Genomic DNA, 72,089 nt, shown 5'->3' with positions numbered 1-72,089 from the left:
TTGCAGAACATTATTTACTGCCTTTTAGATAGATATTATAAGCTCAATTTTAATAATGCTGAGAAATTAAACGTTTCTTACTCTGAGTTGAAATGTAGACATTTAGAACAGCTATAAAACGTACCTAACGGTCGTCAAGGCTTATTCATTTTTTCGAGTTCTTCGAACTAAAAGTAAAAAGTTTTACAAAAATACTGCGAAATAAATAAAAATCGAACACAAAACACCTAGATTAGACTGCCGCGGATTATTTTTAAAATATTTGCAGTGAGAATATACGGAATATTTTTATATTTCTGATAATTCCAATCAATAAAATCACTAAATTCAGGTTTATTAAAGTTGCACGAGTTCGATGCAGACATTTGAGGCAACTGTATATTACTACTAAACGTACTTCCGATAGGCTTATTCAGGGTTTTGAGTTTTATGATTTAAAGGTAAAAGAAGAAAGAGTTTTACAAAAATTTGGCGAAATAAAAAATAATTTACAATTTTATAGATTTTTATAATAATTTAGAAACCGAGTCTAGTTTTGTTACCGATAATTTGAGCAGGGAACACATAAGTGTTAAGTGTTCCCTGATTTGAGCTACAGCTACAGACAATACTATTATTCTAACATTAATATATTACGAAATAAATTATTCAAATTCCAAGAATAGTAAATCCTTGCCTTAAGCAGTGTACTAATGAAATTTATAGTGATTATTAAAGGGAGTTCAATATATTATTATTATGTCTATACCAAACCGTCTGTACCGAAAACTCCACTAACTTATTAAAAATTGAAAATATTTGACATTTTTGTATGTTTGCGCTTCGACTTACTCAATGATATAACACAATTTACTCGTTAATCTCAAAAAAGGCTTGAATTTTTCTCTCAGTTAGAGTAAGATTACCTTTGCTTTGCCTAAAGTGAAATATATTTATAATAACGAAGTATACCCGTTGATAACAAGCGAGCGTAGCACTGTGCTTCGCGCTGGAACGAAAATGACTCTTATAAAGTGCGTTTCTAATTTGAGGTAGTTTTAAAATTTGTCAACAGATTGTCAACATAAAAATGTTTTCTGAAAGTACCGATACTTATGCTTTGTTTATTATTTTGGAAATCGGATGTATTATTCAAAATATTCGAGTGGCATAAGCGTTTTTTCGATGAAATTTAACTATACTCCAATTTCAGAGTAGAGTTTTTCGATAAGTCTCAGTTAATGCTTTCCACAATATCGTTGTTTTTCTAAATTAGATAACAATGTTTTGAAAATTATTTCCAAATTGAGAAAAAACCGTATAGGGCTGTTACTATCAGCTTCGGTTTTTGTTATTCAGGAAATTCGTTGTATCATTTGCTCAACATACATTTATAAGTATTGCCCCGAAAACTGCATTTTGTAGTTCAGTAATCTGGTGGAGCTACACAACTTTAAAACGAATTTTCAGGCGCCGGTTAAATTCCCTGACGACGAGGCCTTGAGTCGGGCAAGCTGATCAAAGTCAGTTAAATGGTCAATGAAAATGAATTAAAAATATTGTGACAGTTGGTTCGGTGTCATTTCATTATAACAGAAGCCATGGTTCCTAAAGCAATGGTTTCCGAAACTTACCAGTCCAAGTGTTTGACGCTATTAAAACAATTTTGCACTTTTAAAACACTTGCTAAACTAATAATTTCTAAATATTGCTAGGTCGAGCAACACGCATTACACTACTTGGCAGTGGGCCAAATTAACTTTCAAAAACTGTTTGTTTTATCATTCCAAATAAAAGAAAATGCTCAATAATAAATAATAATAAATAATTAGTTCAATAATTAAACGATTAATTTATTAAATAAATGATTAAATGATACATTATATAATTAATTAAATAATTAATTTAGTAATTAATTAATTAATTAATTAAATGATTAAATGAAACATTAAATAATTAATAAAATAATTAACTTAATAATTAATTGTTTAAACAATTAATTATTAAACTGATTAAACAATTAGTTAAATAATTGATTAAATAATTGATTAAATAATTAATTAAATACAAAATAATTAATTAAATAACTAACTAATTATGTGATTTAATAAATAAATAAATAATTTAATAATTATTTAATTCAATAATTAATTAAATACAAAATAATTAATTAAATAACTAACTAATTATGTGATTTAATAAATAAATAAATAATTTAATAATTATTTAATAATTCAATAATTAATTAATTTTATTAAATACGTAATTGAATAATTTAAATAATTAAGTAAATAATAAATTAAATAATTAAATAATAATCGGCTAGGCTAATACCCAAGGCACCACCCTAGGCCTAAGTCATCGAGTGACTTTTAAAGCCTTTAATTCAAGTGGCCGGGTTACAATGCGTAGGAGGGTGGTGGCAAGCTCTGCAAGCCACCAGCTCCCTTCACTAACTATTACCGTTAAGTTAACAAGTTTTTATGGAAGGGGAAGCCGAAGATCTCGGGGGAAAACCCCTTAAACCAGTGGGGAGAGAACTTGCAAACTCAACGCTGAAGGAGTTGTGCCGAGTTTTCACCCAGTGCCACAAGTTGGGATCGAACCCGGCTCCTCTTGCTGCGAGGCGAAAGTGCTAACCACTCCGCCACCCAATTAAATAATAAGATGAAATGAAACATTAATTAAGTATAATATTGAATTCAATGAAATAATGAAATAATTTAAATTATATAAATGAAATAATGAATCAAGTTAAATTATTATTTAAATGAAATAATGAAATAATTTAAATTATTTAAATGAAATAATGAATTAAATTAAAAAATAATTTTAATGAAATAACTATTTTAATGAAATAATTAAATTAAATAATAATTTATATGAAATAACTATTTTAAGGAAATAATAAATTAAATTAAATAATGAATAACAACAATTAATTAGTGAATAAAATAAAATAATGAATAACATTAATTAAATAGTGAATTAAATTAAATAATGAATTAATTTAACTAAATAATAAATTACATAAATTAAATAATTAAATAGTGAATTAAATTAAATAATGAAATAATTTAAATTTTATAAATGAAATAATGAATCAAGTTAAATTTTATAAATGAAATAATGAATCAAGTTAAATTATTATTTAAATGAAATAATGAAATAATTTAAATTATTTAAATGAAATAATGAATTAAGTTAAATTATTATTTAAATGAAATAATGAATTAAGTTAAATTATTATTTAAATGAAATAATGAATTAAACTATTTTAATGAAATAATTAAATAAATTAAATAATAATTTTAATGAAATAACTATTTTAAGGAAATAATAAATTAAATAAAATAATGAATAACATTAATTAATTAGTGAATTAAATTATATAATTAAATAGTGAATTAAATAAAATAATGAATAACATTAATTAAATAGTGAATTAAATTAACTAAATAATAAATTACATTAATTAAATAATTAAATAGTGAATTAAATTAAATAATGAATTAAAATAACTAAACAATGAATTAAATTAATTAATTAATTATAGATAAAATTAATTAAACATTGAATTCAATCAATAAAATATTCAATAATATTAATTAAACACTGAATAAAATTAATTAAACAAAATTAATTAAACACTGAATAAAATTAATTAAACAAAATTTAATAAATATTGTATAAAATTATACAAATAATGATTAAAATTTATTAAATATTTTCTTAAATAAAGAAATATTTTCTTAAATAAAGAAATATTTTCTTAAATAAAGAAATATTTTCTTAAATAAAGAAATATTTTCTTAAATAAAGAAATATTTTCTTAAATAAAGAAATATTGAAATAAATAAATAAATATTGAATTAAATAAAGAAATATAGAATTAAATAAACAAATATTGAATTAAATAAAGAAATATTGAATTAAATAAAGAAATATTGATTGAAATTTATTAAATATTGAATTAAATTTAATAATCAATTATATTAAATAATGAATAAATTTAAATAATGAATTAAATTAAATAACAAATTTATCTAAATAATAAATTTAACTAAATAATGAATTAAACTACCAAAATAATGAATTAAGTTAATTAAATATTGAAATAAATAAATTGAAAATTTATTAAACATTTAATTTAATCAATAAAATTAATTAAACAAAATTAAATAAATATTGTATAAAATTAATAAAATAGTGAATAAATTTTAATAAATAACGAAGTAAATTAAATGAATATTGAATTAATTTAATTAAATAATGAATTAAAAAATTAACTAGAATAATTAAATTAAGCTTAATTAATTAAGGAATGAATTAATTTCATTAATGAATGAATGAATTTATTTTATTAAAGAATTAAATTATTGAAATAATGAATAATACTAATTTTTTATTTAACTTTATGTTGTATGATTCATAAAACATTTTTGGTTATGAGTACCAGAAGAATATGACTATAGGCTAGTTCCCACTTGGCGAATTTTCGAGACGAATAAAATTTTCGCGCAACGAAAAAAGAAGCGTTTTTTCGGTTGCTGGTGATGCGGTTCTTTCTCACTTAAGCGCGAAAATTTAAAAACGCTGAAAATAACTCATGCGAGTTCTTAGTATTGATTTAGGCCTAACATAGAACATCAGTTCAAAATTAACCCAATGGATGTTCCTGTTGATAATTTCAATAAAATTAATTTATTTGTACTTAATGTCTTATTGGTTTATGCAATATACAATTATATGTCCCCAAAAGATAGACGTTTTTTGGTTAGGGAAATATTTCAAATTACCTTTACTTCAGTATCTTGGTTAAAATGGCTGAGCTGCTTTTCTAAAGACCTAGGCTTAATAAGTGACGGACGGGAGCGGAAGAGATCATTGATTAACAATAACTCATCCATGAAGAGATCGAGGGAACGCGTTTTCTGATTGGCTGAAGCTTTTTATCGCCCAGATAAGGACGTCAAAAAATAGAACATTCGCTAGATACCGTGGATTAAATTTTTAGTCCTTTCCATGCTTTGATAATGCGCCCTACGTACTGCTGGTCTCAATGCAGCTGACGTAGGTGATAGCACAGAGTGTGGCTTTTGATATATTTTTCGTTAGACCCAGCAAACAATTTTTGGTTATAAATTGAACGTAGCTTCTGTAATTTCCTCGTCTTCCCCGAGTGGCGCTAGCTCATTGAAAACGTCCTCGTCTGCGTCAAGAAACGCTTTCCAAAATGACGTCTTGGCTTTTTCCGCAAACCAGTCAGTCACATCTGAACCGGATACGGCATGAAAGCCTAGCAAAGCGGACAACTTCAGTGGTTCTAATGCATTGTAATAATCTTTCAGATTTATTTCAACGGGTATCGACGTATAATCAAAATTAGAACATTGGTAACTGGGGATAATATTGGCAGTTTAAAGGGATCCCTCACTCACAACAGGGGAAGGCATAGGGGTCACAAAAAACTGGTTTTGAAACACACTGTAAGTCTGGATTTTATGTTACCCCTATGCCTCCCCCTGTTGTGAGTGATGGATCCCTTTAATTACATCTCTCCTAGAAGAAATGTTTAGCGTTGAGTATTAAATATAGCGTCTCCCTCTTCGTGAGAGCTTTTCAATTTAAGTAGACTTGGCTTCTTCTTTAAACGATACTGTAATAATATTACAATTGAAATTAGCGCCATTAAGTGTATTAATGTGCTTAAAGATGGCGTTAGCGTGCCTACCGGTAAAAGACGACAAATAAATTATAAATAATTAAATTGCTTTGTATAAAAGCCAATATAACAAGATTGGAAGAACATTCTTCTCAACCATGTTATAAACTTTTATACTATTTAATTTGGTCTGATCCTTACTTAACATGTTGTCCGAAGTTACGAATCTACGTTCATCACTACGAGTTTCCATCTTTACTGGGTAAAACTTGCCAAATTAGTTGATTCATCATCATTCTTTACTTTGCCTGCTACGCCAAGTAGTGGTAGAACAGCGATGCGTGTAATTTCTTTGGTATTATACACGAGTGAATTGTGAGCTGGTCAGCCCATAGTCTATTAAAGAATCTGGATTTCCCTTTTCTATACTTATTGTTCGTGATTGAAAGCATTTTCCATTTGACAAGAAACGCCAAACCTTGTGTGTAAGTGGGAAATTTGGCGCTTCGAGGTCGTACAGATTTCGGAACTGAGCATGGAAGTACTTTCTATATTTCGTGCCTCCCCTTTAAAGTGAAATTGTTTATTTGAATACGACGGCTTGACTTTTTGGTAAATGACCATAACTGTTCCTTGCATAGTACGTTGATCATCAGGAGTGTCCTCTTGGAAGTCTAAGTTGTCAAAAGCGAATGATATTGTTCGTCCTAATACAAAATTCGGTGGAACATAGATACCACCGTTTTCGTTGATTCTAGGTAGTACATTTTTAGCTATTAACGTCTCAACATCTTTCACCATTCAATAATTGACGCTCAATTCCTAAACGACTCAGTTGCTCAACTCTTTTCTAACAAGAAGTTCTCAAAGTGAACAAACACTATCCTTGCCATTGACGTGACCCTTAATTGGTCAAACATTTATACTCAAAGTTAACACCTCGGTGTTGTAACGTGAACCCCTTATTATATTCGGCCACTTATTTATCTCCCGCTTTGTGTGTGTCCACTTAATGAGTCACTTTAAAACCTTGAATTGTTTTTATTACTTTAAGTGTACCCTTCGACATTATTTTCTTTAAGGTAAGGATATCATTGATGAAATATGTTTTAAATTGATACCCTACATCGAATGATTAAGTTCCAAAAGCGAAATAAGAGTAAGTGGGTGTTCAATTTGGTGCGCCACCTTTCGATAATACTTCACGTACATACACGAACGGTTAATTTGCTGTACACAGTGTAAGTCTTCATGCAATGAGCTTTCATTTGATACCTTACACCATAAGGTTCAATACCAAAAGCTAGTTTGCTTGAAAATGGAGAGGGGGCGGGGTTTAATGCGCCCCTTATAGATAAAAATTTGGGCCTGCTCTTCATAATGCATTGCGAAACCTAAATAATCTTGTTTTAATGATAAACCATTAACAAAATATTAAACATTATTAAATTTATATATTAAAGAACGTTATTAAAAATGATGAATTTTTGTTGCGTATTTCTCTTATTAGTAGCGTAATATCAAGCCATTGAACGTTACAACCGTCTAACTAGGGTGTGAATAATTAATTTTTGAAGTTACCCCCTGACGCAAAAAAATAGTATAATATTTTTCGAGGAAATCTTGACAACTTGAATTTATTAAGATATGCTAATTTTTTTTACAAAAGCGTTTCTACGGTGCCCTAACCAAAGTCTCAGAAGGCCAGCAACTCTGAGTGGAGCGTCTAGGTTTCCCCCGTTTCTGCCCCCCTTTTCCGAATATGACTCTTATTCCTTTTTCCCTATATCGTTGGATACAGGGCCAAGTTAGGGCTTATTTATTTTATTAACATAATTAACAAATACATATTATTAATAATAACTAATTTATTAATATTTAATTATTTAATTAAAGCGTTGTGAAAGGCCCAACCAATAATTTCAAGCCATATAATCCTAAAAGTCTAGCCTTAACTAATTTTCTTAACACAATTTTAACTTGAAATACATTAACTGAAATTTTAAGCGTTTAGCTATAAGTATTTATTTCGAATACTTTTTTCACCTAGTGAGGAAAAAATCGTTAACCACGTGACTTATTCAACCGCTCTTGTTATGACCTTGGCGGGGGGGGGGGGGGGCACAAAGTGACGAAAAAGCGCGGGAACAAACGAAAAAGGCTAGTTCCCAGTAGAGCTCTAATCAATTAACATTAATAATGAGTGATGCTTGCGACATTTGCGTAATGCATTACGATGACATTCAAGGAACACAAATTTGAAAATTTTCGGAAGTAAGCTTTAAGCAAATTAAGACCTTCGCAGAGGATTGGTTATTACGCAACAACGAAACTGAAGGTAAGATAGCAAAGGTCTTCTGTGCTCTTCATTTAGATGAAATACGTTCAGACAAAGGCTTTCATCGACGTTGTTACGTGAGGTTCGCCGACAAAAGAAAATTGAAAATAACTTCTATTCGTAAGACAAAACGAAAAACTCCCAATCGTGCTCAAAATCATGACGGAGAAGGAGAAATTCCAAAAAAACGTCTTCGTTCAGCTTCAACGTCATCTACATTCAATTCCACCAGCGGGAACTCTAGCGTTATACTACCAAAAGACTGCCTCTTTTGTTAATCAGCTAAGACCATTAGAGATCCAAATGGAAAGCGGCATAATGATTATTTAACAAGTTGCGAAACTCTACAAGTCTGTAAAAATATTGTGATAATGGCGCATTATCGAATTGACGAAAAATTGCTTTCAAATATTGGAGACGTTGATCTATATACCGAGAGAAGCGCACTATCACCGATCTTGCTATTTAAAATACGTGCACCAATCGCCGATTTTAGCTCCGAAAATACCGAAGAATAATACCTTGTACGAGAAAGGTTTCTCGCATTTCAAAAAAAGTAGTATTAGAATCCTGTCTAATAGATAGAAAAGAAGTGTTTTCCATGAATTACTTACTGAAGAAGTTTATTCAGTGTGTAATCGAAACAGAGAGCATTAAGTCACCATCACTTTACAAATACCAGTTAAAAGAATCTGCTTCTCCAAACCTCACCTTCACCAAGCGTTTCCGAAAATCAGAGCTAGTTTATTTTGCCTAGGGGGATGCTGCGTCATACGTCAGAAAGCTCGACCGATTCCAAAGGGTCCGATGAAGATTCAATGGACAATTATGAAGCTGTAGAAATACAATTTCTAATTAAAAGAAGAGAGGGCTTTTACGGAGCAATGGAATTAAGAAAATCCCTTAAAAGTGTCTCCATACAACAGCTGGTACTGATAAACAAACTTGTTGATTAAAAAGTTTGCGTTATTCAGTTCATTTGTCGAAATTCTAGACTTCAGTAAAACATAAATACTCTCCTGTAGAAGGCTAAAATTTTTCAAGTATTTTTTGGGTAAGATATCTAAAACACAGGGATATGAATAGAAAAGTAACCAATTTCTCCATTTATTAGCCTTCCATAGATTGCGATCTTTTATAGAGCGAGGTCGCCTTGTAACTTCAGATGGTACTTTAATACTTTTTAAACGCATATCAATTTGTGATATATTTTGGGGGGAACCAATATAATAATTATCATTAGTGCGACTCAACCATTTCTCAACCAAACTTTTCACCACTCCGTTGGATAGTGATCATGAACCTGGTTTGTACTTATTTACTTTGGAATACTTTGAATGAAAGATTAACTTTGGCTTAAATATACTTAGATGAAGACTTACAAAGAACGGGAAAAGGGCGGTTTTCGAAAGGAGCTGACGGAACTAATAGGGCCTTTAATGAGGATCTCTACACTTTTCCTTTGGAGAGTGATCATGAACCTGGTATGTACTTTTTTACTTTGGAATACTTTGAATGAAAGATTAACTTTGGCTTAAATATACTTAGATGAAGACTTACCAAGAACGGGAAATGGGCGGTTTTCGAAAGGAGCTGACGGAACTAATAGGGCCTTTAATGAGGATCTCTACACTTTTCCTTTGGAGAGTGATCATGAACCTGGTATGTACTTTTTTACTTTGGAATACTTTGAATGAAAGATTAACTTTGGCTTAAATATACTTAGATGAAGACTTACCAAGAACGGGAAATGGCCGGTTTTCGAAAGGCGCCGATGGATCTAAAGTCACCAATAATGAGCGTCTCAACAATTTGCTGTCAGAGAGTGATCATGAACCTGGTTTGTACTCTTTCAATTTTGAATAACTATAATAGGTGAATAATATTTGATTAAAATATTTAGATGAGGTACAAAGAAAGGAAAGACATCAGTTTTCAAAATGCACTGCTGAAACTAAAAAGGCCAATGCAAGGGGTGAACATAGGAGAGGTTCGTGTTTCTTCACTTTTGATTACCTCTAATAGGTGAATAATTTTTGAGTAAACGTATTTCGATGTAGTCATTTCAAAAAGGAAAGAAATTCCCATTTTGAAAGGTTCTGACGGGACTAAAACGTCCAAAGCTGGGAGTCAAATCATGTTTTCATCATCATCAGAGAGTGACCATGAACCTGGTTCGTTCTTCAATTTTGAATACCTGTAATAGGTAAATAATTTTCATTTAAAAATATATAGGTGAAATCATACAAATAAAGAAAAAAGCTCACATTTCGGAGGGTAGCTTTGGCAAGGAAGAAGGTAAAATAGTATAATATAGTAATATCAAGAATTTATAGAGGTTTCTTGAGATGTTTAGCAAAAGGCAATCTTGGCCTTCAAATTTACAGCTGTACTCAAACTGCGCTGTGGTCATTCTGAAAAGGAATTAGATCATAGTACTGGCGCTTAATGTTATCGTTCATTGTTCTTAGAAACCTCTTAGTTCTTTGTGTAATAATAGAAAAATGACATTCATTTATATATCATGTAGAAGTTGATTTAGTAGAGAAATATACAAGGTTGTACAACCTAGCCATTTTGATGAGAAAGGAAATAAAGACCCTACAAAAAGAGCGAGATGCAAGAAAAGGCTGCACTTGCTTTTCAAAAAACCAATTATGTAAGTATGCAATAGCAAAAACCTATTTTTCAATCCCAGTGTTAAATACTAGTGGTGTGCGAGTACTCGAAAATTGCGAGTACTCGGACTCGGACTCGGAATACGTAATTTTATTACTCGCACGGGTACCTGATTCCCACGAAAAGGGTACATAATTACTCGAAGCGGACTCGAGTAAATAGATAATTTGAAAATTACCCGGCGAGTCTAATATTACTCGGCGAGTCCATTATTACTCGGTGAGTCCATTATTATTGGAATGTGGTATAAAATTAAATTGGTAATAGTCTAGATAACTTGTTATAAGTTAAAAGAAATACCTGTGATAAGTTTTTCTAGTCGAGCCCTAACCTAAACAGTATCATTTCATTTGTTCTATAGTTATATATAGTTTTAATTTTAAATTTTGTTCTTGAATACCAATTGCCACAAGTTGTGTCATTGAGAATTAAGATCAAATTAAAAAATATTTTTTAACATTCTGATTGCTGAATTACTGATTTTTCTATTATTTAATAAAATATAAAAGTCCTAAAAATTAAAATATATCATACTAATTAATTAGAAACCACTATTAATAAATTTACAAATTTAATGATTATTTAAACAGCGGCAAATAAATTCCAGACGAATTGGCCACGATAACTTAGGACTCGAATTGAACTCGATAAAAATTAGGACTCGAATTGGACTCGTTAAAAACATTCCGGACTCGTATTGGACTCGAAAGCTTTAAACCTAATTCTTTAGGACTCGAGGACTCGATCAAGCCCTTAATATTTGGACTCGAGACTCGACTCGAATTTCAAAAAACAGGACTCACACACCCTTATTAAATACGCAACAAATAGTCTTACTAGAATTGTTATAACATTCCATTTAGCCGAATACTTTTCCCTTATTTTAAAATGTGTTTAGAAATTTGCTTAGATTTTCTTTAATTTTAGCTGAAGAATTGGTCGGGAAGACGTTCTTGGAGGAAATTGGTGAAAATGTTAGCATTAAAATTTATTTTAAACCTGTCATTTCCTCATACTTGCAATGAACTGGATTTTTTTGTCGCTAAATAGCGCGTGTATAATGATGTATAATTTTAATTTATGTGTATTTTTCTCTTGGAATCATTGAAGATTTATTTAGGTAATGGAGTTCTTGTCCCTAAAGAGAAATGGGAAAATTGTTTAATGGCCAGTGGAGTGTCAAAGTTTGCCAAAGATTTAGCAACTGCAATTTGGGGTACGACTGAGCTCGCGAGTAGAAGCCTATCAGGAAAAACTTCCAATAGACTTAAAAACTTAACCCAACAAGTTCCAAGAAAGCCCTTAACACCTCATAAGGTCAATTCGATCAAAAGTAAGATAGTGATATCTTATTATGCAAATGTTTTGAAATTATAGAAGATTTAAATTAATTTTTATTTGAACCAGATTGCGTTCGATATTACACAGAAAAGCAAGGACGTGATGAGTCATATCAAAACTTAGCTGTTTCAAAGGTTAACAGAGCTTTAACAGAGAAAATTTCGGACATAAGAAAGCAAATTGACAAATAAAAATTAAAAACCCTTTAATTGGCATCCAAACATTGACAAATAAAAACATTTAAAATTTTTTTCGTTATTTTGAAACATAAAATTCCAAGAAAAATACCAATATGATACCTATAGGAAACAACACCAATAAGGTTCCTACTGGGGAAAATTCCAATAAGATTCCTATAGGAAACAATACCAATAAGATTCCTATAGGGAAAAATCCAAGAAGGTTCCTATAGGGAAAAATCCAAGAAGGTTCCTATAGGGAAAAATCCAATAATGTTCCTATTGGGTTAGATCCAATAATGTCCCATTGGGTTAGAACTAGGAATTGTTTCGAAAATGGTTAAAACACCAATTGGATTCCAATTGGTCGAAAAATGCCTATAGGAATCCAATAGGATATTTCAATTGGAATTAGTCCAAACTCCCCATTAGTGTCCAATAGATTTCCAATTATTGATTTTCCAATTGGATTCCTATTGATTTTTTCATGAGGGGAGGTACTGCGTATTGATGAGCAAGCCCAAATTGTTATCTATAATTAGGTGTTACAATCATCAAAATCGGTCAAGTAGATTACGTCTAAGCCAAATACAAATATGCTGCCCACCTTCGCCCCCTGAGCACCGATAGAAATGCGGAAAACGGTTGTTTCGACTTAGAATCACGCATACTACATCGCTAAACTGAAATAAAATTGTTCGACAAACCTATAAGAGAAACTTAAAACTAAGCGTCTTTAAGAACGAAACCGCCAGGCCGTTTTATCTCTAGTACCCGTAGGCCTACATACTCTTTGAATAGAGTAAATTTTGAACGCAAGGTCAAGGAGTAAAGTTTACGAAATAAACATTCACTGTTCCACCCCCGCCTAAAATATTAAAAATCAAAACGAAAAAAAATTTCGGCCCCAATACACAGTCTTATTTGGCGTCATTAATTGGGCCGACATTGCAGTTTTTCATAAATCTCAGCCCAAATAACGGCCTTTGAAAGGAAAATTATATGGGCTGAAATTTTAAAATGTTAACATTGTTGGCCAAATTAGCACGCGGTATTGTAGTAGCTAATTGGGCCGAAAATTCCGCATGTTAGTTGATTGGAAATTGTGCTTGATAATCCTTTTTTATTGAATATTACATATTAATAGCCTATTGCATGTTTATTGTGTTATAGTTGGTTTCAACGTTAACAGTGTAGCGTATTTTATGTTAAATTGTAAAAAATACATTTTACTTGGACACCCAACACTTGCCATTAATTTAATAATAGCGTTTTCCATTTGACTGCTCGAGATTCGCTCCGAATCTGTCTCTGACGTCATAGATCTCGCCCCAATCGACTAGAGTAAAACCGCAAATGGAACATAACATTAACATATTCCCGCGCTTTGTTGTTTTTCACCTGCTAGTAATATTAATTTTCGCATCTTGGTCTGCCATTTTGCCAACAAAACTAAAAGGAACACGCAAAAATTTGCTCCGATCTCGATCCGTTGATCTGTCGAAAACAGCAGATCGGTTTTGGGCGATCTCCGAGCACCCGAGAGCGGGAAATGGAAAACGCGAAACTTAATTGATCGGAGCAGATCCGAGAACGCAAATGGAACATAAAATGTTGATCAGATCGATCTATAGCGCTCGAGAGCAGTCAAATGGAAAACGCTATTAGTAATCACACCCTAGATCACCCTAGACTTGTTAATACCCCTAGACGTACCAGTATACCTTCCATATTTGTTGGCGCTAGGGAAACCTACAACAAATTTTAAGCTTACTATTTAGATCGTAAGAAATAGCAATTCATAAACACTGCCTATTTATAAATCTAGTTATTATTTACTTTATTGACTGTTTCAATAGCTACAATCATTTCAAAAACAGTTGCTAATCTTATCCATGGAAGAACAATTAAAAAATTAAAAAATAGGAGTTACAATAATGTAATCAAAATCAATGTACAAAAATTTGTCATTCTATCAGAAGGTTAAAAACATACATTATGATTATGACCATGGTCATAATTACTGATTTAGTATATACTTAATATAAGCATATTAGTAATTTAATTCTTAATTTAAGCCACTGTAGAGATAATGAGTTATTATATGAGTGTTAACTTTAGTCTTCATAAAGTGGCATTCACATTACCAGCTTGGTACATATATTAGCAAAATTTATAATATAAACTACTTATTCGTTTAAAAGATGTACTAGTTTGTTCTTCAATTAACTTCTTTTGGATAATATAAAAACTGGTAACATCAATAGTTCCAATCCGAAAACTAGCTACCAACTTATTTATTCCAAAAAAATTAATCACATGGTTATCAGGTATAAATATAATGCAAAGTAAAGATTTAAATACTTTTCTCAAAATTGACCAAGATAACTTGAAGATGACAATTGACCAGACAGAGTTGAAATGACAATAGCATGTGGCGCAGATAAATAATATTGAGGAAGTGAATGACCCTGTGCCTGACTACTTATGTTACCTCTAATAATAAATTTTAAATGGGAAATATCTTCAAAACTGATTTAAGTGGCTTATCTTTACCACACAAAATTAAATAGCTAATGCAGTTAAATAAAAATTACGTGTTCTTGAAATTTGATTACCAATATTCTAAACATGGAAAGAAATTTTAAAATAATATAATTATGTAGAAGTATTCTACTACATACTTTGGTCTGCTAGGTAACTAAACGTTAAATTTGGTTTTCGAAATACAGATTTTACTGTGAGATTTTACACCTCTCTTACTCTGAAAATGTACCAAACAAAATTTGCATTCATAATGATAATTTCTGTGTATCTTTTTTCTAGATTGTACCTGTGAAATATGACCTTTTGAGCTAAATGCATCACAATTATCCAAAGAACATTCACCAGATGTCATTTTTGGTATTTTTGTACGACAACAATGCCCACATAAGCAACCCATCAGGGATTGATTGCAAGAACGTACCAATGTAAGATTTGATTGGCATTTGTTGATGCTTTCACGCACATGAGAATGATAATGTTCTTTTAAATGGAGACTTTTCTCAAAATACTTGAAGCACAGATTACACAGATACATCTTTTGATGTATTTGAAGAAGCAGGTGTTGATTTAGTTGTATTGACTGCGTAAACCTTTCAGGGCTATTGTGAATCAAAACATGTAGAATAGAAGAATTATAGATATTTGTGGAGAAATCACAGACTTCACATTTGAATGGGTTAGCATCCAAATGAATTGTGAGAGAGTGCTTAACAAAATGTGCTGTACATAGAAATGTTACTGCACACTCTTTACATTTTAGTGTCATTTTCCTCTTTCTTTTTCTTGTACATATACTTTCTGGTTGTTGATCCCATGGAAAGAGCCGCTTCAATTTGATTCTTGCTCTGCATGCCTTTTTTAAATCTTTCTCTAAATGTACATCAAAAATATATTATTGACTGAAAGTATAAATGATTCATAATTTGTCCTATTAATAGATGCATTATGGTAATTAAACAGAAACAGTAATATGGTGGCCCATGTCAATTAACTAGCTTTTAATTAATTTGTGACAGTTACTACAAAATTTGATGGTTCACTTATTTCATAGTCAGAAAGAGTACTACATGTAGTAGTGATAAAATACCCGAATAGGAAGAATAGTCCATAATGAAAAAGGAAAAAAAAAGCGAAACCCTAAACAAATTTGAAGAAATTTAAAAACTTACAAATAGTTCATACTAATAGGTCTTCGAGCAAACAAAGAGGCGAATCTCTGACCAAATAGATCTTAAGAGTGAAAAACTAATTAAATAGCCAGAAATTCCAACGGTAAACCGGTTTTGTCCTATTTGGGACTCATCAGTACCATGCCAAATAAGAAGATGTCGGGGGGAATTAAACTCCTTTAACCAGTGGGGAGAGAACTTGCAAACTCTACGGAGGAGTGGTTCCGAGTTTTCACTTACAAGTTAGTGCCAAAAGTTGGAATTGAACCCAGCTCCTCTTGCTGCGAGGCGAAAGTGCTAACCACTCCGCCCACCACACTTATACAAGAAAGCATCACCAGTACTATTGTAAAAAAATGATGGTGTTTTACCCCCAATAACTGAGGGTTATATTCTATTCGGGTTAGAGTACATTACTAAGAAATTCTATGTCACTTTTTTTCCATTGTAAGAAACTATAGAAATATAATTATACTATGGTGGATTTTGTCACTTTATTCTGACCATGTTTGAGTCCGACTTTATATCTTGTACAAACTGTAGTTAGTATATATCTTTAATATTTTATTGTTTTAATAGTGGGTTCACATATGAATTCATGATGTGGAAGGGGTACATTTTCTTAGTATTGACAATAATCATAAAAATGAGTTTTTTGGAAAATGTTAATTTCGAGGAATAATGGTGATGTATGTTTGATAACAATTGATTTTCATCCAACTAAATTTAGAGGTGTGGTTCTTATACAGAGGCGATTGTCTGTACTCCAAGATTTAATATTTCAAAATTCATATTATGAATATAAAATATGAGAGTTAAACAAGTTATTCTGTTTCCTAACTATGTTTAGTCTTTCCTACCACCTCCTTTGGTTAAGTTTAAATGATGAACTTAAGGAATATTTTGAAACCCCATTGAGAGTTGATTACAACCAAAGAGCTCTCTTAAAAGAAATTCAAAAAGTATATTTAAATTTAAATGCATTGGAAAATGTCTTCATGTGTTAAGTATTTTAAAATAAGAGTTATACAGTGTATCCAACAACCATTAAATTTATAGTGTTGATGTACTTTTGTTGGAAGAATAAACGAATCAATTTGTGACTTCACACAAAGCAGTAATCTCAACACTAATTTATTGAAACTTCCAAGATAACTAATTTTTTTTAATAATTTGCAATAAGTGAATAAAATGAAATTTTCAAACTGAAATATATGAATATTATTTTGTTCATTAGTTTTTGTACTATTGTAAGCCAAGAATATATATATTTAAACTTAGACAGAATCTCTATATCCGCGGGCACCATAGCCCCGTTATTTACTCTTCGTGAGGGGGGGGGGGAAAGAGTTATTTTCTCTCCTCAAAACGTTTTCAAGTCAATAGCGTTTGACACGACGTAGTTTTAGGGAACCCATCAGCTGGTATTTGGCCAATTTGATTGATATAATAAGGGAAAGAGTCAATTTTGGTGCTAAGTAGTGGTCCACCAGCAGAGCTTAAAATCGTCTCAACATAGAGATGCTCCTAAGTTTAAATAAATACATTTGGTAATCTAAACCTACAAAAATCTGTTAATGCTCATAAAAATCAAGAGACCATCACTGAAGCCCCTAATTGTGTGTTTTTCGACCTATCCCATTAACACCGCTTTAATTTTTCCACCACAGGCCAGGTAGTGCTCCTCCGCAAAAAAATGATAAGGAGTTTATCCAGCAAAAGTTATTTTCCAGGCTCTATGTATATTTATAGGTTCTATGCACCACCTTAAAGGTAGTATGAACTTCCATATATGAAAGTTCCTACTCTCTTTAAATAAATATTTATGGTGGATCATCAGATTTCAAATTTCTGCCCACCAGGTTTAACGGAAGCTTTAGATGATTGGTGCTAGTTACATTTAAGACAAGCATTAGAACGTTTTAGCAGACGATTTTTCGATTTAGTTCATACACCCTTTTATTTACTCCCCCTCTAGCTTGATAAGTAAGTAACAAGAGTTTGTTCCTTTAATTAAAGCCCCTATGTCCCAAAAAAATATGGAAAATAAAAAATTACTATCCGCAATTCAAACACATTTTATAGAATGTTTTAGTGGTTCTTGAAGAAAAGATGAAACTGAATTTTACCTGCTTTTAAAGTACACTTAGGTTCAGCTATAACTTCATTTAGTTGGTTGTCTATTAGGTTTTTGGCTTCAGACAATATCTCCCACGGTGGTCTGGAAATTTGTTCTTTGCAGAAGTAAAAGTCTTCCATCTTAACATTATCTATCATATTCTTTGACAGAAATTTTGCTAAATCTATGGTAGAAAAAATGGGGAGGCCTTTGGGTCCCGGGGTATGATAATAAACATTTATTATGGTTTTTCCAGTGATAGAGCTTTTTTGATATTCAAGTATTCTAATCCAACCAAAAGCTAGTGGTAGAGAATAGTTTTTAGGAACAAATTTCTTAAGGAATACTTCTGGTTCTTTTTCGGTAGCTTGTAGTTGGTTAGGTGTCACTATACCACTTCTTATGGGCATGGTTATTAAAGCGGACACAAGTGATGTAGATAGTTTAACATGTGAGCTATTCTTCAGCTGTTTCTTATTTGCTTGGAAATCTACGTTTTCATTTTCTTTTTCCAAATGAGATCCAGTTTCTTGCAAACTTTTACCAGATATACCCTTTTCTAGTCCAATTTCAACTTTTTTTGGATTTTCAGAGCTTGACAACACACACTCCTCTCCTTTAATTTCAATTTTGCTTAATTCTCCCCGAAGGCTTAATTTCTTCACTACAGAATCACCTCTTGTTGAGGGTATCACAGATATTTTTTCACTGTCAAAATCATGAATCACGATTTCGTTTTCTTTTGATAAAATTATGTCCTCTGGTGCATCTCGATCGATTATCTGATTCTGATTAATGCTAGATTTAATTTGTGACGACGTAGAAGGATTGTAGTTTAACACCATTGATACTAATTTGCCTGAATAAGATCTTTCTTCACTGCAAAATGGTTTATTTTGAACAATTGCTTTTTCAATATGATCAGGATCTAAAAAAGGAAAAAATACATTTATTTCAATTAATAATTGGTGCATTTCTTACTGTATATGATGTAGACTAGAATGTCTCACAAATAACAAAGTTGGTAAATTTAAACTGATTTCAATGGTGGAATTATTATATTCTTGGATTAAAATTAAAAAAAAACACTGCACCTCATTTCTCAATAAAGTTGGGCGTTAAATTAGTTTTAATTTATCCAAAATAAATTAAGCGAGTTAAAAATTAACCCAAAAGGTTATTGCTAGGTAAGCCCTTGAGCCCAGAGTCGTTTTTCATGGGGGGGGGGGGCTCCAGACTCCAGAGTTCCTAGTTACGCCACTGTGTATCAGATTTATAGCCCGGTGTACCACAAACAGAGTGCACACCACCTGAGGTCCTCATTATAATGCTCTACAAAGCGTTCACAGCCTGGACAGGTGATAGAACCGTCAAAGCAGCAAGAGAACCCTACCGCCGATGGTCACACATTCGACGCACGACGCTCAACCCAGCACATGGTGCAACAATGGGAGGGCCATTTATTTATTGGTAATATATCTGACTAATAAAGTGCTTTACACAAAGCACCTTCCACATCCTGACATAATTAATTACCCAAATATGAAAATCAAGTCGACTTTGTTAAATATTTTCTTCATACAAAACCAATTAATTAACTAATTATTCATATATACAGATTGAGGCAACTTGATCACCCAGCTAAAGCCTGCAAATAATAAAATAGTTAAATGAAGTATGACATTGTAGTTTTTTAATTTTGAATCCAAGAATTAACTTATTTCTTTCGAAATGCTCTTCTGCAATTTCGCTTTCGGTTTAAAGAAAATTATTTTTTGAGCCCATTCCTCAAATTTAACTAAATTAAGTTAGTACAATAAACCTCTAGTCGTAGTGTTAACCACCCGACGCTCACTAGTAATAATAACTAAACTAAGTGCTCATCATTGTTCCCAGACATTTTACAGAACATCGTTGACACCCTATTGAAAGTGATATTACTTGCTAAATGCACTTGAATTTATCAAGTTTTCGACATGCACTTCGAGAATAAGCCCAGGAATATTGTAGAATAGAATTCGCCTGATCTGCTATCACAGGGAATTGGACCCAATATTTATTCCATTCCACTTATTAAAGTCACGTTGACAGGAGGATAATTAATTAGTTCTGCACTTGGAGTAGATCCAGGAAATTAAATGTGGTTCTCAGGACAAACACATGTACTTTACAAGATTTCCAACCACTCCAATTCTTTGACTTCTTACCTTGCTGTTCTTTGCAGGTATCGAATGAGATGAAGTTTGTTAAATTACCACTATCCACAACAATGTTGGGATCTTTCTGGGAAGCGGCTGGGTTGAATTCTGATAACTGTTTTTCTGTAGATATATTATTATTATTATTAGTTGCAATGGAAGAACTGGTTTCGTATGAGTGGTGGATGACATTTTTTGAAGAATTGGCAATGTTTTTTGCCTGCAGTAAATCTTCCCTGGTTGATTGTGACTTGACAAATCCCTGACTTTCACTTGGACTCAATAAGGAAACGGAAGTTTCTCCATTAAAACCCTTAAAATTATCTGGTTGCCTATCAAAGCTACATGCTGGTTTGACATCAATGAAGGTGATTTCCTCGTCATTATAACCTATAAATAAAATTCTTCACATGTATTTTGCATGTGATTTCCAACAAACATAAATAACACTTAATTTACACTAATCTACACACGTAACATAAAACACAATACTTATGCTCTACCATAGTGGCAGGAAAAAATTTCAATGGAAGATAAGCAATTTTTCATGGGGTCACAGTCAAGGTGATAAAAGGAGTAAAAAGTGTTCGAAACACTGTCATCCTAAGAACAGTTTGACATGGAGTTTCAAAATTTTGCTTTTTGTGCTCCGAGTGACAGCAACACCATGTATTAAACATTGGGGACTAATCCTCAATTTGAATCTGCCACGATGGTCATGACTTCGCATCTTGGATTAACAATTTGGAATTGGTTCGATGCGTTCTTTCAATATTCATTTAGGAGCCTTCCTTTAAGAAATAGGAAAATCACATTATCATGATGTATATATCTATTTTTTTACTGCTGCGCATTTTACTTCAAAATGGCAATGAACCTAAATTGTACTAAATTCCATAATTATTAATAGCAATTATTTGATTAGGAGCATTAAGTAGTAGGTCAAGGTGCTAAAGCCCAAGAGCATGAGTCATATGTCATAAGGTACAAATAAGAAAATACAGAATAAATTTCATTCCACAAGCACAATTTGAAGGTGTTGGAATACGACAAGAAATTTTTAACTTCAATCTATCAGAGTATATTTTGCAAAACCAATACACTTTTGTAGGTAGACTACAAGTAAGACTACGTATGTTTCTATACCTCACTGAGCAATGCTTAAGCCAATATTTAAGATTTTCTTAAAAAAAGACAAAACAAGGTGATAAGAAACACTTTAATTTCCAATAAAACTTTTGGACAGATAATGTAAATTTTTTTAATTATGAAATCAGGATACATCAACTGATACTTCTATTAATTACCACCACCCTCCTAGGCAATTTATCCCAGCCACCTAAATTAATGGCTTTAAAAGTCGCTTGATGACTTAGGCCTAAGGTGGTGCCTTGAGTATTAGCTTAGCCGATTATTATTATTATTATTATTATTATTAGCACTATCCTATCGCAGCAAGAGGAGCCGGGTTAGATCCCAACTTGTGACACTGAGTGAAAACTCTGAACAGCTCCTGCGTGGAGTTTGCAAGTTCTCTCCCCTCTGGTTAAAGCGGTTTTCCCCCGAGTTCTTCGGTTTCCCCTTTCCATAAAAACTTGTAGAGGTTAACAGTAATAGTAAGTGTCGGGAACTGTTGGCTCGCGTAGCTTGCAGGGCTTGCCACCACCTTCCTACACATTGTAACCCGGCCATCTGTTTAAAGGCATTAATTAAAAGTCACTCAATGACTTGGACCTGAGGTGGTGCCTTGGGTATTAGCCTAGCTGATTATTATTTCTATTTATTTAAGTTAATACTTACTTTCTTCTTCAGTTTTTGGCACTTCTAATTTACAAAGAATTGTCGTCTCTGACTTTGGGAGCCATGTTGGAATAATTGGCTTAAAATGCTTAACTCTCATCAGGAAACATTTAATTTTAGATTTATATTTGATCAACCTCTCACGCCAGCTTTCACTCTCACTAACTTCTTCATTATACCTCTTTTTATCTTCTAACTTTTGTTCAATGTTGGAGTCCAGCTCAGCCAGAGTTGCCTGTTTGCTCTCGAGCTGATCTAGGAGTTGTTCCAATCTGTCAGTGCAGTCATATTCAGTCTCTCTATGCATTTCACTATCAATTTCCTCAAGCATTTCATTTGTCATACGACGCATTCTCCTTCTCTTAACTTGAAGGCGCTCCAGTTCATTCATGATATCTTTTGGGTATTTTCTAATTTAAAAAGAAAATTTTGATATTCTTTTATTTAAACAAAAATTGTACTATTTTCTTCATGGAGGTTCAGTAACTGGTTTCTTAGTTTTTGACAAATGCAGGGTTAGTAATTTTTATTAAAGGTTTTTAGTATAAGAGCATGATCAATTACCTTCAAAATAAGGTAGAATAAATCTCTACCTCATTTAGAACCAACAACATTAGCTTTTCCAGAGTAACTAAACCAGATTAAGTGGAAATTTCCCCACTAGAATGAAAATAATTTTAGTTACTTACCCTGCCTTTTTATTTTTAATTGATATTTATTTCATTAATTGTTACTAAATTAATTTTACTGGATTATTTGAATAATTTAATATTTAAATGTTTTTTAACACTACTACCATAAAAATGTTTCAGAAACTTCAGATTAATAAAGCCAAGAATTAGTGAAAAAGCATGTGGTCATTTACGAAATGTTGATTTGAAAATGTTCACCAGGAATTCATAAATTGAGCTAGCAATGATTACCATGGCTCCTTTGTCTTATTTTTGCGAACCATTTATTCGGCATACTGACATGATCATATGTTAATTTTCTTATATGGTTCATTGACTCAAAATAATTTAAACTACAGAAATATAATTATAAATCTCATGTTCAGGGTTAACTGGTTTAAACCAAGTGGTTCCATTTATTAGGGAGGTTTATGTGTTTTAAATAAAAGCCATAATTTAAAAAATAAACTTAAACAAAATTACAGAATCTTCAATTAACTAATCAGTATATAAATCAGTATTTGAACTTAAAGGGTCTCCAAAGTTCGGTGGCAAAAAAAAATGAGCATGCTTTTCATTCCCCCCAACCCCTCACTCGGCCTTGGCAGAGGTGGGCAGAGTCAACCGTAAATTTTGCACTTTACTGACTTTACACACATTTTGCCATCGAACTTTGGAGCCCCTTTAAACCACCTTTAAACAACAATAAACCTGTGATTTTGCTCATTTTTCCTTTAAAAACCAGGGTTTTTTCAACCCTGCCGGCATGCTTTTATTCATGTAGCAAATGAAGCACCCTCTACAGGTTGGGTTGCTATAAAGGGAATATAACCACTGGTATTTCTGCCGCCCTCTGAGGGTTCCAATATTGTCCGCTGCCTCCCATGGCTTTTCACACCTGCCGCGCTGATAATCGCTGATTGTGAAGGGAATAAAGGAAATTGATGGGGTCTTCCATAAAGAACGCGTTGGATGTTCTATTCCCTTTAACATGCAGCCACTACAGACTATTTAAAATTTCTTACTAATAAAGCATGATCTTTAATAAAGTCAGTTTTAAATTATAAATATCAGTTCTTAGGAAATTACAAAATTAAGCAAAGAAATTAACAGGTAATACTCTTTCCCTTGTAACCATGAAGAATAAAATTTTATTGTTAAAAATTACCCCTTTAATTTGAGTAAATTATGAACTGTAAATCATTGCAGGGACCTTATTTTGCGTTAATGGAGTCTATACTAATGTATGATATTCTTGTCTAGAGAAGTGCAAATATTTGCCAAAGTGGGGTGGCGGAGTGGTTAGCACTTTCGCCTCGCAGCAAGAGAGCCGGGTTCGATCCCAGCTTGTGGCACTGGGTGAAAACTCGGAACAACTCCTTCTGCGTTGAGTTTGCAAGTTCTCTCCCCACTGATTTAAGGGGTTTTCCCGCGAGTTCTTCGGTTTCCCCTTCCATAAAAACTAATTAGGCCTAAGGTGGTGCCTTGGGTATTAGCCTAGCTGATTATTATTATTATCTGTCAATTATAACTCAATACAAAATTGTAGTAAAACTAGTATAAATAGGACTGAGTTACTCCAGGACTAATGATGATACACATTACCAAGTTCTAAAGGTCATCCAATTATTTACTAAATTGGTCCTTACCGTGTTTTAAATAATAAGAGATTAAAATATAGGACCCAAAACTAGATCACAAAATGGTAACTTTTTGTTTAAATTTATCATAAGCAGATTAAGGGCTTCCCTCATAACCAAACTAAACTTTAGTTAATTCCCCAGGATCTCAGTTGCACGATCTATAGATAGGTGTGGCAACCAGTGTGGGCCCGAGTCAAGTTTTAGGATGGAGAGAGATCAGATTATTTCACCACCCCTTGCTTGCCCCTAACTATAAAAATATTTTTTTCCTTTATTTTTCTTTACCACTGAGGCGCCTGCTGAGACTTGGCGCCTGAAGCGGCCGCTCCTTTCAGACCTATGCAAACCTTTCCCAGAAAGGTATATATTGCACTAAAAAAGGCGCGGTAAGCGATATAAATTATTGTTCCTGAAGATTTATTTATGAGTATAGTCAAGAGTATGAAAGTGTTTAATTATTTTAAAAGACTTATTTTAAATAATAACCAAAACCATAAGATACATTAAGTAGGGTGCCCTAGCTGTTTATTGTCAGTTGTTTTGACGGTTCATCACTTCACTATTTTCTTGATATAATCCCTTGTACGGCAAGCTAATAATTTAGACTTCACAAACATGACTCCATAAACGAAAAAGCTCTGGCAATAAATATTCTTTTATTGAAGAAATAGTAGAACCTAGTGATGAAAGTAAAGATTCTAGTTTAAATGATTCCTTATCTGATGAAAGTACAAGTTCTGATGAACTACCAGTGGCTCACAAGACGATGTCTGGAACAACTAAGAAATTGTAAAATTTTGAAGTATTTTTCTTCTGTAGATCAAGATAAAGCAAAAAGGATGAAATGTCAAAAATATATTAACCAAAAAAGTATGAGACATCATCTACATTCTAAACATCCCAACGAGTATGAAATGTTAATCTCCGAGGAGAACGTACAGAAGAAATCCAGACAACCCCAAAAGCAATTTCTATCACTAGAGCAATTGGGGAGATGATCGTGTTGGATTTTCAGCCGTATTCTGTTGTGGAGGATGAAGGCTTTTGACGTGTAATAAACAAATGTGAAACTAGATACCACGTTCTAAGCAGAAAAACTTTATCTAGGAAAGTAATTCCAAATTTATATCAAGGCATGTTGACAAATATCAAAGAAAACCTTGAGTCGGCTCTTTCGGATAAATCTTTTCTGGAATCTCTCTTTGTCACCACCAATTTTTGGAAGTCAAAATCCATGGACCACTTTATGAGTTGGACCTGTATTTCACGAAGAAGGATATTAACTCAGCTGTTCTAAGTTTGCCCTGCTTTCACTTTAAAAAGACTCATACTGCGGAACTAGTACAAATAAAACTGAGAAATTTGGTGTCAAAATTTATTCCTCAACAATTTCTTGATGGAAGTATTGAAGTCTACATGGTCACTGACCACAGGCGGAATGTTACAAAGGCTATTAAAGATTCTGAGTGGAACCACATTCCATGCTTTTGACACACCTTACAATTGGGAGTAGAAGGTGCACTATCTGAACTCAAAATAAAATAAAAGACAGTGAATCAGATTTGTCCCAATGTAGATCAATAGGTGGCCATTTCAAGAATAGTGCCATGTCATCAAATTTGTTGTCAAAGAAGCAACAATAGTTGAAAATTCCAGAGAAACACTTAATCTAAGACATAGACCCCCAGTGGAATAGCACCTATTACATGCTTCAAAGGTTATTCGAACAAAAACAAGCGTAATCGGCAGTTCTTTTGGACATTGACAAAGTTGACAATTTGACCAGCTACACATGGATAATTGTGAAAATATTACTGAAAGTTTTGGAGCTACTCAGGATTTATCTGGAGACACATATCCGACATGCTAGTTCCAGCCCTTCACTGCTTAGAAAACAAATTACCGAAACAAAGTTCTCAGCCTCAACTCAACAATGAAGATGTACTGAAAGTATTCCTAAAGCACTTGGAACTCAGATTCCCGAACTATCACCATGACAGTCTTCTACTAATAGCAATGATTTTAGATCCAAGGTTTAAGACTATACTATTAACAATGAACGAGAAAAAGCTCGCAATCAGTATGATCAAGATTGAAATTTCAACCTTCATGCAGGGCCGTCTTTAACCTATTGGAGGCCCTGGGCACATTAGGATAATGGGACCCCTATGACCTTGACAGAGCACTATTTTGTGAGAATAGGGACTTGGCAGTGCTACGTCACAGTTTTTTTTCAATAGTTTTTATCATGGGGAGAAAAATATGACCACAATGGGGGCCATGGCCAAAGCTACGGAGTGCCAAGTCTCTATAGACAAAGAAAGTAGATAAACAAAGTTCTAGATTTATTTTTATTTCTTTACAGTCACATTAAATGAATAGATAATATAATATAATCCACAAAAGTAACTCTTTTAGCATTCACAGCCTCACAGGTTAGTGCTTATAAATCTATGTTGATTGAAAAAAACTAATAAGCAAGTAGGTATTGTAGTCAGTCATTCTCGTTTGATTTTTTTGAAATAAATATGTTCTTCGGTAATAAATATCGGTTATCGTTTGATGATCTGGCAGGAACTTGGGGGCCCCTATCGATCGCGGGGCCCTGGGCACGTGCCCAGAGTGCCCAGTGGGAAAGAGGGGCCTGCCTTCATGCGAGAATATCTGGAGAATCCAGTTGATAAAAGCACAGCCAGCGCCAAAGCTGTCAAAATAAAAAGCTTGTGGAGACATATAGGAAAAAAGACTGATCCAAGTTAAAAAGGCAAAAATGGTACTAAGTGAACAATTAAATTAGTATGATGAGAAAGAAGTAATTTATAGTGAGGACAATGTACCTGACTATTGGTGTATTAGTCATTCAAAATGGCCACAGTTGTCCAAAAAATACTTGTCAATTCCTGCTTCATGTGAGCGTTTGATTTCTGCAAGTGGTGATACTATGACAGATAAAAGGGAACGACTTCCAGAACACCCGGAGCAGCTCACCCTTTTACATATCTACCTCAAGAACAAGACAGCTGGGAAGGCTCATGTAACCTCGGATTATAATTAATTTCATTTCAGTACTTTCTATTCTAACCATTTCTAACTGACATTTTTAAGCAAAAAATGATACTTGAAAAACTGAAAATTGTAATATGTAGACTAAGTTTTTAGTTTTATGAGATTTCATTTACACTATTGCTAGCTGTGATATAATCAGACATTGAAAAAGAATAGTTACTAGATATTTCTTGTCAAAAAATCTAGTTTTTCTTTAAATGTTTTACTTAATAAACCCAATTATTCAGAGCCTTTTTAAACTAAATCTATCATTGAGTACTAAGCCTAGTTATTCAAGAACTCAAAACAACTTTTTAAGCTAAGCCTAAAAGTGAAATATTTCATACTGGAAGCTCGGCTTGAAACCCAAAAATCCAAGCTCGCACATGTCTAAATATATTTGTTTTAAATAAATTTACACAACTATAAATATTGATTGAATTTAAATCACTATTATATTTCGTTATTCAAGCTTCGGAATAAAGTTTGCTAGCAATAAAACAATTACATAACTAATTGCCAGCATCTTTAATTTCCACATGTGAACAAGTTACTTAATGGTCTAAATATCGATAAATTAAATTTGATTTATTGATCTAACTTATTTTTTTCGAGTCTAAATAGGAGCAATTTAAAATATATAATATTTGATAAATATTTAAATTAATTATTACTGAAAATTAATTAAATTAAAATAAAAAAAATATAAAAAGTTCCCTTTTTTCATATATTCTATATGTGGCTTGATCACCAGCCTCATTTCATTGTCCTTAGAAACAAGTATTCTTCTAAACAAATGGACCAGAGCTAACACTACTCCCATATATAAAGGTCGTGGCAAGAAATCTGATGCCGCAAATTATAGGCCAATTAGTCTTATGTTCACCGTCTGCAAAGTTTTAGAAAAATGGATCCGCCCGGCCCCGATAGACCTCCGGTGGTGTGGTTTCAATCTTACCGGTACACCGGGCTATAAATTCTGATACATGTTATCTCATGTTAGCCCTTATCTCAGCGAATTTCAACATGGCTTTCTCCATGGTAAATCAGTCGAGTCCAATTTACTCTCATCCCTAGATATTAGGATGGAGGCGTTTGACAACAATCAACGCGTGGACGTGGTCTATTTGGACATAGCTAAAGCATTTGATTCAGTTTCCCATAACCGTTTGCTAGCCAAATTGCAACCATCCTTTGGTATGAATAATAATATATATTGTTGGGGACACACTGAGTGATTCCTTGCCAGTAACCAGTGGTGTACCGCAGGGTAGTGTTCTGGGACCACTACATTTTGTTCTTTATATCAATGATATCCCCCATAGCATTTGCTCTCACCTTCGTTTGTTTGTGGATGATCTTAAAATCTTTATAACTATCAAATCACACAAAGATATTTTATTACTACAATCTGACCTAAGGTCATTAGAACATTGGACAGGTTAAGTGTTTGATTGGACAGGTTTGATGATTCGACAGGTATTAATGACCTTGTATTTAATTATTCAAAAACTGTTGTCCTATACAGGGTGTTAACTAAAAAATGATACAGAGCCAATTACTCAAAATGTGTTTTATGTAAGAATTTGAAATTTGCAGGTTACACAGAGGGTGCAGGGGGACAAATCTCATTGAAAATTTGAATGACCTTGAACCAGGTCTTCAAGGTCATTCAAATTTTATCTCGAAAACCGCTAGGATTAGAAGAATAGATTCAATTAAAAATGTGTTCTAGGTTTAATTTGAAGTCTAAACAGTTTTGACCCGTTCTAATTTGATCAATGGTAAGCCGATAAAGGTTAGAACCAAAACCATAAGGTCGCGTGTGGTATTCTAATCAAGACACGACATTTAAGGGCTTATAAATCGAAATGTACTAGATCTAATGGATCAAAATTATCGTGACACTCTAGGATTAGAAGAATGGTTCTAATTAGAAATGTGTTCTACGTTTAATTTTAAGTCAAATTACCTTTTACGCGAGGTAAATAAATCAACAATATTCCAAAATAAACGTTAGTTAATTGATTTAAGACGTACCAAGTATTTTTATTAACTTTTTTCGTTAAAATGTTTTAAACACAAAAGAAACAAAATAAGTAATTGAAATAAATAAGCAACTAATACACGAGCTCAACCATGCGTAGTAGCCAATGGAGGTATTTTCGAACACTTCATAAAATAAGTCTGGAATTTAAGGGAGCTTGAAACATTACATTATCATTGTTATGTTCATTATTATTTGAAAGTTAATCTTCAGTTTTTTCATTATTTATTTATTTAAATTATTTAAATAATTCTTACGTTTATTAGTTGCCTTTTTATTTCAACTACTTATTTAGTTTCTTTTGTGTTTAAAATATTTAAACTAAAAAAGTTAATAAAAATACTTGGTACGTCTTAAATCAATTAACTAACGTTTATTTTGGAATTTTATTGATTTATTCACCTCCCGTAAAAGGTAATTTGACTTAAAATTAAACGTAGAACACATTTCTAATTAAAACCATTCTTCTAACCCTTACCAAAAATTAAGTGGTCTAGGAACTTGGTTTTAAGTTTGTATTTGGGACAAATACCAACTAAATACTAACTAAAACCATACATAAAAACAACTTATTACCAACTAAAGCCATACTGCCAACTTAATATCCACTTATTACCCCTTTAACTAGTTTATTGAAAAATGCTGACAACTTAAAACCAACTTAATACCAACTAAAATGTGTATACCAACTAAATACAAACTAAAAGCCAACATATTTTTTGGTAAGGGTATAATCCTAATGGTTCTCAGGATAAATTTTGAGTGACCTTGAACTAATGTTTCAAGGTCATCATAAAGTACAACTTTCGAACTCTTCCACTCAGTTTAGAGTGTAACAACAATTTTGATCCTTTAGATCTGGTAGTTTTCGATTTATAAGCCCTTAAATGTCGTGTCTTGATTAGAATACCACACACGACCTTATGGTTTTTTTCTAACATTTCACGGCTTCTCATTGGTCAAATTAGATCACTTCAAAGCTGTTTTGACTTAAAATTAAACGTAGAACACATTTTCAATTGAAACTATTCTTCTAATCCTAACAGATCTCGAGATAAAATTTGAATGACCTTGAAGACCTGGTTCAAGGTCATTCAAATTTTCATTGTCATTTGTCCCCTTGCGCCCTCTATGTAACCTGCAAATTTCATAAAACATATTTTGAGTAATTGGCTCTGTATCGTTTTTTAGTTAACACCTTACTTTCTAATCAATAGCAATTCAACGTGTCAACGAGGCGCGTGACCTTGGTGTCCAAATTTCTAATGACTTAGCTTTCAAATTGATCCCAATCAATTGTTTTTTCCTTTGCTAATTCTTGTACGCGTGGTAATTCCCAAATATTATTTGTCAAACATTCCAATACAGAAACACTACGAAACTCTTTCTTTAGGAGGGTTATTCCTCAATGGAATGTCCTTCCTGAAGAGTTTGTTTCCTTAAAGTCTTATCCCCACTTACAGGTCAAGTTTAGGGAATTCTTAAAGTTTTAAAATTGTCAACCATCTTCACTATTATGTAATTTACTAGTTCTTATCTACTCTTAATGGTTTATCCTATCTTGATAGGATATACAATTCTGGAATTCAAATCTTTTTCATATCATTGTATCATTGTTATTTGTTGTGCACCCTGATGGTGACTTTACTTACTGTTAAGTGATCAGAGCTGTTAAGGCTTTATAGCCCTAGCTCTTACTGAAAAAGGAGCAAAAAAAAAAAGCCTCAGAGAAGCGCTTATGCAATTTCTTTTCAACTTTTGGGCTAAATATTTTCAGTAGGGGAGACCAGATATCAAATCCTAGTAACTTAAGTGAACGTTTTCATTAAAATTCTGGTAAAAATTGTTTATTGATATTATAAAAGGTATATACTTATGTAACTATGCATAGAATGATTTTAAAAGCGTTAAAATAAATATCTAGAATGGTCAAAGTATTTTCGTACAACACAATATTGAAAATGTTCATTGTTGACACGGAATGAACCAGTTTCCCACATGACCGAAAAGTACGCTACCTCCACTACATGCATAGAATACATATGGGGAAGTAGATGGCACTTTGTGTAACTTCATTGGTTATTGGGGAGATTTAAAAAATATGCTCCACCTTTTTAAAGACCGAGAACAGGGCGAATTTCTACCTCTCTAATCCTGTACTTGATGTTTTGACGAGTGACAGCTTACTTAACTGAAATCTATGACAAATTGATTGACAGCTCTCACAGCTTGAGTGACCGCTTGGAAAATTCTGGATATTGTACAATTCAAAAACAGTCTGAGCCGTCGGTCAAGCTGTCCTAGCTGTCACTCCTCAAGAAATTAACAAGTTCAGATATGTGGGGGTCAAAATTAGCGCATGAGAAAATGGAATCTCTGTTTTCAGCTTTTAAGGGAGGAACAAAGTTGCAATGATACAATTGAATATTCATTGGTGAAATTAATTCATAAAGGATAAAAAGTTTGCGGCCCCACAGGATTTTGCCCACCTACCCACCTTGCCAGTCTGCCTACGTTAATAATAATAATCTGATAGGCTAATTACTGAACAACAAAGTTTTCTAGGTAGTTTTGGTATGTTAAACGTTTCTTAATCAACAGCAATTTGTAAACCACGATTTCAAGTGACAGAAGGTTACAGGTACTTTTGGAACAAGAGAAAACCCTTATGAAAAAAAAAAAAACAATAGGAAACATTTGTTTCCATAAGTGTCCAAAGTTCTGGTATTTTAATGGAATGAAGTGGATATCATAAGAACCTAAATGGAACCAGTGGTATCCTAATGGGACCCACTGGAGATCTAATGGAACAAGTGGTGTTTTTATGGAACCTACTGTTGGTCTAATGGATCCAGTGGTGTCGTAATGGAAAATACTGGAGGTCTAATGGGTTTAAGTTGAATTCCAATGGGAGCCAATGGAGTTCTAATGGAACTAGTGGTGTTTTTATGGAACCTACTGGAGGTCTAATGGATCCAGTGGACTCTTAATGGAACTGACTAGAGACCTAATGGGTCTTAGTTAAATTCTAATGGCATCCAGTGGAAGTCTAATGGAAACAGTGGAGTCCTAATGGGACTGACTGGACGTCTAGTGGTTTTTAGTTTAATTCTAATTGGATATTCTGATCTAATGGTACTAAATGGAATTAACTTACTAAATACCTAATGGGTTTGAGTGGATTTCTCATACTTTTCACCATAGGTCCAATGGATCCATTGGTATGATTAAATTCATACAAATATGAAACAGATTCAATCATTGAATATTAAAATAACGGTAATTTAATAATGACAATATTTATGTTGTGTCAAATCAAATCAAATTTATTGGACATTCATGCAAATTATTTTTAGCAGTTTAGGGCTAAGTCAACAATGTGACTTGTGAGCCTAGCTACAATTTATAAAACAAATAAAAAATACACAAAACGAAAATATTAGGAACAAAAATTGCTTCATGGAAACATTTAATGTTTAAATTCGAAGCTTCAATTTATTTACATATTCATTGTCAATAAATGTCAAATGTTTACAGAATTCCACCGCGTTCAAAAGAGTTTGGTAACTGACCAATGAAGTACTTATCATTAACTTTAATTTCAATGCATTTTTCATATATATTCAAACATTTAATAGCTAAAACTTTACCAGAAGGAAATACGCTTATGACATGATTTAGTTTTGATATTCTAGAAACAGAATTTAAATGTTCCAAAATAACTATGCAATTTTCCACCGATTCATTTAGTTTAATGAAATACAATATCCTGCCATAATTAAATTTTAAGCCTTTGAAGTATGTAACTATGACATTATTTTGTTTGGTGGCTCTTGTGTATTTCTTTCCGTGAAAAAGTTTACCATTTCTTCATAATCTATTATAAAATTCATAACAATCATTTTCATCAAAATCAACGTCATTAATGTCATAGAAATATTTTTTCTCTAAATTATTTAATTTCCTTATTTCTGGTTTACCCAAAAATTTGTTTGGTTCTCCATGTTTTTCAAAATTGAGTTGTAACTTTTTTAATAAGGTTTTAGTCGAACTATTTGTTGTCTGATGTTTGACTACAAAATAAAAATTCTGACTATTTAAGTATTTTCTGCAAATTTGAGTTGCAACTTCTTTAGTACCATTTTCTGTCTCAAATGAAAAGGCCGAGTGAGCCCATAATGGTCAAAAATTATATACGCTTTGAGTAATGTGTAACATAAAGTGAACGTTTGCAACCATTGCAGTTTCTCCACATAAAAGTTGGTAATCATAAACAAATTTTACTATGTCATTACTAGTATTGTTTAATTCTTCAACTTCTATTGAATCTTTCAGAAAAGAGAAACGAAATTTAGATAGTAAACTTAAGTGGTTTAAATATTTCTTAGGCAAAATTCCTTGAAGGCAGGGTATAGCATAAAAAAGCAGCCAGTTGCGTGATTCATTGGCTTTCCAAAGATTTCTTTCCTTGAGATATCTGGGTCACCTAACAATTTCTGATGGTGGTTTAATATTAATTAATTAATTTATTGGTTCTAGAGTATTGGGGGCACCTATATAGTATTCCTCACTATGCGAGGACAAAAACTTATCAGTTGTTGTTTTAACAACTCCGAGCAACACGACGTGCATATAATCAGGCACGAACCCATCTACTATATTGCAATGAGGCAGTTTAGCTAAAACCAATGGCCCTTTCATACCTTTAACCTTTTGTTCTTTGATTAATGCTTTTTCCATGTGTTTCAGAGTTAACTCTTCAGATCGACATTCTTATTCAGTTTCTTTCTCTGTAAACCTTACAACATATCTAAGTTTTAAATTTCCCGACGCTTTTATTGTGTGACCTGGGTGCAAGCACCAGCTACAGCCAAAATAACCATTGAACTGAGTTCCATTTTGCAATTTTGGTCTTGCCAAAGAGTCAGGACAACTGCATATTGTTATAACTTTACTATTAACAATAATGCCATTATTCTCAGAATTTATTCCAAAGTCGTACAAGTTTTTTAACTCGTCGATGAATGGGACCAAAAACGTTTCCATGTTTGGGTCTCCTTTCCCACACCACAATCCAACAAGTATCATATTATTAAGACGATCTTTTGGAGGCAGCTCTTTTAAAATGACAAAGATTGGCTGAGGCACCATCGGCAAAATATGTTAATGATAAATTATTTGGTTTCATTTTCCATCGCTAACTGTCTGTAAGGCGCACCATCATAAATGTCTTCTATAGCATTTAAGGACCCTTTTTTTACTCTATTAAACCTATAAGAAATTTGTTTACCAAGGGGTAAAGTAAAAAAGTACTAGGAAAATATTTTTCTTCATAACATTTGAAGCAATTTGGGCAAGTTAAATCTTTATCCAGTACCTCAAAACATTTCGATTCACACAAATAGTGTTTTTGGGTTATGGTTGTTCCAAACACTTCTTATCACTTGATATTTATTTACAAATTTTTCCAGGTTATACGAGCAAGATTTTAATTTTGAAAATTATTTTAATCAAATGGCACAACTGATTGGCAAAGATTAGAAAGAAAACAAACTGTTCCTTGCGGGGTTATTCCAATGAGGAATTTTACTGTGTTTTGATGCTTGTAACTAGACCATGTTTCGGCTTTTGTTAGTATATTTGATAGTTTTTCCATAAAAACTTCAAAACAGTCGATGATAACTGCAACCTTTTGACCAAATTTATCTCTGAAGCACATAGGCATTGTTTTTTGTAGCTCGTCTCTATCTGGCCAGTGAATAAATTTTGTCATACGTTTGTATAACGCATTCAAACAGTTATAAAATAATCTTGATATTGTCATTTCGGAAACGTTGAACCTATACGCTAGGTCTCTGTTGCTGGACCCAAGCCGGAGTTTCATCAAAGTCAAAATTAACTGCTGGAAAGGGGTCAGTTTGGAATTTTGAAACAAGTAGCTTTTGATTCCGTTAAACAATGTCAAGAGAGTTGAGTAGGTTTCTAGTCTGGTAAAAAACATTGTGCGGGAATCATCATTGACGAATGTTGATTGAACGAAGTTTCTTAAGTTCAGTTCATTTTGAAGTTTCTCTAATTTACAAATTAGCTGAACATTGTCTTTAAACAAATTTTTTATTTTATCTTCTGCCTCTTTAATTGATGCTTTCAATTTTTCAGCTTCGGTGAAAGATTCTTCAACTTTGAGCTTGCTTGCTTCAAATTCAAACATTTCAATAACCCTGAAGAGCGTTTGGGTTTCATTTTCCATAATTTCAACTTGCTTTTGGAGCGATATCTGTTTGCCCGCTGAAGTCGCACACTTCTTTTCCAACGGTTACCTGGGCACTGAAATCCTTCCGAACCATATAAGTTTGCGTTCCAAAATCATTGGAAATGTTTTTTAAAGGAGATTTCGAAACTTCAGATAAGCTTATTTCATTAAACGTGCTATTCATAACCAAAGAAGTATCAACTCCTAACTCCGATTCTTGTAATGATAACCCAAGTGCGCTATCTTCGAGGATGTTGGTGCTTATGTTAGAAATATATAATTGTGAAGCTTTGACTTTTCTTCTTTTAGCGTTGGGTAGTTGTTCTGGGCACGCTCGTTTAAGTCTTCTTTCAAAACGTTGCAGTTTTGAACTGTTGACGCTTTCATATTTTTCATTGCCATTTACGAATCTAGACGGGAGCCAGTCTGGATTAGAAGTGTCAAACAATGACGATGGTGCTGTAATATGTTGGATATATTTTAGAATACTTATTTAATTAACTAAAATATTTGTTAACCTTTACCTCCAGAGAGAAAGTGTTTTGAGCATATCCTCATATGTTCACTGTAGGCTTCAGGTGCAAGGCTTAAAAATCTAAGCCATTTACGATTTCTTTCTTTTGAAAGTTCCTCGGTTTTTTCACCTTGGTGTTTTACTACGCGAGGGATCCTGAAAAATCCTATCTTACTCTCATTATCTATCGCCCCAAAAACACTTTTACACCCCTTGACACCGCAACTTTTAACCATCTTTAGAGCTCCGACTGTAAACAGATAATTTCTACCCAATATGGCCGACCACAGCTTTATTATGAAATATAGTTCGCGGATGCCTCGAGAGATGGCGTGTAAATCGCGCCGATTTTTGAAAATGACGTCAAACCTATGTCAGTTGTTAACTCCCTATTAAACAAATTATTTCCTAAAATACTTCCATGTGGAGAAGAAACATACACTTGGGTAGCCCACAAGATAAATTGGTCATCTTTTAATAGTTGCTTTAAGTGTGGCCACAGATATCACACTTCTTATACATGGGTATTAACCATTATATTGTTTCGACTGATGTCTCACATCATAAAAAAATGGGATTTTTTAACAATAAATAAATCCAATTTTTTATGATGTGAGACATCAGTCGAAAGAATATAATGGTTAATACCCATGTATAAGAAGTACTTATTGTCAATAAGTACTTTTTTTTGGCTTGTTATTTGTCAAGGATTACAGATATGCAAAAAGTTATAACCGCAGTTTATTATTTAGAAAGATATGATAAATGTAAAATTGTTACTTGCCAGCAATTTTTACCACGGAAAATGCGACAATGATATTTAGAGATGTTGGAACGTGATGGATGAGGTAGGACTGATGACTAAATTGATTTAACGGCAAGATATTACTAAATATAAGAAAAATTGTGTAAAAGAGAACCAGAAGAACGCACAACAACACAACCCCAGTGAAATTTGGACAAGGTAAAGTAGCCGAAAGCAAAAGTAAAACATAATTTATCTGTCTAAAGCAAAACTACAAGTTCCAAACTATAAGTAAAACTGGACTCGGAAACGGAGTATAGGCGCCTCACGGCGCCGCGCACTCGCCTCAATTGAGCCATGGGGGAGCGCGGTCTTTCCAGGGATTGTGAAATGGAAACTTGAAATTACATTCCTGCCCCCCCCCCTCCTCCACATTAACTATCCCAGTTTTTGGAACACTTTAAGGATCATAGAAATGATAGTCATAAAATTTCACCAGTTATTGTTTTTTTTTGTTTTTTTTTAGTTGATCGTGACGTGTGGGACAATTCAGTCCTCTCGTCCTATTGATTAATCAGGGCGAGATATGTGTAACGGCCACGCCAACATGGGGATACGTGGGGACAGGGCTGAGAACACCCGTGGCGTAAGTATTCCGACCACCTATTGGGGGATTGGTGGTCTTCCTCAAACGGCCATCCACAAACTCTGTCTCCCAGACGCTTGGGATTACAGGAGTACGCCACTACTCCCGGCAATTTCTACAGTTTCCCGCACCACAGTCGCCGAAAATTGAGCATTTATAATGTTTTTTTCTGATTTGTCGGATCTACAATTACTATAGAGTACGTACTATATTACGTAGTCTAGATCAGGCTTGGAAATAAGCGGTGGTCACTGGGTCAAAGACCAGTTTATTAATTGCTCGGACCAGTTTTTTTATTCAAAAGCTAGGGGTTCACTGGTCCAGTGTCCAGTTTATTAATTCAAAATTATCTACCGTATTATGAACCAACTGGTCTACGTGACCACTTAAATAATTCAAGAGTTGGGAGTCACTGGCCAAATAGACCAGTTTCGAAATAAACCTTATTTCCAAGCCTGGTCTAGATTGCCTTTGGAGCGATTGACACGTAGCGCCTCTTGGGGCGAGCTCGCGCGTAACTTAGTTAAAAAAAATAAACTATCGTTCCCGTTGACGCTAATGCAAATGTAGCGATGATTTAAAGTAAATTAATAAATAGTTTTTAGAAAAAATATTTGATAACATTTTTCCATAATAAATGAATTTATAAGAAAACCAAAAAAAGCCTTTAAGATATATTTTATCGTTATATTTTCGATATAGGCCGGCTCAAAGTTCATGCGTATGCCTAGATATACTATACATCTAGTGAGAGAGCGGTGAATCCGGTGATTCCCGGTGAATGTTAAACATTTCTATCTTGTACAACCTGAAGTAATATTTTATAGAAATTATATGACAATTAAAATTAAACTACTTACATTAATTGTTATATCGTAGACTTTTTTAGTCACTGACGTCGCTCGTATGCATTGCTCTTGAACTACTGAGCTGTCTTCGACTCTTCGTTAACTGTTTCCCTAACGTGAAATATACGATTGCCTACCAAAAGAGCTTGACCTTTTCTATATGTAGATTCTCAGAAATATTTATAACGCCAAAATTCTCACGTATTTCGTTATTTGTTTCATATTACAATTAGCGTTCGCCATCATTTAACGATAGTAATCGGGTTTTCCCGTTACAAAATACGCGGTAGATTAAACCGAGGCTCAAGACTGGGCAAGAGTCACCGCCTTAAATTTTCGTCTACTTTAAAGATACATTGTGAACGAACCAATGGATGAAAAGTTACGAAACAAGCTTTTATATAATCCTCGAAACTTTTTTCAAGTCATATTTATAATTCACTGATCAATGACAAAATTCTCGAAAAGTATTGATATCGTTTAGAATTACAACCTACTTTCTAAAAGCTCATTTTGCTTTCTAATACGTGGGTTGACAAGGCAAACTTTACCTAGACGAACAGCTGTTCGATTATCTACATGGCGCGCTAAAAACATTATTTTTGAATGTTATAAAGCGATAAACGATCTTTTAAGAACGATTTTATACTACATATATAAACGGGAAAATTTGCCAGTGGTATATTTCTTATATCATTTGGTGGGTTAATTAACGTTTAGTTATTGCCAACTTTACATTTAATTTCAATGGGTCGGGGAAATACTTTTAAAAAAGTTACGCGCGAGCTCGCTACGAGAGGCGCTGCGTATCATTTTCGTTTGAAACCGACAAAGCAGAAATTCGGGCTAAAATTTTAAAATGATTCAGTGGTCTTTTAAGTAATGTTTTGCCGAAGGTGTTGAAAAAAATATCTTTGTCATTCGGTGAACCTAGCTTTAGTTTACTTCAAACATAATTAAAATTATTAAATTATTGATATACTTTAAGATTACTTTGTGTATGACAATTTTTAATTTCCTTCTTATTGAAAAATATTGAAACATAAAAGGAATAATTATCCCAATCTTTTTAATAATGGATTTTAAAAGTGAAACCTAATTGTTATATTTTGCTTAAATGAGTTGATTTGTAAATTACGGATAAAAAAAACTGTTATTTTAATTTGGCAATTTTTTCCAGAAACATTTTAATGAATTTATCGTCGTCATTTCGAAAGATCGGTTTACGCACGAACGTGAGAATTTTACTGCCCAGTGACGGTATTGCCACCTGTTTCTTAACTATTTTTTTTCAAAACTATCTACGTTATCCGTGCAGATAAGGCAAAAAAACGTTGATAAACTTTCTTTATAACTTCTGACAATTTTCGAAATTAATTACTTTCATTTTGAGAAAAACAGACTTTAAAATCATCTTATTTAATTTTACGAAAATCTGCCGTAAGTTAATTTTTTTTTGTATTATTGAAATTTGGAAATTAGAGTTATATGAATATTTACAAAAAAACTTAAATCATTAATCATTTTTTAAAATCTAATAATAAGTAGTTTGGATGACATGGGATTTGGATAACCAAGAATTAGGATAAGGTTTTTGGATTAAATAGTCAAAAACGAGTAAAACAAAAGACATTAATTTTTTGAAAATGTGGAAAAATAAAAATTAAATAATATTTAAAATTACGATACCAATACTAGAACAGAATTATACGTTATAAAATCCATAAAATTAAAATGTTGTAAAAAATTGCAAATAAATCCGCATGAAGTTTAAGTTGATAGTTTTGTAGTTTACATTTAATTAAATTTAATCGATTTACCTTTATTAGAGGAAAAATGAAATCATTCATTAACGACGGAGTTTTGGCCTTGGCATCAATATTCGTAATCTTGTAAGTGTTTTCCTTCAATTACAATTTTCATTCCACAGAAATTCGGGCGTTCTACAAATAGTTCATATATTTTAAATAAGTGCGAAATGAAACCTATCCGTTTTTATTAATTTATTTAACTGGATCGGGAAAAACGAGTTGGTAACATCCAGGAGCAGCAAACACATCCCACACAAGGAGGAAGCAACGCGTTTTTAGACGCGCATTTTCGTGTGTACATTTCTCATTGGTTAGGCGCTGAAGCACCTGCCACCGTTACGTCGGTAGGGGAAAGTTCGGACAATCTCTCCCCCCCCCCCCCCCACCACCCGCGTAAATGGTTTGGCCAAAAGGAGCGTCCAATGAAAATCGTACGCAAGAAAGGGCTAGGGCGTGTATGGGCTCGCTGCGTTCTCCTTGGGTGTTTGTTGGTCCGGGGTTACACTTACATAATGCCTAATATTCCTTAATATGACCCTGTTGAAGATGTACGCCACTGTAATTTTGGACAATAAAACATTATGTAAACATACAAACATTGACTAAAGTTACTGGAATATTTCAGAAATGTATTTAAACAGTTGAACCTCTTCACGATTATCTTTAATAAATCACCACACAGTAAAATATTAAAATCTATGAAATTATTTCATTTGTGTCAGGTTCTTTGCTCAGGAGATTAAAGCGGATAAAAACTCCGAGTTGATCCGTTACACACTGCTGAAAGACAGGGCAAAGGTTATTTCACTGCTGAATACGGGAGCCAATATCGACACCCAATCAGCCAACGACGGAGGTGCCACGCCCCTTATCCTCGCCACCCAATTCGGAGACACAAACATGGCTCTGCTCTTCATCGACCGTTGAGCCAATCTAGACATCCAAGACCAGCACGGGCAAACCGCTCTTCTTTGGGCGGTTGCCTTCGACCAACTGGACATCGCCAGCGCTCTAATTAGATGGGGCGCTAGCATAAATATACCCACAGTTACCGGTAATACCCCGTTGCATTCGGCCACAGCCAAGAACCACAAGAAAAGCGTCGCCTTGCTGTTGGACAAAGGAGCCGACGTCAAAATTAAGAACAAGGAAGGGTTGACAGCCTACGACGTGGCCGTCAAAGCGGGACTCGCCGATATCGCCAATATGCTGAAGAACGCCGATGTCAACTGCAACGCGGGTACGCTGACGACTTTGTTGGACAAGGTAACCGATTTGTCTCAGAAGAACAACGCTTTGACAACGCGAGTGAATGAACTGGAAGTTGAACTCTTGAAAAAGAACGTTGACTGTCTTAAAAATCCTTAAAACTTTTGAATATTTTTTGACATTATCCAAATCTTAAACTGGAAAACATAGTCATTGTTTAAAATTTCAAAAATATTCCGAATATGTTCTTTAATTTAATCATAATATATGTGCTGTTTTGTTACATAGGTGAATAAATAAAAAATAAGGATGTATAGGCACAGATATTTTTATTTTATATATTTTATATATTTTATATTTCATATTTCATATTTTTTATTTTATATTTTATTTTATTTTATATTTTATATTTTATATTTTATTTTATATTTTTTATTTTATATTTTATTTTATTTTATTAAAGGGCGCTTATAGAGTGTTGTCGTCTGAAACCCTGCGACGTCACCATTGTAATTTGCCTATTGATAAAAAACGGTAACTGTCATGGCGGCCACTATTAACACTACAGCTGTGACGTTACAAGTTTTCAAAATCGTATCAGACGACAACACTCTATTATTAAAAAACAAGAATATTTACAAAAAAAACCATAAAAAAAAACAATAAAAACCATAATTACATATTTACAAATTTACAAGCCACCACCTAACTTAGAAATCAAAATGTATTATTACATTTTGTTCGCTTTCACTAATTAAACCTGAGTACATGATTATTGTGTATAAAGAAACACTAGGCTATATTTTTTCTCCATTTCTATAAATTTTTACCTCTCCGAGGAGGGGTTATACAATCACCGTGTCCGTCTGTGGGTCATGCCTGCGAACGCGTTCGCATTTTCGGGGCAAAGGTTAATCATTGCGTACGCAGTTTCTCGAAGGGTTGGCAAAACCACCGTGTGACGGTGAGCGTTAACGGATTGATTTGCTGTTGGGTTTGGTTTGGTTGGTCTTTTTTTCGTCAACGCTCACCGTCGCGACCGTTTTAATTCAGTTTGATGGGATATTTCGTTATTGTAATGTTTCTGTGTTGGTTGTTAATGTTGAGTGCGTGTTGTGACGGTTGTGGGTGTTTAGTTTGTTGTGTTTGTGCTATGATGGTTGTGGATGTTGAGTTTGTTGTGATGGAAAGGCGTTTTCTCTCCAACTTCTTCTTAATGACTTTGGGACGGACCGAGTGCTAAGTGTTATACCACCTCTCAACGTCCAATGGCAGGGTTTCCACCAATTGTACACGGTATTCGTCTTAGTATCAATTTTCGATTTTTTGGCGCCGGCCGGGAATCGAAGCCGGGTCTGCCTCGTGCAAGAGATGTACTCTAACCACTCAGACACCAACGCTTGTTCATTTACGGTGTTTTTCTAAAAAACAGCTTTGGCGAATGTCATTAGCAAAGTTATAACGTTAGGTACTATAATTTATTCTACATCATTTTAAGTATTTATAAATTATATTAATCTTATATTTAATTAAATATTTATAAATTATATTAATCTTATATTTAATTAAATATTTATAAATTATATTAATCTTATATTTAATTAAATATTTATAAATTATATTAATCTTATATTTAATTAAATATTTATAAATTATATTAATCTTATATTTAATTAAATATTTATAAATTATATTAATCTTATATTTAATTAAATATTTATAAATTATATTAATCTTATATTTAATTAAATATTTATAAATTATATTAATCTTATATTTAATTAAATATTTCTAAATTATATTTATCTTATATTTAATTAAATATTTATAAATTATATTAATCTTATATTTAATTAAATATTTATAAATTATATTAATCTTATATTTAATTAAATATTTATAAATTATATTAATCTTATATTTAATTAAATATTTATAAATTATATTAATCTTATATTTAATTAAATATTTATAAATTATATTAATCTTATATTTAATTTAATATTTAGAAATTATCTTAATCTTATATTTAATTAAATATTTATAAATTATATTATTCTTATATTTAATTAAATATTTATAAATTATATTAATCTTATATTTAATTAATTATTTATTAATTATATTAATCTTATATTTAATTAATTATTTATTATTTATATTAATCTTATATTTAAATAAATATTTTCGTATATTAATGTAATATTTGATCGTGATCAGGATTTGAACTCGGTTCGCATTGTAACAATGCGGATAGTTCACCGCCGAGCCATTGACTTCCTTAGGAAAAATATTAGTAGGGGAAGAATGAGAGTGATGTATGTCTGATGGTATTTTTGATGGTATGATGGTATTTTCGATGGTATTTTTGATGGTATGGAAATATATATGAAAGTGGATGGTATATAAGCCTGTGGTATTCGTAAATACGATTTCTAATACAATACCACATGAATGCAATTTCGGAAACGTTACTTAATTTATTTTAATTATACAATCATGGGTAAAACACGATTTTCGGCACGGTATGATGGTATTTTTGATGGTATGGGAATATATATGAAAGTGAATGGTATATATGCCTGTGGTATTCGTAAATACGATACCGCATGAATGCAATTTCGGTAATGTTAATTTATTTTAATTATACAATCATGGGTAAAACCCGATTTTCGGCATAGGAGCGTGTTAATTATACAATCATGGTAATTATACAATCATGGGTAAAACACGATTTTCGCAAAGGGGCGCGTAAAAACATACATTCGGGCCACCTTGTTTGTTAACGAATGTCTTAAGTTTTAGTAATAGTGCGTGGAATGTATTGGAATTGGGGGTACGACATTGTATTTTTACAGTTTTTTATGGTATGATGGTATATTTGTAAAATCCATTTTTAACGATTGGGTGAATTCGTGTTTACAAAATACTCTTTAGTACATTACTTAGTACACTACTTAAGTAGTTTTAAACAATTGTAAATATCGTTAGTTAATAACTAATAAAATTGGTTACACTAATGTCTCGATTCTTATTAACCACTATGGATTTGAGCTTACAACATCCCATGAACGGACTCGTAGCAGGGCCAACCCAATGTGGGAAGTCATTCCTGGTAGGACAGTTAATTCAACATAGGAAGACCTGCATATCCCCTCCACCAGAGAGGATAATATGGTGTTATACCGAGTATCAACCAAAACTTTTTCAATCAATATTAGAACCCACACACCTTCCGTTGAGTTTCACGAAGGGTTACTCGACGTTAATATATTAAATTCTAAAATAAGGAATTTAGTTATTTTAGACGATTTACTATGTGAGATATCTAATAATAAAGACGTAACTAATTTCTTTATTCGTGGATCTCATCACAGAAACACTTCCGTGCTAATTCTAATGCAAAACCTTTATTACCCTGGAAAATAAATTAGAACTTTAAATTTAAATGCACATTATCTGTTTATTTTTAAATCACCTCGTGACAAATCAACAATTTATCATCTCGCGAGACAAATATCCCCAACCAACAGTAAATACGTTATAGACGCGTTCCAACAAGCCACGTCACGGAAATTTGGGTATTTATTAGTTGACTTGAAACCTCACACCCCAGATCAGTATTTACTACGAACGGGTTTAATACCGGGTGAAGAAGCTGCAGTCTTTACCCCCAAATGAATTGAAAATTAACAACACTCCTAAGAGACTCAGTTACTGACATTGTTGATATCGGTTACACTAAATTATCATAACTAAAAGATATTCCACGACTGTTCATTACGTTTAAAGAAAGGTTAAGAAAAATCTCTAAATGTATGCCTCCAAACGGGTAAGGGAAAACATAGACTTTCTACGTTTCCTAACATCATGCAATCCAAATCAAAGAAAGACGGCCATTAAGTACGCCAGTAAGGAAGCTATATTGGCCCTCGTCGAATGTTGTATAAATGTATTACACGGAACAATTGAACTGTCAGAACGTCATCGTAAGCGGCTAAAGAAACATAGCGCAGTTATACGAAACGTGTCAAAGGAGAACGTTATATCAAAACGACGAAAGATTCTGGTACAAAAGGGCGGTTTTCTACCATTTTTATTAGCACCACTGTTATCTATCGTTAGCTCAGTCGCGGGAAGTGCAATAAGTCGAGCTATAAACCGATAATGGCTCGAAAAATGCTTCTAGTACCTGAAGATGTATTGGAGAGATTAAAAAACACTACACCACCCAAAACTGTGGAAACACCTATATCTCAAAAAGAGAAGACACTCGATTATGAAATCAAATCCATTCTAGATAATCCAGATTTAAACGAATCAGAGAAATTAGCATTATAAAATCAAACTCTTCAACGACGTCTAACATTCATACGTTAAGAGCAAATCACTCCCGATATTGATAACCCTGGACAGCCTAAGACCTGGTTCGCTCAAATATCTTATTCTCTACCTGCAACTTATGTTAGTGATGCAATTGCACTATACCGAGCGACTACGGAAGATCCGAGATATATTAGATGGGCTAACTCAGGAGAGCTTTCTATTCGTGGGCAGGTGATTGGACGATCTAATATAATCGATCTCTTGTATGATGCTGTGAGAAAAACACCTGGAACGGCAATCGATCCTATAGGAGTTACAGAGTTTTACGAGGGTGTTCATAAGTCAAATATTTCAAAACGTTTGATTAAAAATCCTGTAAGATTGGCATTGTTAAAAACATTCGCCGTATTTCATACACCGCCAAGTAGTTCAACGTTATCTTCATCTTCACCTAGTCCTCTAAGCCCCTGGATACATACTAAATAAAATATATTAACCTGATAATTTTGTTATCATTTCATAGTATAAGCCTACAATGGAAGGTTTTACAGAAACGGTCTCTTTAGGACTTTTAGCCTATTTATCACAATCATTTTCAAAAACACCGAAAATTATCACAGCTGTATTAATTATCATAGTTATTATAATATTAGAATTGTTTAATTTCCTTTTTTGGCGTTATATACCATTACATCAAAATATTACCTGATATGGAGAAAGAACTTGAGAAAATCTATACTAATCCCGCAGACCCAGGGTCATTCGCTGGAGTTCGAACGCTCTATAATTCAGCTCGGCATAAAGGTTTAAAGGTTTCATTGGAAAAAGTAAAACAATTTCTAATAAAGCAGGATACATATACGCTACATAAACCTGCTAGAAGACGATTCAGACGAAATCGAACTATTGTTTATGGAATTGATGAACAGTGGCAAGCGGACTTGGCAGATTTTCAGAAGCTGTCTAAATATAATTCGGGATTCCGCTACGTATTATGTATTATTGACATATTTAGCAAATACGCTATGGCTGTAGCGGTTAAAAATAAGAAAGGTGTAACAATTTTAGAAGCGTTACGTAACATTTTTGAAAAAGGCCGTCAACCGAAAAGAATTCAAAGTGATCATGGAAACGAATTTGTCTGTCAAGAAGTGCAGAGTGAATTAGAAAGAAGGAACATTAAATTTTTCGCTACCTGCTCGGAAATGAAAGCGTCCATTATTGAAAGATTCACTAGAAGTTTTAAATCTCGTTTATATCGCTATTTCACGCAGAATAACACCCTTAAATATATCGGTGTTTTAGATGATATTATAAACGCTTATAACAATAGTTATCACAGATCAATTAAATGTAAGCCTGTGGAAGTTTCTCTAGATAACTCTGCTAAAATATGGAAAAATCTCTACGGTTCGGTAAATTTTTCTCCTCCGTTAACATACGCGTTTGAAATTGGAGATTTTTGTAGAATAAGTAGAAATTTATCAATTTTCGATAAGAAATATAACCCGAATTTTACTACAGAATTGTTTAAAATAGCTGAGAGACTACCACGTGACCCACCTGTATATAAGCTGATGGATTTAAATTCTTACCCCATTTTAGGGGTATTCTATCGCGAGGAGGTTCAGATTGTTGGTCGAGATTTAAAAGACTGTTACTTAATAATCGAAAAAGTAATAAAAAAGAGGAAAAAATCGGACGGCCGCGTAGAACTGTATGTAAAGTGGCAAGATTACGACCCTACATTTAATTCTTGGATACAAGAAGTGGATTTAAAATGAGTTTTTACGTAACGCTACCTTCAGATTCCTCGTCATTATATTACCAAGATAATAGCGTTGGTAAATTTCGAACGTATTTAGCTGAACCGTTAAGATTTGAGGAACAGTACGAAGTTGGGTTAGCGGAAATAAGCTATTCTCGGACATGGCATAACGTTCGAAAACCTAATCTATTGGTTATTAAAGACCCTCACGAAAATGATAAAATGGTAAATAACCCTCTAGTTAAAGACCCTCTCGAATATGATAAAATAATTGAAGTTCCCGCGGGTCTTTATAAAACTCCGGAAGAACTATTACATGTTATGAACGTCCACAACCAAGAAGAACAAGTTACATTCGCTTATTTAAATTATTCTAATCGAATTAAAGTTAAATTGCAACCGAAAATCAGAGCTGTAATTGGCCCCGATCGATCGATTTTACTAGGTTTTAAGGATAGAAGAGATAATGATTTCACCATTTTAAATTCAATGATAACCCCCTACCCCCCTTCCATAAACTGCAACCTTGTACCTCTTCGTGGTGGAAGGGAGTAACAGGTGGAGGGGAAACCCTTCATGCTGGCCAACTAAGGCTCTGCTTCTTCCTTAAGCTAAGGTGTGAGGTATCGTGCTGAGGGCTGGGTGGTACCGGGGAAGCGTAAATACGGTATCGTGAACGATCCCCTCGGGGCACCAGGCGACACCCCGTTGTATTTTAGCCTTCCGCCCGGACAGAGGATTAAGGGCGGTGACTTTTTACTTTCCTCTTTTCTCGTGGGACCAAAATGGAAACACAAAAAAACAAACAAAAAAACCAAAAACCGGGCAAGCGTTCGAAAGAACCCGGCCTTAAGCAAGGGGAGGGTTCGGAAGGACCCAACCCAAAGCAAGGGGAGGGTTCGAAAGGACCCAACCCAAAACAAGGGGAGGGTTCGAAAGAACCCGACCCAAAGCAAGGGGCGGGTTCATCTTCGGATGTTACCCCCCCTGTTTCTAACCTGGAGGGGGGACTTTCCCCTACAAGAACCCGGTCTAGCCTTCAAGGGTCTGCCTCTGGCAAGACCCAGTCGGTGAAGCAAGGGTTCAAGGGGGAGAAACCCCTCAGTAAAACTCAAAAGCGGAATCGACGCCGCAGGGAAAGATTGATGCAGGAGGAGGTCTCTGGTAAGGACGACCCCCCGCCATCACTTTCAAAACGTTCCAGGGAAAATGACTCCCCCGATTCCCAGTCTCAGGTTTCCAAAAAGGTGAAGTCTCACGACCAAACCTATAGCGAAACCTTAAGCTCCACAAAGATGGCCATCGTTAAAGAAGGCTATCCTGTGAAAACCATCTCCGCAGAGGAAATGGGCACCATCCAGCGTGAGGTCCTGAAGCGGATAGATGGGTCACCTTCGGGAGACCCTCTACCTCGTTTTGGGAACTTTCAGCTGGTTGGAGGCGCCATTCACTACCTCTGTAAGGATGCGTTTACAGCGGATTGGTTGGTGGGAGGATTTAACCAGAAGGAATTGGTCTCCGGGGGGTCACGGCTTTCAGTAATGAAGGCCGTCGACCTACCGAAACCTTTCAAGGTAGCCTTCCGCACCAAGGACGTCTACACCAAGGATGGCAATGTCCTCCTTCGTAGACTTAGGACCTACAACAACGCGCTAAATACGCAATGTTGGAAGGTCGTAAATAAAGCCGATGAGCCGACTGCCATCCGCTGGATCTTCCAGGTGGATGGAGAGTCGGTTAAGGCTATCAAGGAGGCAGGACACCGAGCCTTAACGGGTCTGGACAGTGGTATCTTTAAGATACTTCATGAACCTGACCCGACAGCTCCGGTGGATCCTGTAAAGGAGGGTGGTTCAGTCGAACCCTCTGCCTTGGAGATCTCAAGGATGGAAGATGAGGCTCTGGCTGGCGGGGACTCCGGAGAGGACATTCCAATGGAAGATAATCTCGTGGAGGAGCTAAAGGCCTTTGCTTTGTCGGACACCGACGAGACCAAAGAGGTTGTACCACTGGAGGGTGCAACAGGGGGGCAGGCTAGGGATGTAAGTCAGACCGGTGGGTGTGTTGGGGTTTCCATAAACACAACCACCACTGTGTCTGAATAGACATCTAAGGCCTGCAACCGAGCTCACCTTAAACTAAGATGAGTGTAAAAGTGCTGCAAATTAATTTGCACCACTGCAAGGCAGCCACTGCAGTTCTCTGTAGGAGGTTCGCAAAGGAGAGCTTCCGCTCTCAGTGCACACCTCCAGGGATATTGCCACGGTAAAGCTCATCACGGAAGGTGGGGAGGTTACTATGGCATCGGCATACCTACCATACGACGATGCTCTCCCCCCTCCCTCGCAGGGGGTGACCAGATTGGTCAGCTACTGTGAGGGTTCGGGGAGGAGGCTAGTCATCGGTTGCGATGCTAATGCTCACCACGAAATCTGGGGCAGCTCAGACTGCAACCAGCGCGGTAACGACTTAATGGAATATCTGGTTAGTACCAGACTTCACATTTTGAATAAGAACAATGTACCAACTTTTGTTACTTCTAACAGAAGTGACGTCATTGATCTCACACTGTGTACAGTAAATGTCGCAGATAAAATCAAGAACTGGCATGTGTCTAACGAACCGTCTTTGTCGGATCACAGACACATTTGCTTCAATATTCTGGTCAAACCTGTATGGGCTTGTACCACTATTCGTAACCCTAGGGGCACAGATTGGTCCGGTTACAGGGAAGACTTAAATTTCTTCCTAAAAGGTGATAAGCCACGGCTGTCATCGGTGTTGGATTTTGATTTGGCTGTTGAACGCGTTCAACAGTCCATTATCGACTCCTATCACCGCAACTGTCCGGCAAAGCCTGCCAACCGGCCAAGGCTAGTGCCTTGGTGGAACAACGAGATTGGCAGGCTGCGCAAAGAAACTCGTAGGCTCTTTAATAGGGCAAAGAAGGGGGGTGATTGGGATGCCTATAAACGCACCCTCACCACCTACCACAAGTCTATCCGCGATGCCAAGAAGGCTTCATGGAGAGACTTCTGTGAGAACATAGCGGATGTTCCCAGTACGGCCAAATTAATGAAAATTTTGGCACACGATAATACTAAGCATCTTGACACCATTAAGTTGAAAGATGGTAGTTTTTCCACGTCCGGTAAGGACACTCTGACACATATGTTAGATGTACACTTTCCGGACTCTAAGCTCACTAGCAATGGTAACACTGACAATCGCCCTTTGAGGATCAATCGAACCAAAAGGGAAGATTGGGCAGTGGCGAATAAGGTCGCCACGCATTCCAGACTTATATGGGCTATAAAGTCATTTAAACCCTATAAGTCCCCGGGACCGGATGGGATTTTTCCTATCCTCTTACAGGAGGGCATTGATATTCTATGCCCTATGCTGCTGAGAATCTACAGGGCTTGTATTGCTCTAGGGCATTTACCTAGCACCTGGAAGCTTTCTCAAGCGATCTTCATACCTAAGCCTGGTAAATCAGATTACCTGGAAGCTAAGGCATTTAGGCCAATTAGTCTTACCTCTTTTCTCCTAAAAATTCTGGAGAAAATGGTGGACAACTACATTAGGGAGGAGGTTCTTTGCAACTCTCCTCTGTCGACTGCGCAGCATGCTTACCAGAAGGGCAGGTCTACTGAGACCGCCCTGCATGGTATCAGTAGCTGCCTGGAAAAAGCAATTGAGCACAAGGAAATTGCGTTAGCAGTTTTTCTTGATATTGAGGGAGCCTTTGATAAGGTCTCCAGCGCAGTTATACTTAAGGCTGCGAAAAGGTTTGGTATCAATGACACATTGTGCTTTTGGATCAAAACTATGTTAACTGACCGAAAAGTGGTATCCTCCTTGCTGGGTGACTCCCTTATGGTCTCCACCAGTCGTGGTTGCCCACAGGGGGGCGTTCTTTCTCCCCTTCTGTGGTGTCTGGTGGTGGATGAACTCGTTCGGAGGTTGAACAGGGGAGGATGCCGCTGTTTCGGTTACGCCGATGATATTGCTATCATCATTACTGGGAAATTCCCGGCAACAGTGAAGGACGTAATGAGGAGGGCCCTAGCATCAGTTGAGAGCTGGTGCAGGGAGGTCAACCTCATGGTTAATCCTAATAAAACTGTCTTGGTTCCTTTTACTCGTAGAAGGATAAAGGGTATGTTTGAGGGTATTTCCTTATTTGGAAAGGACCTAGTGGAGAGCACCGAGGTGAAGTACCTCGGGGTCATCCTGGATAGCAAACTAACATGGAAACCACACCTTGACTACATAGTCAAGAGGGGCAAAATGTTATTTTGGAGAACTAGAAGTGCAGTTAGCAAGACCTGGGGCTTAAGCCCCAGGACTGTGTACTGGCTGTACACCATGATCATCAGACCTATCCTGTCTTATGCAGCTGTGGTCTGGTGGCCAAGGGTTACTTTAAGGACTGTGCAGTTTGATCTGCGCACTCTGCAAAGGCTGGCTTGTGTCGGCATTACAGGAGCCATGAGAACAGCCCCAAGCGCTTCTCTGGAAATACTCCTGAATATGCTTCCTCTCCACCTTTTTATTGAGGAAGCTGCCCTTTTAGGTGCCTATAGGCTTAACCAAAATGGCTGGTGGAAGGCTAATAATTGGGAGCATAGCCACACCAAGCTCTTCCGAGATATGTCCAATCAGATGCCGATTTTAACAATGGGCTCTGATCTGATGGTTACTAAACTCCACTTTAGTAAACCTTTTGAGGTCAACTTCCCTAGCCGTGCGGAGTGGAGTCACTTGACCCTCGGTACCAGAGGAGAGATCGTCTGGTTCACTGATGGGTCTAAGACACACTATGGCACTGGTGCGGGGATGTATTGCCTTACTAATAATTTTGGCTTTTATGAAAGTCTAGGGATACACACTAGTGTATTCCAGGCTGAAATTTTTGCAATTTGCTCCTGTGTTGCTCACTGTTTACATCAGGGGTATCATGGGAAGGTTATCCAGATTTATTCAGATAGCCAGGCTGCTCTTAGAGCTCTCAGCCAGTATAGTATTCTTTCTAAACTGGTTTTTAGCTGCTTAGATCTCCTCTGCACTCTTGGGTTGCACAATAAAGTTCAACTTTGTTGGGTACCTGGGCATAAGGGGCATCTTGGGAATGAAAGGGCCGACGCCTTGGCCAAGGAAGGTGCGAGGGCTGGGTTCATTGGTCCAGAACCTGCTCTCCCCATCTCCCGAGGACTTGTACGCGGCTTAATCTCCAAGTTTATGTCGGATCGTCAACTCAGACAATGGTCTGAAATTGAGGGTCAAAGGCAGGCCAAAGAGTTCACTCTTGGCCCTTCTAGGGAGAGAGCTAGAGAATTACTCTCGCTCTCTAGGTCCAGTATTAGGATTGTTACTGGCCTACTAACAGGTCACTGCCATCTTAACAGACATTTAACGCTTATCGGGGTCAGCGATGACCCGATTTGCAGATCTTGTCTAGCTGAGGAGGAAACTGCCTCACATGTACTCTGTAGCTGCGATTACTATGCAGCCCAGAGGTTTGAGCATTTGGGTATGCATCGGTTGGAGACGTATGACGTCTCTAATATCACGGCCGGGCAGATTTTAAGCTTTATGTCGGCAATAGGACTTATTTAAGTCAACCAGTTTGGGGATGCACAATGGACCTTAGGTCGAAGTGTTTGGCTTACCACCCCACTCAATAATAATAATAATAATAACCCCCTACCCAGTTGATATGGACGCTGGGTTACATTCCTTATTCGTTTATTCTGATCTGGTTGAAAATAGCGTTGTCGGAGATAGTTTAGCACCTCTATTAAGAATCATAAGTCTCGAAGGGAAAGCTGAGTCTGACGGGAAAACGGCTACAAAATTATTTTCACAACCTCATTACCTACCAGTCGTGGGTAATAATATTAAGACTATAGAGATTAATATAACAGATGATTTAGGAGAGCCAATGCAGTTTCATAGTGGGAAAGCTCACGTTGTATTACATTTTAAACCCCGTAAAATGTGGACTTCACTATAAACCTTTAATCATTTAGGACACACCCTCATTCTAGCTTAAGAGAGCGAACAGTTAACATCATGAGGTCTGAATATTCACCTTCAAGAACTGATTATGAAAGTTACTATTTAAACCAGGTTGGTTTCGGTGGAATACCTGTATATAGAGGTTTAGCCGTGCAAAGAGGACATGGATTAGGAAATATATTATCTTCAGCGTTTAGATTCGCGGTACCTTTACTGAAGAAAGGCGCTTCTTACTTGGGAAAAAAACTTTTAAGTACCGGAGCGAAAGTAGCTACCGATGTTGTTAGCGGAGTCCCAATTAAAACAGCGCTTAAATCGCATTCTATTAACGCCGGAAAGGAAATTCTAGCTTCAGAAGCTGCTGAAGCCATGAGATTAACATCTTCAGCTACGGATCATATTAAAAGAATGACCGGTTCCGGAAATAAAAGGAAACGAATTCAGCCGAAAAGCGGCATTTCAACAGCAGGCGGGATAGTGAAAGGACGGTTCCCTAAACAATCCGATATATTCTCATAATGTCCCTTTTACACCCGCACTCAGTTGAGTGTATAAATTCCGAGCTAGATTTGTTTCAAGTACCTATGACACAATCTTCGACTATTAGTTGTGAATGGGTTGAGTATAATCCAATATCAAATATAGTTGTAACGCCTCAATTACATTTTCTATCAACGGTAACTCTGAAACGTATATAGAACTTTCACAAACTTTGTTGCACGTTCGAGTTAAGGTAACTAAAGATAATGGTGAACTACCACAGCCTGCTGTTCCAGGTGTTGCGGTTGGTGCAGCGGGAACTTCAGCTGATAATATCGCCCCCGAGAACTTGTTTCTTCATTCGCTTTTTAGCGACGTTCATTTATTTCTCAATGAAAGATCAGTAACACCTTCCAGTCAAAATTACGCTTATAAAAGTATGATACAAACTCTATTAACGTTCGGAGATTTGGCGAAAAAAAGTTACTTAACAAGTTCACTTTTCTATCGGGATACGCCTGGAAAGTTCGATTCATTTTTCGATAACGATGGTTTCTCTAAACGGGCGAGTTTAGCGCAAAAAGGGGTGATTGACTTGTTAGGCGTAGTCCATACTGATTTATGTCAACAAACACGTTTTTTATTAAATATGGTTGATTTGAAATTTAAATTCGATAAAAATAGAACAGCTTTTTGCGTTCACTCGGACGTAAAATGTAAACTGAAGATTTTATCAGCTTCCCTTTATCTTAGAAAAGTTAAAGTGATACCGGAACTATGGCTCGCTCAAGCCAAGGCACTACAATATGGAACCGCTAAATATCCTGTAACTCGTTCGGAGTGCACATCATTTTCTATACCCGCTGGTCTTATGACTAGTGTGCAAGATCATTTATTTACCGGACAAGCACCTAAAAAAGTTGTTATCGAGTTTGTGGAACAAAAACCGTTTCTAGGAGATTTGAAAAAAATCACCGTACAACTTTCAACATTCGATTTATCAAGCATTGTATTGTACATTGACGGTAGCAGCGTCCCTCATAAGGCGTTATCCCTAAACTTTGAGGAAAATCAATATATTCAAGCGTATTGCAATCTTTTCATTCAAACTAATCAGTGGAACGTAGATGAAGGGATTCAGATAAGTCGGGAAGATTACCCCAACGGAAATTGTTTATTCGCGTACAATTTAACCTCCGATCTTAACAACAATGCCAATCACTTGCATCTTGTGAAAAACAGTAACCTGAGATTAGAATTAAAATTCGCAAAACCGTTACCGGAGACGATTTCCATTTTAATTTACGCCGAGTTTCAAAATTTGATTGAAATTGATAAAAATCTAACCGTGATTTTCGATTACAGTAATTAATGGATTCGCTACAGATAACTAAAATTCTTGAAAAAGATTTAAGTAATAAAAGTATATTTCAAGGCGTGTTCGCGGCTGACAAGCTACCTAAATATGTAAAAATATTACCTTCTCTATTTATTGTAAATACCGATACGAGTGCCAGACCTGTAGAACACTGGGTTCTAATATATTTTTCTAAACATAAAAATAGTGAATTCATGGATTCCTTTGGAAACCCACCAGATTATTTAAAATTTAATGACTTTATTGAACGAAACAGTAAAACTATTACTTTTAATTCTAATCAATTACAGAGTAATTCTAGTAATACATGTGGGGCGTTCTGTATCTATTTTGCTATAAATAGGTGTAAAGGAATATAAATTTATAACATTGTGTCTAGGTTTAAGAAAGATAAAAATGTAAACGATAAAATGATTAAAGAGTTTATGCAAGAATGTATTTATTTATACTCAGGGAGAATGAATATGTCGAGATTATTTTCAGCGTTTCTCTAATTCCACCCGTTGGGCCCCCCGGTATGCTCCTCCGCTTTAATAAAATCAAATAATATTGCAATCTCATTGGTTCTTAAAAATTACGTTTTTCGACGCGATTAACGCTGCAGCGAGGACGCAAAAAATAAGACCGCCTCCTATCCCCCCCCCTTAGCGTGACGGGGTTAGGGGCTCAACGTGTCCGTCGATAGTCTCGACATATTCATTCTCCCTGAGTATAAATAAATACATTCTTGGTTTATGTATAAAAAGTATTCAATAAAATAATTTCTTTAAAGCGCAGGGTTATTATTCATGAAAACAAAAACAATACCAAAACCTTATTTTATTTTGTATATACAAATATACCGCCGTAAAACGCAATCATTTATTTATTAATACAAATATCTGAAGATCCGAAGCCTCTCGTACCTCTTTCGGTTTCTTCTTCTTCTATTTGCTAATCCAATCCAAAACAGAGAAATTGTAATTATAGGATTATGTATATCTTGATTCAACTCATCGCGCATTCCATCGGGGTAGGCATCAAAATGCGCTGACATATAAGTTGGGCTATTCTATCACCTCTAAAGACTCTATAAACGCTTTTTCCGTGATTAATTAAGACTACCCCTTCTGAACCCGTGTAATCTTTATCAATCACACCGGCCAAAACGTCAACACCATGTTTTATGGAAAGCCCCGAACGAGGTGCTAAATGGATAAATATATAGTTTAATTAAAAAAAATCAATTACAACACCGTAATCATACCTATTCGTCCGTAGCAGAAATCTGGTATAACTACGCTTAAATCGGTATTTATTAGCTCTCATTCTCCAGGGGCTAGCTCATAGTTATACGCACTACGTAAATCAAGCCCCGCGGAGCCGACTGAATAGGAGGGTATGCGTATTTCGATAATCTCACGAATTTGAGAATTTGTTGCGGAATTTCCATAACGAACAAATATTAAAAATGGAATATCGTGGAAAGAAGATTAAATCGCAAATGGATAGAAAAAAATTAGTTTGGAAACAAAATCCTTTTACAAACACCAATCGTGCCCCCTCCTACTTAAACGCGTATCTTATCATTCAAAAACTCTGGAACTATCCGATTTTAAGTACTTTTAAACGCTAAAACTTAACTTTGTTATCTTATTTATTAAAATGGGTTTTAAAATTAATTCCATTCTACAGATTCGCATTTTGAAATGCATCATATTACGTATATGGAAATTCACCCTGTCCTCATATGGTATCACGTGTACAACTACATTACTCGAGAAAGATACGTTTTTCATACTAAACCTACCATCAAATACACGTAAATGAATAGAAAGAAATTAGTTTGGCACCAAAATCCTTTTACAAACACCAAACGCGCCCCCTTCTCTTTAAACGCGTATCTTATCTTTCAAAAACTCTGGAACTATCCGATTTTAAGTACTTTTAAACGCTAAAACTTAACTTTGTTATCTTATTTATTAAAATGGGTTTTAAAATTAATTCCATACTACAGATTCTCATTTTGAAATGCATCATATTACGCATATGGAAATTAACCCTGTCCTCATATGGTATCACGTGTACAACTACATTACCCGAGAAAGATACGTTTTTCGTACTAAACCTACCATCAAATACGGGGCAACTTCAACCATCGCGCGCTTTATATACAAGTTTCATCTCGAGAAAAAGATAACGAGGGAACACGTCGCGTCTAACATATCATTAAAACAGATTCCCGCAAAAACAGACAAAACCCTTTTTTATTTTGTATTTACAAATATACCATCATACCATCAAAAACTGACAAAATACAATGTCGTACACCCATTTCCAATACATTCACATTCCACGCACTATTACTAAAACTTAAGATATTCGTTAACAAACAAGGCGGCCCGAATGCATGTCTTTTACGCGGTAAAAATGCGCTAATACGTGGAAACCACCGCGGAAACGCTTTATTGCGCGGTAAACTACGCGGGGGAAACGCCCCCCTTTGCAAAAATCGTGTTTTACCCATGATTGTATAATTAACACGCTCCTATGCCGAAAATCGGGTTTTACGCATGATTGTATAATTAAAATAAATTAACATTACCGAAATTGCATTCATGCGGTATCGTATTTACGAATACCACAGGCATATATACCATTCACTTTCATATATATTCCCATACCATCAAAAATACCATCATACCGTACCGAAAATCCCGTTTTACCCATAATTGTATAATTAAAATAAAATAAGTAACGTTTCCGAAATTGCATTCATGCGGTATCGTATTAGAAATCGTATTTACGAATACCACAGGCTTATATACCATCCACTTTCATATATATTTCCATACCATCAAAAATACCATCATACCATCGAAAATACCATCATACCATCAAAAAATACCACCAGACATACATCACTCTCATTCTTCCCCTACTAATATTAAAGTAAAGGAACCATTATGATAAGGCGGTTTTTTTTACTAAAAGGATTAATACAATATCTGTACATATTGTTTTTTGAACTTTGTTTGTCTATTCTTTGGTACGCTTTTTTGTTTTGTTTTAAATTTTTGTTAAATTCTTAACAAAATTTCGTTAAAACACAAAAAGTAGTTCATTGTTACCTTTTAATAACGCTTAGAAAAAGGATAATTATTCAAAACTCCCGCGGAAACTATATCAAATTAATAATATAGCGCCACCGTGTGGAGAACTATCAATCAAACCGGGTAAAAAAACCTCAAAATAAAAGTATATAAGGCCGTTGCTGTCAATATAGAAGATATAGTCTTTCTTAGTTCTTGGCTGCCAGACGAACTACTACAGGACGGGGTCCTGGTGTCGGTCACAAGTTACGAGGTGATTTGCGGTTTTAATTAGTATGTTCGGTCTTCGGTCAAGAAAAGAGTTAAATTGTGTTTCGCGTTTGGAACGTGAGTGAATAGACTTAAGTGTATGAACAGTGCGTGTTTAAGACTGAAAGTGTTAAAGTAATTGTGAACTAACTCAAGTCAGCTGTAAGATAAAATTGATTGTTATTATTTTTTGAATTGGAATAACCTAATTATACCCTTGAAATTATCAACTCAACCTGTGAGGCTAATTAAGTAGATTGGAAGTTATTAGTAGCGAACAGCTCTCAGCTGCTAATTAAGACAGTTTATAGTTAGGTAGTTTGAATTTAGTTAAAATTAGTCAGTATAATTTATGATATTTACTTAAGTGTAAGTGTGTTTTGGTTTATTTTTCAATCACGATGAACTAAGACAAATCGAGTCTTAGACACTTGAGTACCAGTTCTGTACAATTACGTAGGAGGGATATATATTGTTGGGTTATTGATGAAAGTTAAATCTAGAACGTTCCATAGATTGTTCTGAATAAAAATAAACATTTATAATTGTGCATAATTCTGGTTGCCATTTTATTTTCTAATCACTCGCCCACAACATTATAGTTCTGGCAATCCCGAATCAAATAAATTTTCGATATAACGGCGACGGGAAATTATTCTCGTAAATTTATCACGCGGCCTTAGGGAATATTCTTTTAACCAAATTTCGATAAACTATCGTTTAATTAAAATCGGCCCGATTCCGTTAAAATTATAAACCAAAAAGCGAACGGTCGTTATAATACCCTCTGTAGATATTTCTTTCATTAAAATTTGCTTCGTATTATATTCAACTGATAAACTTGTACTGTAAAAAGGGTTTAATTCAATTGTGCATTGTTATAGTACGTCTAACTCACTGTTGTAACTACGTAAGTTATGATATTCTGAATAAATTAAAATTGGTCGTTTCGTCTCAATTATTTTAATTTTAATTAAAATTTTATACCGGGCGGGATAGAACTGGGATAACATTTTTAACAAATAACTCTAAATTTCGGAGATATATCTTTAAGGGTTATCTCGAGCAACTAATACCACTAGGGACAATTCTTCCGAGGAGAGGTATATTTTGGCTTGCCAACTTGTTAGTTCATGTTAAGATATATTGTTTGGACAAAATAAGGCTAACCTCGCTTAATTTTTTGAAACGACAACCTTAGTCTCTTAAGGGAAATATCTATATTGAGAGAAAATGTTTTGGTAGGACATTATTTTTTAGGTTTTGATAACTTTCACTTCAAAGATTAGATATATTATTTAGGATTTTTTAACGTTATTGATAAATATTTTGTTCCTATAGAGCATAGAAAAACAACCAAGGGTGCAAAAATTATTAAAAAGAGCAAAGTTTTTACGAATGGAAAGAAATTTCACTTTTTTGAACTGGATGCCCGTCAATTCGGTGTTCATCATAAATGAAGGAAATATTAAATATTTAACTAATAACTGGAAATTGTGCGAAAATGTTTATAAAAGTAAAAGTTCGTATTTTCCGTTAACCTACGATCTATGCCTCAGCGCGCGCCTTCCGTCATCGGTCCGAGAAGATGCCAAGTATCTGTAAGTGTTCATGCTTTCCATTTTAGATCAGAGCGCGGAAATAAGTTCTGTAGTGTTTATAAGAGTGGGGTCGTTAGGATTTTGGTGATAATGATATTCTGAATAAATTAAAAATGGTCGTTTCGTCTCAATTATTTTAATTATAATTAAAATTTTATACCGGGCGGGATAGAACTGGGATAAAATTTTTAACAAATAACTCTAAATTGCGGAGATATATCTTTAAGGGTTATCTCGAGAAATTTATACCACTAGGGACAATTCTTCCCAGGAGAGGTATATTTTGGCTTGCCAACTTGTCTTAGACGATTATTAAAGTCCGTTTCAATTAGAAGTGAACTGTCCTCTTCACAATTGTTCATTTTTTTGTTATATGAAAAGTAAATGGCCAGCTTGCTTAAAGCAAACAGGTTTCTAGTAATACTGGATAAGGGACCTGAGTTTACGCTATATTCCCAATATTTAGTTTTATCAATTTTAAAATCTTTATAATATTTACAAATGAAAGTCTCTAGTTTTTCCAAGAAGCGTATAGTTATTGTACATTCCAAAAACATATGCTTTAAATTTCCACAGATATACTGACAAAAGGGACATCCAGGTTTTAGATTAAACAGTTTAGGGGCCAAATATAGGGAGATTACAAAGCTGTACAAAAGTCGCCATAGTATGTTACTCTCATGGTTTGTATAAGAACTTTTCCATATAAATTTACAGTTTATTTTTTCACAATCTATATCACCCGTTATGTCGCTAATTAAGTTATATGGTTTTTGGATTTGTGTTTCAGGTACCGGATTAACAAGTGTTTGTAATTTAGAGTTAACAGTGCCCACTAAGATTTCCACATTGCTTTCACTGAGGAGTTGTAACTGGAAATTGATATTTATTGGCACTCCAAAGTTTTCAATTCTAAAAAAATCGGTGGAAATTCACGAGTGGGGTCCGCTTAGATTAATCTAACTTGTTGGGTTAACGCTCTTTTTGTGGCAGCACTGATATTTTTATACTCCTCGGAAAACTCGAACTCATGTTTTTCGGTATTGAATATATTTTTGAAGAATTGGAAACCATCTGACTTCCATTTCGGGTGATTTAGGGAGAGACTCAGGAAAGAGCATCTCCAGATTGGATATTTTAGTAGGGACGAAAGATTCGGTGGTTTTGATAGTGTGATTGGCAACGATTTCCAGAAGTAGAACAGGTATTGGTTATACTTTGATAGGTGGTCCAATTTCAAGTCGAGGTTTTTAAGGCTGAGAACGGCAAAGTCTAAATTCAAAATGTTTAAGGTTTTTAAGTGGTACATTAATTTCGACAGTGTGGCCCTTGTTGTTTATATAGTTTTTTAATTTTGTAAACGCAAATTTCCTTCATTGAATATTTAGGGTTTGTTTTTAGCGTTGTGACTTTCTCTGTACACCAATGTTTGGTCTCCTTACACCACACGACTTCGAGACATTTCCCTGGTATTGATTCCATCAGAGCGCTCGTAATTTCCATATGTGGAAGTTAATAATTAAACTTACTCTGGATTGCGTTACAAATTTGGGCTCTCGGTTTGTACGACAATTGCGGAGCTATTCGTTTGACGTTTTCTAAAGACGTATTAACCTTTTTAATGGTTTCCTCCGTAGATTCACTCAATAGGCTTTTCTCTGGTGTAAATGTCAACCCAAGAATTTTAATCTTATTGTTACTCCAGGTAATTCCCAAAGGGGAATCTTTTCGTCCCTTCCACGATCCGAGCCAAAGCCCGCTACTCTTTTCTATGTTAAAGTTAGCATTGCTCGCTTTACGTATTGTACGCATTCATTTCTAATTATTTTGAACGCGTCTTCGGTAAGTGGTCTGGACAGAAAAGGTAAGGTAACTGAGTGTGTTTCTAATTTTTTCCTTAAATGATCCAGGAACGGTTCCAGCGACAGATTGAAGAGGTACGAAGACAAGGCCTTGTCTTATGCCTTTCTTTATTTTGAACTTGGATGTTATGACATTGTTTACTTTTACCCTCGCCCCCGCTGAAAAATAAATCTTCTTTATGAAGTTGGAGATAATTGGTCCAGAGCCTATATGGTCCAAGATTTTGAAGATGTAAGTAGGATGTACCAGCATCTTTGCCAGTTTTCCATGTAGAGGTACACGTGGGGGTCGGCACCGGAAGTCCCCGCTTCCTCCCCCTGTGTGTAAACTAGGTCACTTCCGGTAGGTGCCGCGGGGGGTCGACATTTTCCTCCCCCTCGGGGTCATTGACCTCCGCAGAGTGGCGCGCGTACTTCGCGCTGATTGGCTGGCGCGGGGACCACGTGGTAACAACGCGGCGCGGGGACCAAGTGGGAACTACGCGGCGCGTGTACTGCGCGCTGATTGGTTGGCGCGAAATTATTCAAAATGGCGCTGATTGGTTGGTGTTTTGGCGCGAAAAGGGGTCAGCGCTCCTTTAAAGGAATTCCCAGGCTCGCATAGCTATACTCGGTCCCCGTTTTCCATTGTTAAGGCGTTGACAGGTTTTGATTGATCACGAGCAGATGGTTATAGGGGAGACTCGTGCGCCGTTGCTAGGTTACCCAGTACGCTGTTAGAGGAAACTCTAGATTTTTATTCGGGACGATTTCGTTGTATACGTAAATTTCGAAAGAAATGGCTGCGTTAAATAGCCACGATATTCCTTTAAAATTTCTTTCGATAAAAAACCATTAATGAGTTTCGTTAATTGGAAGGTACCAGGTGTACATAAATCAGACTTGGCCGCGCAAGGGTTATATTCGTTACCAGACAGCGTATCGGTCAAGTGCGCCTTCTGTCCGCTAGTCATAACCGATTGGAAAAGCGTACCCCTCATTCGACACTTGGAAAAGATACCGCTTTGGCCTTTCATGAAAGGAGAATCTGTAGGAAACGAAACAAATTTCGAGTAGGGATGACGGTAGCTTACTTGGTAGGACGAACAACTTTGTAAATAGCAAATTAAAATAGTCACGAGTTCGAATCCCCTACAAATAAGAGACCGTCATTATTTTTATAAAAATGGACGACTTTTACGTAACTCTACCGAGTAACGCCTCTAGCGACCTCTATCCGGCGAATACTAAGTCAAACTTTAAAGTAAACTTGGGTCGTTCTATAACACTACCGGACAAATTTGTGGTTGGCGTGTCGGAAGTAATTTTGCCTCCCAACTGGGAAAATATCACGGATAAAACTAATAATTTTAAATTAAAAACGGTAGCCGCTGACTATTATAAAAAACGACCTTACATTTATAAAATCTCATTAAAAGATCCTAAATTGGAAGCCGAAAAAGACACTGCCGGATTTTTCATCAAATATAGTCTGGTTAAAAAAGTTGTACGCGCTATTAACGAAGGAATAAGGGAAAATGGATTGGACGCCTACATTTCTTTCAAAATCTGGGAAAAACCCGATGGACGTTATTGGATTTACGATTCGACAATACATAACCCCGCGGACCCCAAAAAGAAGAAGACCAATTTCGAGTTATTTATTCCTGACGGACCTTTGAAAGAACTGTTATTTTTCGAGAGCAAGGATGACACGGGATATCAATCGGGGGAATATCAGCCGTCAAAACCGGTAACCCCCTATACGAGGAGCATAATTTTAAATCATCTAAATTATATTGCAATAAAAAAAATCATCTACGCGATATGACTTTTACACGCAACGTAGAAGTTGACTGTAATATTCCGATTGGAACTTATTTAAGTATTCAAGCAATATTAGACGCCATGTCAAACACTATCCCTGATCACGTGAGAAACCTTGTTCATTTCGGTATAAACCCCAATGGCACAATCACGGGGCTGTGACTATTTTCTTCAAATCGAGTAAGAAAGGTTTAGGAGAATTATTAGGATTTACGGATTTCGATTTTGACCTGGTTGGTCTTGACAGTACTTACCCCGCCGACTTATCCCGAGGAGCCAGTAGGCTTTATCTATATTCGAATTTAATATACCCCCAGTATACCGGAGATACTTTCGCTCCTCTCATGAAAATTATACCGTTAGCGAGCAATGATCAGCCTCGTAATAATTCTATTATATACGACAAAATAGACTATTACCCGGTTAAATCTAGAGAGCTAGAGTTGATCGAGATAGACTTAAAAACTGATTTTTGAGAAAATTTTATATTTAACGCGGGGAAGACGGTCGTTCGACTTCATTTCAAGAAAGATGTCAGAGAGTGACAGTTATTTCCGTTACTATAAGTCTCAATATGGGGGACGAGTGTTTGCCGGCCCCGTTTACCAGAGAGGGCGTGGTTTGGGTGGAATATTTAAGAAATTATTGAGATATATTACACCGATGGTAACACCTTTGCGCAGCGAAGCGCTAGGTCTCGGAAAGCGTATGTTCGGTGATTTGGAATCCGGTGTAGATCCGCAATTGGCTATCCGCAACAATTTACGACTAGCCGGAAGCAATTTGTTACATAAAGCCGCTGACAGAATGAGTAAGCCCCAGTCAGGCAGTGGAACTCGTAAGAGACGCGCGCCTCCTAGACAACGGAAAAAGAAAACGAAAAAATCAAGGACGAAAGACGATTTTTTGGGATAAGAAGCAATGGCGCTTCGAGAAGGCATGCAAAGTTCGTTAGACTTGTTCGAACGACCCGTGTTAAATACCAACATATTAGCTACAACCGAAATACGATATCTACCCACGAATAACTTGACCGACAATGGACCTCTCGAATTTTTTATTCCGGCATCTGATGACTTATACATTGATTTATCCAAAACTATGCTCAAACTAAAAATGAAACTCATGCATTTCGATGGTACAGACGTACCAGCCACTGAAGTGAAAGTCGGGGTCACAAATAATCTTATTGGAACTCTTTTTTCGCAAATCGACGCTTATCTGGGCGACACTTCTGTGCAATCTACAAATAATCTTTCGGCATATAACGCGTACTTGGCAAAATTGCTGAATTTTGGTGAAGACGCTAAGAAAACGCAACTGGAGAATGGAATGTTTTATATGAACTTGACCTGTAACCCGCAAGACATGTGGGAACCTGCTTTTAACAATGATCGTAACGGAATGCTGAAGAGATGCGCGCGAACGAAAGAATCGACCACGTTTGAGTTAATGGGCCATTTACCCCTCGATATTTGCCACATGAATAAGTTTATTGTCAATCAACTACCCGTAAGATTCCGCTTAGTAAGAAGTCCTCGTTTAACTTGTATAATAGCTTTAGAGCAGGGAAAAGATTATAAGCTAATTTTAGAACAGGCGTATTTATACGTTACGAAAGTCAAGGTGGCTCCGCAGATAAGTTTAGCCCACGCTAGGATGTTAGAAAGCGGAATACCAGCGATTTATCCCATTACGCAAACAATTATGAAAAGTTTTTCTATCGCTCAGGGTCTGAAAAACATAAATCGCGATAACGTAATACTCGGGAGAATACCAAAAAGGGCCGTTGTAGTTTTTGTCAAAGAAGAAGCTTTCAACGGGTCATTGACCACAAATAGCTTGCAATTTGACCATTTAAATATCACCGACTTGTCTTTGTCAGTCGGACCGGATAGATACCCTCCTGACGGCTTTCAAATGGATTATGCAAATTCAAATTACTGTTTACCTTATCAGGCTTTATTTGAGTCAATGGGCATAGCTTCCGAAGATAGGGGTAATTATCTAAATTTCGCTAATTTTAAGGCGGGGTACACGGTCTTTACTTTCGATATGTCGGCGGACCAGAATGCCTCGGCTGATCATACGAGTATTCCTCGACGGGGGTCTCTACGTTTAGATGTTCAATTGAAAGACCCCCTACCGACTAATGTCGTGTGTATAATGTACTTTGAATTTGATAACGAGATTTTAATTACTAGGGTCAGAAAGGTGATATATAGTATCGAATAAAATGAGCCACCCTGTTTTATATTCGATTAGTGCCACGCGAGCTTTTGTTTGAGAATGACACGCCCCCATTTTCTCTCCAACCAACTCGACATTTTTTTATTGGCGAATCTCGCGGAACCTGAAATTTTAATTAACCGTCAAGGACATAGAAAATATGTCAATTTTAGCGTAAAAGTGTGGAAAAATCTCTGGAACTATGAACAAGAAATTGAAAGGTTTTCAATAACACTAGAGAAGCTATACGTTTTCACAGCTGGTTGTCGGATAATGTCAAGTTGGAAGGATTCTTCTGTCAGCGTGGAAGAATTATTGATATTCGCGGCTATATTCGCGGGTCTAATTCAAATTACGACGTTGTGTATTCCTCCGCCAACGGGGTCGCCCTGGATAAAGAAGCCTGGGACCGTTTGAAGATTATCCGTACGAGTCTCGACAAAGAAATAACCGACCGAAAAGACGCTTTTGAAGGAATGAAAATGTCTATTTTAGGCGAATTAAAAAGTGTATTATTTACGTTAACCGAGGCGTGCCCAAACCTGCCCTGCCATAATCAATTGGCCCATCACATTAGTTGCAAACCGATCGCGTCACATTTTTGCGAAAGACTCGAAAAAAGTGTCAAGATGGCGATACCCCTTATGAACTATGACAACGTAATTAAGGCGTTTTACGTCAACTTTCCCGACTATAAACTGGGGGTAGAAAATTTATATCATAATATCATGCAAAATGAATCTGAAATTTTATCAGAGCTGATGTATTAAAAATTTCCATTAAAATGTATAAAAAATGTAAACTTTGCTGGTCTTTCATTAATAATGTAGCACACTTTGAACTGTTAAGACATGAATATAGAATCTATTTATTTTGACCCAGAAAATCCCGGAAGTCTGGGAGGACTAAAACGTTTATCCGAACAATTACCCTCTATTTCCAAGAAAAAAATTAAAGATTGGGCGCTGACCCAAGACGCCTATACGTTGCACAAAGATAGAAAATTTAATTTTCCTAGAAATAGGACTTATGTCACGAGCTTGAACGAAGAACATCAGGCTGATTTAATCGAGTTAAACGAATTAAAAAATATTAATAAATTTAATTATATTCTTACTAATATCGATATTCTGTCCCGATATTTATTCGCTATTCCCGTGAAAAACAAGAGAGCGAGCGATATCTTAGAGGCTTTCAAAAAAATCCACAAACAACGTAAGCCTTTGAAAATTAACACTGACCAAGGCTCTGAATTTTTAAATCGTACCGTGTGCAACGCTATTTCAAGGACCAGGGGATTAAGCATTTCGTTTGTTACGGCGATAAAAAAGCAGCGTATGCGAGAGAGTGAATAGGACGCTTAAAAATAAAATTTACAGATTTCTTACCAAAAGTAAAGGAAAAAAATTTATAAAAGAACTACCAAAAATTGTAAAATCCTATAACGACAGCGTTCATCGCACGACGGGATTTAGACCTAGCAAAGTAACCTTTGCCAATGAGCATCTTGTATGGCAAAAACTATTGGGAAAGAAAGCGAAACGAGAGGAACCGAAATTCAAGATTGCCGATCACGTGCGCATATCAAAAACCAGCAAAGTATTTCGTAAGGGATTTAGAGGATATTGGGGCAAAGAAGTTTTTACTATATCGAAGGTGATAAATAAACCCCGCCCACCCTACCATATCAAAGACAAGAATAACGAGAAAGTATTGGGGTCATTTTACCCCGAAGAAATTCAAAGGGTTTTGCCATGAATACTTTTCAATTGGACGCCTTTTTAAAATGCAACCCGAGAACCAAACCTTTTTTTCTGGGCACATTTTCCAAAGATACTTTACCTCGAGATTGTCCGGAAAAAAGCCCTTTTGTTTGGTGGCCAATGTACAAGACTCATCCATGCCGGGAAGCCATTGGATAGGAATCTTCGTCAGTGCTAAAAATAAGAAAGGACAACGCGTGGGAAATTTTTTTTTGTTCTTTCGGTCAACATTTTGATGTCTACGGTTTTAAATTGGATCATTTAGCTCAGAAATGGTTTTATAATAAAAATATAATTCAAGATATGAACGAAGAAACTTGTGGTTTGCACGTTGCATAGTTTCTGTTAAATAGGTCTGCTGGATTAAGCTATAAGCAAAATGTATAATAATGAAATATATATGAACGAAGTAAATCGCTATTGGCATTGTGTGTACATTTATTTAATCACGAAAACAGATTTTGTAATCAATAGTGTTTAATAAAATCTTTAGAATACGCCCGGCGTCTTTCTTTGCGACCTTGGCGGGTTGGCAATTCTTTTCTTGTCAAGAGCGGTCCTACGAAAGGCAAGGAAACAGGTTCGGTCGTATTACGAAGGGTGGATTCCGAAGGCTTGTAGCTGCTGTCTTTGAAAGTTGGTGTGCTATATTCTAGACTCGTTTCACTTCGAGATTTACGTAGCTCAGCTCGAGCGGGCGAAGTGAAAACGTTGCTAGCACCGTTCTTCCATTTCCCCTTTTGGTAGTCTGGAGTACTCGCAAAGTCAGGCTTGAATGGAATATTTCGTGACGTCACGAGATGCGGTGGGGCTGCAATTAAAGTTTTATGGGCGTAATCGGGCGATTTAGTTTCGTCCAACCCCGAAATGCCGGAGACACTCTGCCATGGTGTAGAAATTCCAGGAATTATCGGTGATGCTGGGAGGGGCCTGTTAATAGCCATTTCCAGTTGACGGAGAGGTTGCTGTACGTTGACGGCTCTTTGCACCTGTTGTACGGGCGGCGCGGCGAACAGTTGATGGAGCTGATTTGGCGTTTGGGGAGACAAAAAAACACTTGGCGAGGCGAGCACCGGGTTACCGAATGAAACGTTAGGTACAGCGGGAGGCTGGTAGATCGCACCGTGTGGGAACTGTATCGGCGCTAACGTACTCGATGAAGGAGGTAAAGGGGGCGGTTTTATTTGAACGGCTGGAGCGCCGTCGTAATCTTTAATTCTGAGATACCGCGCCAACATTGCCAGATATTCTCGTAGTTTTTCTTCTTCACTACCGTCTCGAACGGATTTGTTAAGAATACTAATCATGTGTTCTTGTATTAAATTTAGCAATTTTTCGGTATCGGATAAATAGCTATCCGCGGGTAGCAAGACAAATTTCTTCATCGCGCCGGATTAATTATTAAAGATTGGTGGGATGAGCGAATCGAGAATCGCTCCCCAAAAACCGCCCGTTTGCGAGACTAGAATTCTTCGTCGATAGTTATCACTGAGATCTCTTTGACCTAGTTTTCTAATAGATTTTTTATATCGTTGTAATTGCCGTCGTTTATTCTCGCCAACGGGTAAAGCTCCGCGGCAAATATTATGACAGATATTCGCGGTTGAGCCAACCTGATCTCGCGTGGCGTTCTTAAGTAAAAATCGTCTTTGATTTGGGGAAGCCTTTTTCAATAAAGGTAGGTACGGGCGGCTTTCTATAATTGACCTAGGCAAAGGCATTTTACAGAATGACGTAAAATTCGAATAAACACTTTGTTATATATTCTGATTATTACAATAATGTACATTTTCCTCTACCAAAAATGATAAATACATAATACAAAAAAGCTAATTTTCGGTAAATACTAGCATCGGTCCTTCGTCAATGAGACATTGCGTTCTAACTTTTAGAAATTCGGGAGTTTTTTGTTGTAGGTCAACAACCACATTAGAATAGGGCTTATCCGCCGTTACGTAATTATAAACGCTGCTCAGAAAATTAGGGTTATGCGGAAAAATCTGACCACTTAAATGTTTTATTTGTGATGGATCACGGGGGCTCCGGAACAGGACTATAAATGAGGCGTTAAGCGAAATGTCGCGCGAAAATCTGCCCTGACCAAAGACGTTCTGGCATGAGAATACAATACACAGATTCAGATGATGCGAACACACGCGAAAAAGTTCAGATACCAGTGCGTTGTCTAAGCACTCGCTAGAAAGGTCGTCTAGCACCAAGAGATTGTTTTGTCTTTTGTCAAATAAATCTTCGGGTTTTTCGCTAAAGAGCCCTTTATGGAATTCAATTTCGGGGGCGAGGGTTTTTAATTCGTCAAATTGATCGTTCCAAAGATTGAAGCAATATAAAATTTTTGGGGTGGATCGTCGAACATTAAATTTTTATTTTTCAGGAGATTAAACGTCCAGTTACTTTTTCCCGACTTACTGGGACCAGCCAAAAGAAAGGTACAGGGGGTTTGAAATTTTAGGCGTGTGAGGGACATGAATATCCGTAGAGAATAGAAGTACCGTCTTTGAAAAATTTACGTTTCATCGACTTAAAGCCCACGATTTTTTCGGCTTGTCTGAGATGCAAGTGCCCAGTTTTTTGTCTTTTCACGTTAAAGTGAATCTCGACTCGGTATTTTAATTCGCGGTTCTCGAGCGCCAACTGCTTTATCGTGTCAAAGTTTAAGATGGTCTGATTTTTTTTAGTAAGAGTGACGCCTTTTATCTTGGTTAAAATTTTGCCCGATTCGAACAAGATAGAGTAACCCTTGGGGGCTATCGTGGTAAAAGCTTTAATGGGGTCATAAGGATATACATCCGTAAGTCCGCCCAAGCTGCTTGATAAAGTTAAATCTAATCAGAATACAACTGTCCGTATCGCCGTAGGCCAAATTAGGCCCTATTTTAGCCATAAGATTATATAATTTAATACGCCCATACGAAGCGACGAAAATGCCCACAGTTGGGGAACCTTTACGATAAGCCGGGACGTGGTCTTCGTGATATTTGGTCGTCACGAGAGCAATTCCGTTTTCTAGGAGTTTTAAATCGGTCAGCTGTTTCGTTTTATCAGTTAAAATTTTAACCAAGTCGGCATAGGAATTTATAAAAGAACTATTATTTTGACGTAATTGAATTAGGTGACGCCCCCAAAGCTGGTTAAGGGAAAGCTTGCCAAGCGCTTTGAGAGCCGGGTTAGAGCTAACCTCTTCTAGGTCTATTTTTATCCCGTACTGTTCCCAAAAGTCGTTTAAATATTTTTGTTTTTCTTCTAAGGAGTCAACGTTTTTACCAGCGTATTGGGTTTTCATTTTATAAAAATCTCTGACGTAATCGTCAAATAAGGGGCAGTCAGAGTCGAAAGGTTCGCGATAATGCTGCACTTCGTGAATTTGTAAAACTTTATAGTTATATTGAAGGGATAAATAAAACTCGGGGGTAGTATACGTATCCGTAATCGCGCGTTCCGCCTCGGTATGACGACAGTCGGCTAGATTATAGAGGGCGCACGTTCTGCATAGCGTAAACATTAATTTATCGCCAAACAGGGAGCCCAAGATCTTGGGGTGGGACAAGAGTCACTTTAATAAGCCCAAAATAGAAATCGGGTTCGTAATTAAAGTTGCTAGTTAAGATTTCGGGGAGCCCTTTGGGGTATCGGTAATTTTTGGACATTGAAACGGAGGGGTACATGCTGTTAAAGTCGTAAAACTTAATAGGCCTCTCGGGGGTGGATTCTATATACAGTAAAAAGTTTTCAACGCGCCCGCCCCTCAGAGCGCTTCGCGAATTGATCGGATCGGAGAAAGCCAGTTCGTTGCAAAAAGAATTTATTTCGGGGTTTTTTTTTAAAAAAGTGTCCCATTCACATTCCCATATGGTAATTAAACGCGCGTTGGGGTAATTTTGACGATAAAATTCGATTTTGTCGAGAGTTTTTAAGTAATTATTGATATCAGATTCTTTAAGTTCTAATTGTACCCATTATGGTCAGTGTGATTGGGACACCCGTGCCAGAAACACCCGAAAAATTCCCCAATTATTAAAGGGTCAGAACTGTAAATGTCTGGGTGGT

At 35.4% G+C, this 72,089-nt stretch overlaps 2 protein-coding genes and 2 long non-coding RNA genes across 5 annotated transcripts; 2 read left to right on the top strand and 2 right to left on the bottom strand.

Moving 5' to 3' along the window:
- Window positions 1–13,850: 13,850 nt before the first annotated feature.
- On the bottom strand, window positions 13,851–38,494 carry LOC149963308 (uncharacterized). Of its 2 annotated transcripts, none has more exons than XM_090180456.1 (5): window positions 38,439–38,494; window positions 22,015–22,424; window positions 20,224–20,604; window positions 18,027–18,944; window positions 13,851–15,598 (listed from the first exon to the last, which is right to left on the bottom strand). In XM_090180456.1, the coding sequence occupies exons 2-5, from the start codon at window positions 22,403–22,405 to the stop codon at window positions 14,883–14,885; spliced, it is 2,406 nt and encodes an 801-aa protein (XP_090036582.1). In that variant the 5' UTR covers window positions 22,406–22,424; window positions 38,439–38,494; the 3' UTR covers window positions 13,851–14,882. The 2 variants fall into 2 exon arrangements, with proteins under 2 accessions (XP_090036582.1, XP_090036583.1); XM_090180457.1 differs by lacking the exon at window positions 38,439–38,494 and adding an exon at window positions 22,579–22,622.
- On the bottom strand, window positions 35,549–36,560 carry LOC149963310 (uncharacterized). The gene is made up of 2 exons (XM_090170554.1): window positions 36,198–36,560; window positions 35,549–36,132 (listed from the first exon to the last, which is right to left on the bottom strand). Exons 1-2 carry the CDS (start codon window positions 36,421–36,423, stop codon window positions 35,675–35,677), a joined length of 684 nt encoding a protein of 227 aa, XP_090026680.1. The 5' UTR covers window positions 36,424–36,560; the 3' UTR covers window positions 35,549–35,674.
- On the top strand, window positions 36,924–37,626 carry LOC149963309 (uncharacterized). The gene is made up of 3 exons (XR_016480207.1): window positions 36,924–37,035; window positions 37,103–37,151; window positions 37,459–37,626. It is a non-coding gene; the product is annotated as an uncharacterized LOC149963309 (long non-coding RNA).
- Window positions 38,495–39,826: 1,332 nt separating the features above from the next.
- Window positions 39,827–41,715, top strand: LOC149963307 (uncharacterized). Its single transcript, XR_016480205.1, has 3 exons — window positions 39,827–39,866; window positions 40,256–40,318; window positions 40,960–41,715. It is a non-coding gene; the product is annotated as an uncharacterized LOC149963307 (long non-coding RNA).
- Window positions 41,716–72,089: the final 30,374 nt, after the last annotated feature.

The sequence above is a fragment of the Leiobunum rupestre genome, chromosome 1 (genome assembly GCF_980474605.1).
Source record: "Leiobunum rupestre chromosome 1, qqLeiRupe1.1.hap1, whole genome shotgun sequence".
In the NCBI taxonomy this organism is placed as follows: domain Eukaryota; kingdom Metazoa; phylum Arthropoda; class Arachnida; order Opiliones; family Sclerosomatidae; genus Leiobunum; species Leiobunum rupestre.
Note: the sequence above shows the minus strand (reverse complement) of the source record. Positions and strands in the feature narration are given on the sequence as shown.

Excerpts from the sequence above, each read along its gene's own strand:
- LOC149963308 (XM_090180456.1), bottom strand. The coding sequence starts at position 22,405 with ATGAATGAACTGGAGCGCCTTCAAGTTAAGAGAAGGAGAATGCGTCGT. Across the intron at positions 18,945-20,223 it reads TACCTGCAAAGAACAGCAAG|ATCCTGATCATATTGAAAAA; the intron begins GTAAGAAGTCAA and ends TTCCTTTTTTAG. Across the intron at positions 15,599-18,026 it reads TAAGTGTACTTTAAAAGCAG|AGAAAGATTTAAAAAAGGCA; the intron begins GTAAAATTCAGT and ends ATGTACATTTAG.
- LOC149963310 (XM_090170554.1), bottom strand. The coding sequence starts at position 36,423 with ATGGTTAAAAGTTGCGGTGTCAAGGGGTGTAAAAGTGTTTTTGGGGCG. Across the intron at positions 36,133-36,197 it reads AAAACACTTTCTCTCTGGAG|CACCATCGTCATTGTTTGAC; the intron begins GTAAAGGTTAAC and ends AACATATTACAG.